This window comes from Sinohyriopsis cumingii, chromosome 18 (assembly GCF_028554795.1).
Source record: "Sinohyriopsis cumingii isolate HCF-2022 chromosome 18, ASM2855479v2, whole genome shotgun sequence".
In the NCBI taxonomy this organism is placed as follows: Eukaryota; Metazoa; Mollusca; class Bivalvia; order Unionida; family Unionidae; genus Sinohyriopsis; species Sinohyriopsis cumingii.
The window spans coordinates 27,133,735-27,194,682 of NC_142978.1; the positions used below are offsets into that span (position 1 = coordinate 27,133,735).

The 60,948-nt window shown below is 37.1% G+C and overlaps 1 protein-coding gene across 1 annotated transcript; it reads left to right on the top strand.

Annotated features, from left to right (window-relative positions):
* The first annotated feature begins 17,786 nt into the window (after positions 1–17,786).
* On the top strand, positions 17,787–54,734 carry LOC149776269 (uncharacterized). The gene is made up of 8 exons (XM_089942703.1): positions 17,787–17,868; positions 27,495–27,611; positions 30,747–30,816; positions 35,799–35,897; positions 37,572–37,655; positions 43,513–43,554; positions 47,718–47,748; positions 51,504–54,734. The coding sequence occupies exons 1-8, from the start codon at positions 17,855–17,857 to the stop codon at positions 51,521–51,523; spliced, it is 477 nt and encodes a 158-aa protein (XP_089798829.1). The 5' UTR covers positions 17,787–17,854; the 3' UTR covers positions 51,524–54,734.
* Positions 54,735–60,948: the final 6,214 nt, after the last annotated feature.

Below are 60,948 nucleotides of genomic sequence, written 5' to 3' on the forward strand. Positions count from 1 at the left end.
GTAATGGTATGAAACAGATTATTTCCAATAACTTGCTTGTTTACGGATTAGCAAGCTAAATAAACAAATGAAAATATGGTAGACAGATGGATGGACGGAGACAAATAGGCGGTAAGTTAGAGAGATTAGCATGCCTGTGATATTTCAGGAACTACATGCAGCGATTTAATGCAAGATATATATGCCATACGGAAGGAAACTCACGATAGCTAAAGGAAGAGTTAATGGCGTTTTCCTAGCAATGTATGCCTAACAGAGTATGAAGAAGAGAGTGTGCTGAAAATGAGGAATGTGTCAGGTCTATGAGATGGATAGAGATAAAAATAGATTAAATGACACATTGTCTTATATGGTTTGGCATAATTCATGTGGACAATGGTACAGGTCCATTGGATCCGTACAGGATGGAATAAAACGCTCCCGCCCCTCCGAGTCTCTAACCTATGGGTAAAATAGTATGATGAGCATGGCATCACTGGGCGGACGTCTTCCTCGATGAAGTCATCGGCCAGGGCGGAAGGGCTCCAAGATGAGCTTAACGATCATGTGCTGAGAACCAGGGCGTGCCACGTTATATCAGTGGATTTCGGATGTGGTCATCCACTCTGAAGAGTGATGGGCTCCACCAGGCTATATGTTGCGGTAGACACACTACTTGAAGACAGCTAACAATTCATCTATACCCGATCGTTCGCAATTCGGGTCAACAATGACCTAGAGTCCTTAACAACAGACAGAAAGAGAGATGGGAAGACAACATTAAGGAGTGGACAGGCATGGGATCTGGAGATTCCCAAAGGGCGGTTGACAACAAGGAAAGATGGAGAAAACTGGTTTTAAAGTCAAATGTGGTGCCCCAAAGACCTCATGGGTTAAGGGATTGATGATGGTGATGGTGATGGTGATGACGATTCATGAAAATTTTCATAAGGGAAAAAAGCTTAACTCCTAAGCTGACTTGTCCAAAAATAATAATAAGAAAAAGACAGAAAGAAAAGTGAATTAGTGGAACAGTATATAATATGGGTATTGGAAGCTCCAGCTAGCTGCTAGATACCACCCGTTGCTGTTTTAGAGGGAAATTAAATTTGGTTTTCATGAGTTTACAACAATTTTTCAGCAAAAGATAGACTATTCAAGGCGGCCAGTTGTATGGGTTGAGGAAGAACCACAGACCAACGGGAAGTTACTGTCAAGTTTCAACACATCCCAGGTTCGTCGCGTTGAGATTCGAACTCAGCGAACAGAAGTGAGTGATTTGTAAGGGTAAAGACGAGCGCCTTAGACAACTCGGCCACCTGGGCCACCACATGCAAATTAGGTTTCACGTGGTCGGCTGAGTGGCGAAATGTACCTTTAGACTTAAATCCTAGTTTTCTTTACCTATGTAGTAGGTTGAAATTAGCTGTACCAGTGTTCTGTTGGAAAACCAAGTTTTATTTTCTACCTTTCTTTTTTATATTTAAGAATCAATATTTTGCTCACATATGAATGTTGCAAACGATGATGTCAATAAAAATATGTATTTGTTTAACTTTTTCGGTAACCTTGATTTCAATTTTAAGGTATAAAATTGGTTAGAGTTAATAATTTATTAGCAACATTAGAAGTAAGGCAGGTTTCAGTGCAACGAGAGTCTGAAAGTACATTGTACTGGTGTATCTTTGTATATAAATTTTGTAAAGGACAAAAACCAATAGTACAATTTTTCTATGCAAATTCAAAATCATCTTTTAACTTTTATGTTCTAAAAATGCTGACTACAAATCCAAATAATTTACACAAAAATGCATTCACAACTTTTCCAATACAATGATAATTCTATTTCTTATATTTTAATATGAGATATATGAGTGGTCTATTTTGCTAAATGTATACGATGAATAAGCTTCTTTGACCCCTTCAGCTCATTTGTATAACACTAGAGAACTGGATGATTTGTATAACACTAGAGAACTGGATGATTTGTATAACACTAGAGAACTGGATGATTTGTATAACACTAGAGAACTGGATGATTTGTATAACACTAGAGAACTGGATGATTTGTATAACACTAGAGAACTGGATGATTTGTATAACACTAGAGAACTGGATGATTTGTATAACACTAGAGAACTGGATGATTTGTATAACACTAGAGAACTGGATGATTTGTATAACACTAGAGAACTGGATGATTTGTATAACACTAGAGAACTGGATGATTTGTATAACACTAGAGAACTGGATGATTTGTATAACACTAGAGAACTGGATGATTTGTATAACACTAGAGAACTGGATGATTTGTATAACACTAGAGAACTGGATGATTTGTATAACACTAGAGAACTGGATGACCAGGTGAATCTTCAAGACCCTCACCCCATATGTTTGTTTCAGATAATAATATTATTAATTATAACCCGCCCTCCCCACTCTAGCAATTTTTGGAGAATTAAAATGCAAATTATACACACCTTATTTGTAGCTATTATCTTCACCCTTTTTGTTGTTATGCGTATTTAGTTTGCATTGACTGTTAGTTCTTTATTCATGATATGCTATGGGTTATGTTAAACTGTATGTTATAGTCGACTTTGTCAAAAATAAGTTCATTATCTACTTCACTAGAATATTTGCTTTTTTAAAAAATTCTGTAAACAACTAATATATAGCTAATATTTCCCTGTGAGCGGTGATTTAATATTAGGATCATTATCCATAGAAGTAAGCATATTCATCTTGGTCTGAGTCAAGGGCATTGTGTTGACCATGTTATTTATTATAATTTTACTAACAGACCATGTCTAATAATAGCTTGGATTGTTCTGTAAATGATTTTTTGTCATACATCCTGCATCTTCTTTTGTGTCTTATGTTTTTATATAATCTTGTTTAACTAGAAATTATTAATTTGAGCTGTAAGATCTTGAAGCAGAATCATTGTTGTGTTCAATGTTTGATTTGGGTTGAAATTATTTAATCGAATTTATTCTTCTCTAGAAAAACAAAACACTTTGTATAATATTCTTGGAAGAGACATTAACTGGGAATTATAGTTAATTAAAACAAGGAAACATTGGATTATATTTCTGCGATTCAACAAAAGACTGTTGGCACATCATTACAATTCAGATCATTGGTATATTAGTACATTAAAGACTACAGGCCACTATCGGCACATCAACCCATTTAGCAATGGAAATTATTTGGAATACAACTAAAGTTTATTCAGAACTTTAATTATTTGGACTTGTGTTAGAAATTCTAGAATTATTTGGGATTTAACTTGTAATACCGCAAGTTAATTTTATATTTTCGCTTTGTATTTTAGGGAAATACATTACATTTTGAATTTTACAAACTTGATGGTTTTTTGCTCGTTTCTATTATTTAGTTTAAGACCATAAAGTAGCGATGTTATTCACTAGCTGGTTTCTTGCCAAAACGACAAGAACAGCCAAAACGACAAGAACAACTAGAGATAAAAGATTAAAGAAAACTAGATTTGACATTAATTAAACAAAATCTGAATCAAAATATCAAAAACTATTGATGGTCTCAGAAAGAGTAGTGGCTGTCCAACAACATTCCTTCGTGTATGTATGTATGTATGTATGTATGTATGTATGTATGTCCTGCTTCGTAAGAAACTAGTAATGATACCTAAAAGAAGAAAGTTATTACGCATACCTTTTAGTAACCATATTAGAAAAATCGTTAGCCTATTACAAATACTACTACTACTACTACTAATAATAATAATAATAATAATAATAACAATAATTATTAATAGTAGTAGTAGTAGTAGCGGCCCAGGGCGGCCTAAGGGTTTTTGGCACCCTAGGAAAACTATGACTTTAGCACCCCTCCATAGAGGAAAAATTAACTTCCGTCTAATTTGGTGCCGCTTAAACTTGGCGTCCCAGGCAATTGCATAGTTCCCCAATATTGTCGGGCTAGCCCTGACAATTAGATAAAATAAAATAAGTTGACGATCCGCTCAGATTGAGATGTCAGCTTTTTCCTCTCCTTCTTTGGTTAATATTCCCATAATAAAAGTCGATGAACCTAACCACGCGTGGTGGTGCGGGCACGTGAGCAAGTGCTTCTTGCACTTATTGTCTTGCTGCAATATTGACTATATCAACAGAGTTTTTGAAAAACCTAACCGACACGCCGCTGTCTGATGCCGCCTTTGTGAGTGAGCTTAAGCAGAATCTTTACCACAAAGTTGCCTTCCAAATTGACAGTGATATACTGAATTTCCATGTTTGACGTTTTTGGCTAGCTTGCCAGATTCATCCTAAAAAAAAAGCACAAGCTCACCTGGATCAACGCCAAAAATATTGCTGTTTAACTCAGACAAATCCGCTTTGGTGGCAAATCAGCACCGTGCCGTCGAGCAAAGTAACCACCGTAAATCTTGATAGACATGGCTGTAAAAGACCAAACATGATCTTAATGTTAAATCAGTAAGGGCTTGCGGGGTCTGTGATCGCTGCAGTGTCCGCAACGCTTCAACGAGACAAGATGACCGCAAATTGATCCACCCATCCGTGTTTGTACAGGCATAATCATATGAAAGAACGACAGACGAATCTGTCGTCCACCTGTACCCCGGGATAAATAATTAACCACTTCGATTGGCGGTGCAAGTCCATACGAGTCAAAATACAAACTATGTTGGGGTGTGACAACGTATGCGATCCAGTGAATGCCAGGACATGTTGATGAATCCAAATTAGCGATGCCCGTTTCGCGTCTGCAAGGCATGGCACCATTGCTGAAAGTCCATTTCGCCTAAAAACACCACCTAAATGTTTGATCTATTGTGCCATAGCGAGTAAATCAAGATTGTCCAATGGACACTTCTATTCCATTAATGGAGTGATCTTCTGCGACCGGGTAATCGAAGACATCTGCCTGTGGGTATTCGGTGTCTTGTACATGGCAAAAGAAGTCTTTTTACGCGATCGCATCCATATTTTTCAAAGGCATTCCTGATGCTGTACCAACAGCCCTTAACGCTGAAGCTTTTGCAACCGCTGGAGTCTCTGCTGCCAACAATGTTGTTATGGCTGCAAGGGATATAAATATCCCACCAGTCTTCTGCATTTGTGCCACTTCTGACATGGATAATTTTAATAACACATTAATATTTTTTGTGTTTGGCCGCATTAAGTTGTGCGAGCTACGTTTTGGTAAACCAAACGGGGACAATACCAGTTAGTTTTTTTTCTGGCGAAAGTTCAAATGTTTGATCGCGTGTTTGATTTTCCCCAGCTGACTTTGAGTAAACCTTACCTTCACTTCGTTATAGGACATTCTGAGTCAAATACAAAACGCGATAAATTGCGAATTTTCCACAGGCGCAACGATCACTCTTATTCGGCCACCAGCACCCTTCAACAACATCATCTGGTCGGAAAGTATCACAGCAGAGCATCGATAGCCTCCACGGGCGATACCGACACGTGCATGAAAATACACGTCAACAACGGACTGCCCGAACAACTCTAGATGCTCCAGTAAGATGTAATAAATCGGGTACAACATGCGAAAGTCTTGTTGAGAAATCAGTAGACCCATGTCGACGTTTTCAAGCCCGTTCATGTACAACCACAGATTGCCGTATGCACGTACAATATGGGGAGTGGCGTCTGCATAGCTAGGCTAAATTTCTTCAGAGGGTTCTTGATGACCGTTTAACCGCAATGAGACCTCACACACTTGTAAGTTGTCAAACATCATTTTACTCTGTGTCTGGTCATTGTTTCGCGCTGTAAGTTGAAGCGTCAAAAGCACGTGTTGTGGCGCAGTAAGGCCATGCTGGGTACTTATTTGCATGGCAAACTATCCCACAATAACAGTGGACGGGTGTGCGTCTGTGCTATGTGCGAGAAATCACAACGTTGACGTGGTTTCCGACTGCATAAACGACAAGACGCGTGACTCTGTACTCATTCAAGCAGGTATCCACAATGTTAATGTATCTAATAACCTTTGCCAGCAAGAACACCGGCAGCAAGCCAAATGGCATCGTTGGAGTTGTACGAAACAAGGTAACCGTGTGTTTAGCTCCAAATATTAGCAGCGCCGTGTAGTATTCTAATGTACAATAGTTACTTTCTTCGATTCCATTTACAAGATATCGAGTAACATATTGCACCCAAAAATGTTGAAGTTGACTCCTGGAGAGTCATTGAAGGAGGAGTGAACAATGGAACAGGGAACTTGTTAATGTAATCGGCGGTTGCATGTTAGGCACGTGCAATGGAAGCAACTCACATACTACTCACTCACCATGCGTACACACAGAACAACACGTATATGGACATTGGACAGCGCTTGTACTGAATTTGTAACACCAAAATACTGAAAAATAAAAAACAACAACAATAACAAACAGTGGCTTACATTACCATTCCCTTTTGTATTCATATTCTTTCGACCCCTTTTCCCTTAGCAATTATAACATTACCATTCCCTTTTGTATTCATATTCTTTCGACCCCTTTTCCCTTAGCCATTATAACATTACCATTCCCTTTTGTATTCATATTCTTTCGACCCCTTTTCCCTTAGCCATTATAACATTACCATTCCCGTTTGTCACTATCAGCACTTTTATTCCTGTAAACACTTTTTGTTACCATAATACCATCCCCATGTAAGCATATGGACACTTTCAACACCGGATTTCTGGTATGTCACCAAATCGCCCCAAATCGCTTGACTCATGTGCTAATACTGATTCCCGTACGTCAGTATATGGGGTCACCCTAGCGTCAAGGGGACTTACCATGCAAAAACAGTCGATGCACTCTGGCGTCAAGGGGAATTTAACATGGGAAATTTTAACATGGATGGAACTGTAGAGCGTCAAGGGGAATTGAACATGGAAATTGAACAGGACCGGTACTTTAACGTCAATGGGACTTTAACGTTAAAATATGGGGTCTGCACTTTGTCGTCAATGGAAATTGAACATGGGAATGTCACCTGGATGTCAATGGGAATTGAACTTTGGGTGATGTCATGAGGTTTATAGGGTCAAAACATTTTATAGGGATTTTAATGTATTTGTAAGGACAAAGGGTAGATAGGGACAAACATACAAATACACATTTAAACACACAGAAAAGACGACAGAAATGTTCTAAAACAAACCTCACAGAGAGAATAGAGGCTCAAAAAAGAAAAGTCTATTGTATGGGTTCAAAACATTTATTCAAGTATATACATGGGCTCTCTGGCCTGTGCTTTGGTCTAAGCACTATCCATTTAATACATAAACATTTCTACATCAAACAGACCTATTTACTAGTTATTTAGTTCTTGGCTCTAGTAAACCTGTTTACATTTAATGTTCATTTATAAGAAAAAGCTAACACAAAACAAGTAACATGCAATCAAATAGGACAAAGTTCATGTTTCTCTCTCTCTCTATTCGTCTCACACGTTGTTAAAAATCTGGTCAGCTAGCACTTGTGTCCCAGCGTAGATATTTCCCATCACTTAATCCGTTTCATTCATAAATCGGCTGTTATATCCATCGTGCTAGGTACACTTATCAGTAAGCAGATCAAGTGCAGTCATCGTCTTCTTCCCATGGAGGTACAATGTATACCATATGAATGGTTACTTTTCCTTCGTTGATGTCAAATTTTCCTCTCATCGACTGCACGTCTTCAATAGCCCTCAAAAGTTTGGACGAAGTTATTTCTGCAGGTGTGCTAAATCCGAGACATACAGGTGAGTTCAAACTGTCGTGATACATAGATAGGCTCAAACGACCTCGATCTTTGACTTGGCAATGACATTTGAGTTCCTCTAACAGTGACTCAAGTAGGTCCGTAATGAAACCTGCTACTTCCTCGGCTGAAATGTCAGATGCGAAGTCTCTAAATTTCACCGTGTAGGTGTAAGTTGTCGTTCTAAATTTTCTTGAGGTCGCTGTCTGAGTCATTTCGATGCTAAAATACTCCTGTAGGTCTACTGAATCCTTTCCCTTCTTGGACGCACTTTGCTGTGACGGCATGGTAGTGAAAGAGGTCAGTGATGTTTGTTCCTTCTCTTTTTTCATCTGCGTAGAGTGATTCATCTTTCTCGTTGCTTGTCCTCGCAATGAAGTGTCGTTCTTGGAAGTCGTCCCTTTTTATACTGGGTGATATCAGTATGTCCATAAGGTAAAGTTTTGTGGTCTGGAAGTTTCACTGGTTGCACGTAGTTTGTCATGGCGTTAGTACATAAATAACTAAGATGTGTTACTGCATTGGTGATGTGATAGTGAGGCAAAGAATCACACCCGAGTTTCTCGTTGGACTTGAGTCTTACGCTCTATACTTGCTGTTTGAAGGGATTCATTTTTTCTCAATTGGTCTTAGTAGTGACAATGAACTGTTGGTCTTGGACGTTGTCCTTTTTTATATGCTGACCAATATTGATGTGACTGTACGGCAAAGTAAAGTGGTTGGGAAGTCGTACTCGCTTCTGGTACACGATTTGATAGACTTTTTCCAAGGGTCGACTGACGATGTGGTGAGTGGGTAAACGTACAATCTTGTTCGGCTGGTAGGTGGTCACTTTAAAGTTTGCATCCTCTCCAGACTGCAAGGTTTCTTTCAATACGCCAAAGTTGACCACACGATTGGCACGATAATTCAGAGTCAATCCTTTCACTTTACACTCTGTGTGCACTTCTCCTTGTGGGTCCCGGTATTCGTAGCCGTAATTTTTAGGACCGCCACTCGCGAAACTTAGAATCTTGTCGTCAGGATGTTCGTCTGTCCAGGCTCCTAAACGGTCTCCTTCGATGTTAGGGTGTTGCTGACCTGGTCGATCGATGTAGATGCAACTGTCCGTGTCAAAGTACAGGACGCGATCCCCTAACAGTTCTAAAGCTTTGTACAATTTTAAGCGAGCATGAGCTGTCACGTAAGCCGCAATGATGACATTTCCAAATGGGTCGGCTTGTACAAAGTCCAGATCTTCTTCGTAATTGACCAAGATCAAATCCTCGCGAACGACGTCCACGTGTTTGATGAATTTGGTTTTGTCGTGAATCATCTGGAAGTAGCGGGAAGGTTCTGTCAAATATTTCGTCTTGGGTAAACACGGTCGTTGTGCCATTTTTCCCCACAAGCAATTTAACATCACTTTGGCAAACGATCGCCTGCCTTCGTTTTTCTCGATGTGGTCTAAAGTGATGCCTTCTTGTTCATAGTATTTCTCTTTGAATTGTATTTGGTCTTCGGGAGTGTGGCACCAGGAAGGATAGCCGCTGGCTTCTTGCTTCAGTTTCAAAAAGGCATCCACGTAGTCTGCGAAAATGCCTTTCTGAGTAGGGTCACCCTTGTGGTATTGTTGTGTCTAAGGGAAAGTGGTAAATTTCGTACACTTCTAACAGTTGGTATCCCATGTCCATAGCTTTGAACAATTCTACGCTGACCCAGGTTCCCGTCAAGGCCCGTTCTTCCTGGATGCGCTGACAAGGCTGATCTTGGTTGCACGTTTCGGCACAAGTACGGCACAAGGGAAACATCAGTTTGCCTTGACAATGGTGAGGTAAGACGGGATGGTATAGGTTCGTGGGAGGCAAAACTTTGCACTTGATCAAGCCTTCGTATTGTCGAATGTTGACCAGGTCGATGTGTTCCGTCAGCAATCGCGGGTGCCCTGTAGGAAAGTGACAATATTTGCACACGTAGGGATACAGCGAACACACATCCAAGTATTTGATTTCTTCTCCTTTCTCTTCGTCGGCTTGGTACAGCAAACAGATGGCATTGGTCCTTCCTCCGTACAAACTATCCCTCGGGTTCAGGGGGTCCATCAGCTTGTAACTTTCCACGACACGTTTAAACTCGGGATCGATTTTCAAACGGTGATCGTATTCGTGTTCCCACATTTCCACCACTTGGTATCCTTGCTGTTCTAACTTTAGGCGTCGCTGACAAGTGTCCTGGTACAGGTCTTCCATGGTCCGTTGTAAAAACTGATTTTTAGTGTCACGGTCAGGGTAGCAGACGGGACATCCGTGAAATAAGCAACCGTTAAACTCATACACGATCTTGGGGTTTTTTAAGTCCCAGCCATCGACCGAATACGTTCCGATGGTCCTTTCGCCTCCTCCGTTGCGGGCATGCTGAATCCATTTGCCTTCCTTGTCGCACAAGTAATGTAACCAGCGTAGGGCTTTGACCGAGTATTGACGCTTGACATAGTTGGTCGTTTGAGGACTGATGACAGCCACGGTCTTTTGAGGCATGAATCGTTGGCGGTACACTAAGGAACACGCTTTGGCAATGGTGCAAGTTTCTTTCAAAGGATCGACCCCTCCGTGTTCCATGAACAGTTCTCGAAATTTTCCACAGCAACGTCGTAAAATGTCCACGTCGGAACGACAATACTTTAACATTTCTTCCTGAAAGTCGAAGGGGTCAGAGGCATGAGCCTGGTACCAAGCGTAGAAATCTTCTCGTTGTTCGGTACGCATGTTGTCCGGGTCGTAATAGTGAGCCTCAGGCAAATGGGGTAGAACGGCATGTTGATTGGCTTCCGTATTGAAAAAGTGAGGAAAATAACCTTTAGCCATTTCTGTCATTCCAAACGTTTTAGGCATTCGACTCAAAGGCATGGCCAAGTAACTCATCGAATCTTTAAACTGCACTTGTCCCACTTGCATGAAAATGATTTTGGCTCCGTTCAAAGTGACTTTAGGACGTTCGGTGCAATGTTCCGTATAGTACCTCAAAAGAAACTGTCCATCGTATCCGGAGTAATTGTGAGCCATCACTGTGGCATGGCGATGACAATCTCGGTAACGTTCGATGTCCTCTTTGCTCCATGTCTTGTCGATGGGGTCTAAGACCCATTTGGCAAAATCGTCTAGCGTCTTTGGTCCTCGAAAGATTTTTTCACGCCCTCCAGGAATTTTGCTGCAGTGAGGGCAATAACTGAAGATAGGTTCTTGAATACACTTCTCGCACGCTCGATGAGCCACGCAGAAATTAGGAATGTGAATGCCAGTCTCTTGCATGCATTCGAAATCGAAAAAGATGAAATTGCCTTTCTTCTTCTTCTTGTGACCGTCATCTTCCTCTTGTTGGGGTTGGTATTTTTGTATGTAACATTGATGTTCCAAGTCCACGATATGGTGACAAATGTGACATTTTTTCTTTCCTGAACATACGTGTGCCTTGGCACTATTGGTACGTATGCCTTGTCCACACGCGGGGCAGAATCTCAGCAGTTGACAAGCGCATTTCTTCTGTGAACCTTGTGTTTTCAAATGTTGTTGGTAACAGGTAGGACTGACAAACGTGCGCTGACAAGCTGGACAATGCACTGATTCTTGTCCTTCGTCCAGACAGGGTTGAGAGGCCAAACATCCTGAGCATTTCGATCCACAATGTTTGTGTTGTTCTCGATTTTTATGGCCATAGTCACATTTCTCACAATAATAAACATATCCCAGGAATCCAGTGATACTGGTAATGGTATCGAAATGTTCATCGTGATGATAAAGGTGAATGTATTTTCCATCCTTAAAATCTTGGCCTCGAAACAACAGAGACCCACGCACTTCTTGAGGGTGCACTTTCAAGGTGTAGCGTGGAGCTAGGACATCTTGCAATTTTTGCATTTCAGGAATGCCACAGGGTGTGTCTTTGGACAGGCCAGCTTGTTGCAACAGGAGTTCTGCTTCGTTTCGTTGTTTGGTTCGGTTCGATTTTCGAATGTTCTCCCAGGTTCTTTTCCATTCTACCGTGTCGTTCTTGTTGGCATAGGTTAGTCCCACCACGATGGCTCGGGCTAAGCACATCTGGTCTTGAGGGTTGTTAATTTGGACGAGACTCTTTTTGGTGCTGCGAAGGTCGTTCACCAATAAGACCTTTTTGCGTCCTGTCCCTTGAGGAAGAGAGACGTGAGCCATTTTCAGTGTGGCTTTACCATCGGTGATGTCAAACTTGTCATTGGATTGTTGCACCTGTTGTATCTTGTCCATGACTTTGGAAGGGGTCAGTTCTGCGGGTCTGCTAAACTCGATCCAAACAGGGGATTTCAAACCGTCGTGATCTATGGATAGTGTCAAGCGATCGTCTTCTTTGGGTTGACATTGTCGCTTGAGTGCGGTGAGCAAAGAATCCCACATCTCGGTGATAAACACTTCTGCTTTCTCCAAGGGTACGTCGGCCTTGAAATCTTTAAACTTCACCGTGTAGGTGTAAGCCGTGGTTCTAAATTTTCTAGAGGAGCGCTTTTCCGTCTCTCGAATGGAATAGTACTTTTCAGGGTTGACTAAGGGTGGTGAACTTGGTTTAGAGGGTTCGGATTCTGGTTCACTCATGTCCTCTTCAAAATCACTGGCATGAATTTGTGCCAAGATTTCGGCCCTGGTACGAGGCGATAGATCACGTTTCTGCCTCTTACTTTCTTCTTCTTCTTTCTTCTCGAATGAATGGGATCGTTTCATCTTGAGTGCAAAACGTCAAATGACTCAAGTTCAAACACCATAGACTAATTTATAGTCATGGCAAACCAGCGTATATAAAAAGTTTGTGTCTTGTCCTTTCACTATTCATTTCACTCTCAAACCGAGGAGAACGATGGAAGAGACTACCCAGATGGAACGTTTCGTCAGAACTTTGCGAGGGGTCATTAGAAAATTCTCTTCAGACCAGCCTACGGACTACTCTCCTTCCTTTCGAGATAAGAGTCAGGATACTTGCTATATCTGTCAGAAGAAAGGGCATTGGTCTTCAGAGTGTCCAGACCGTCAAAAAAGAAAAAAAAACAGGGGCTAAAAAAGACAAAAGTCAAGATACCTGTTATTATTGTAAAGAAAAAGGACATTGGTCTCCAGATTGCCCAAAAAAGAAACAAGAGGAGTCAGAAGAAAAGAAGGATTCTTCAGAAGAAGAGAGGGATTCTTCGGAAGAAGAGAGGGATTCTTCGAAAGAAGAGAGGGATTCTTCAGAGGAAGAAGAGGAAGAAAGAAGACAATTCTATTTAAAAGAAGCAAAGAAACAGGAGAAGAAAAGAAGAAGGGAAGAAAATGAGGAAAAAACGGTGAAGAAATTCAAAAAACAGAGAGACTAAACAAGGAGAAAGAAGAAGTCAATGAACTTTTAATTAAAGTGTTCTGTGGTGAATTGTGAATTGGATTGTAAAAAATGGATAAAAGAATACATGAATGATATAAGGTAAGTGTCTTTGAGTTTTGATTTTAAAATAAGAAGCTACACTCACGCACTCATACACAGACACGTACTATAAGGGTAAAATGGGTGGGGTTTATTTTTGAGTTATTGGCAAATTGAAATTGTATTTCTTTTCGAGAAATGTGGGTGGCCCTGAAAAGGGCCTTTTTATTTTGGTGTAGGGGTGAGTTTAACCAATCAACTTTAACTGCCTTAAGCCTTTGCCACGGCCAAGGCCTACTTCTGATGATTGGGTTGAAATCACTAAGGGTGGTACGACAGGCTTAGTCACAGGGTTGGCGTGTTTAGCTCGGGAAGGTCGTATTCTCTTCGGTCGTGATAAAGAAGTCTGATACATTTGTTTCAGACTTCTTAACTCCGCTAAAATGTCCAACAGTACCGTAGCCGTTTGATTTTCACCCTCTTGTTTCTTTGCTGCTACTTCTTCTTGCTGTTGTTGCTGTTGTTTTTTTCTTACCTCTTCTTGTTGCTGTTGCTGTTGCTGTAGGAGAAAAGCTTGTTCCGCTTCCTTTTGTCGTTGCATAAATTTCTCCAATTCTTCTTTCTGTCTCTGTCTAAAATTCTCCACTTGCGGTAATGAAGAAGGTAACGAAGGTTCCGGAACAAATTCTTGCGAGGTAAGAAAATCCACAAAATCCCAATGTACCTCTTCTGAAAGTAAGTCTGGGTTCCCTTGGGCAGTCTCCCCTGCTGGTGCACCCCAATGGATCGTTTTCTGAGTTTCCGTCATGTTGAATCACTGTCTCATAGATTGACTGCACACAAGCGCTAGCGAATCTATATAGACCAACTGACGTCACAGACTACTCTCTTCGGATTATATGCGGGCTGACTGAATTTTGTAACGCGTGTTTGGATTGGTGAATGAACTCAATCCGTTTCAATCCTGCCTCTACCTATAAATAAGCGCAGTTCAGTGCATTGATTCACTTGTTCTCGTTGCTTCAAGATGTGGACCGATGTGCAATCTTCTACGCTTGTGTCTTCCATGATGTTCCGGACGGACATATCCATGTATGTCCGATCCAAGTGGACCGTTGTCCACAGGACAAACACCAGCCTGTGGATACGTAGGATCTACGTAGAAAGACAAGGATGCCTGAAAAGAGTGCTGATTTACGGACCAACAGTGAGACGTAGCCTAAGGACAAGAACAAGACCAATGCGGTGCCATTTATGTTAATGAATACATTAACATAAACCCAAAGGCCCTTTTCAGGGCCAGCCATATTTCTCGAAAAGAGATAGCCTTTCCATTGCCTACCCCTTTTTTAAAATTTAAATTTAAATTTAAATTTAAATTTAAAAAAATTTAAAAAAAAAAAATCCCAAAAGCCTAAACTCTATTCCCCATGTTAATTTCCCTTGTCCCTAGACAGACCCAAACTCTATGTTAAATTCCCATTGTCCCTAAAGTGACCCACGATTTCTCTCCATGTTAAATTTCCATTGTCCCTAATCTGACCCAGGGGTCTTTGTAATGCTAAGTCCCATTGTCCCTAATGTGCCCCACTTAACTACTTGCCACACTCCCGAAGACCAAATACAATTCAAAGAGAAATACTATGAACAAGAAGGCATCACTTTAGACCACATCGAGAAAAACGAAGGCAGGCGATCGTTTGCCAAAGTGATGTTAAATTGCTTGTGGGGAAAAATGGCACAACGACCGTGTTTACCCAAGACGAAATATTTGACAGAACCTTCCCGCTACTTCCAGATGATTCACGACAAAACCAAATTCATCAAACACGTGGACGTCGTTCGCGAGGATTTGATCTTGGTCAATTACGAAGAAGATCTGGACTTTGTACAAGCCGACCCATTTGGAAATGTCATCATTGCGGCTTACGTGACAGCTCATGCTCGCTTAAAATTGTACAAAGCTTTAGAACTGTTAGGGGATCGCGTCCTGTACTTTGACACGGACAGTTGCATCTACATCGATCGACCAGGTCAGCAACACCCTAACATCGAAGGAGACCGTTTAGGAGCCTGGACAGACGAACATCCTGACGACAAGATTCTAAGTTTCGCGAGTGGCGGTCCTAAAAATTACGGCTACGAATACCGGGACCCACAAGGAGAAGTGCACACAGAGTGTAAAGTGAAAGGATTGACTCTGAATTATCGTGCCAATCGTGTGGTCAACTTTGGCGTATTGAAAGAAACCTTGCAGTCTGGAGAGGATGCAAACTTTAAAGTGACCACCTACCAGCCGAACAAGATTGTACGTTTACCCACTCACCACATCGTCAGTCGACCCTTGGAAAAAGTCTATCAAATCGTGTACCAGAAGCGAGTACGACTTCCCAACCACTTTACTTTGCCGTACAGTCACATCAATATTGGTCAGCATATAAAAAAGGACAACGTCCAAGACCAACAGTTCATTGTCACTACTAAGACCAATTGAGAAAAAATGAATCCCTTCAAACAGCAAGTATAGAGCGTAAGACTCAAGTCCAACGAGAAACTCGGGTGTGATTCTTTGCCTCACTATCACATCACCAATGCAGTAACACATCTTAGTTATTTATGTACTAACGCCATGACAAACTACGTGCAACCAGTGAAACTTCCAGACCACAAAACTTTACCTTATGGACATACTGATATCACCCAGTATAAAAAGGGACGACTTCCAAGAACGACACTTCATTGCGAGGACAAGCAACGAGAAAGATGAATCACTCTACGCAGATGAAAAAAGAGAAGGAACAAACATCACTGACCTCTTTCACTACCATGCCGTCACAGCAAAGTGCGTCCAAGAAGGGAAAGGATTCAGTAGACCTACAGGAGTATTTTAGCATCGAAATGACTCAGACAGCGACCTCAAGAAAATTTAGAACGACAACTTACACCTACACGGTGAAATTTAGAGACTTCGCGTCTGACATTTCAGCCGAGGAAGTAGCAGGTTTCATTACGGACCTACTTGAGTCACTGTTAGAGGAACTCAAATGTCATTGCCAAGTCAAAGATCGAGGTCGTTTGAGCCTATCTATGTATCACGACAGTTTGAACTCACCTGTATGTCTCGGATTTAGCACACCTGCAGAAATAACTTCGTCCAAACTTTTGAGGGCTATTGAAGACGTGCAGTCGATGAGAGGAAAATTTGACATCAACGAAGGAAAAGTAACCATTCATATGGTATACATTGTACCTCCATGGGAAGAAGACGATGACTGCACTTGATCTGCTTACTGATAAGTGTACCTAGCACGATGGATATAACAGCCGATTTATGAATGAAACGGATTAAGTGATGGGAAATATCTACGCTGGGACACAAGTGCTAGCTGACCAGATTTTTAACAACGTGTGAGACGAATAGAGAGAGAGAGAAACATGAACTTTGTCCTATTTGATTGCATGTTACTTGTTTTGTGTTAGCTTTTTCTTATAAATGAACATTAAATGTAAACAGGTTTACTAGAGCCAAGAACTAAATAACTAGTAAATAGGTCTGTTTGATGTAGAAATGTTTATGTATTAAATGGATAGTGCTTAGACCAAAGCACAGGCCAGAGAGCCCATGTATATACTTGAATAAATGTTTTGAACCCATACAATAGACTTTTCTTTTTTGAGCCTCTATTCTCTCTGTGAGGTTTGTTTTAGAACATTTCTGTCGTCTTTTCTGTGTGTTTAAATGTGTATTTGTATGTTTGTCCCTATCTACCCTTTGTCCTTACAAATACATTAAAATCCCTATAAAATGTTTTGACCCTATAAACCTCATGACATCACCCAAAGTTCAATTCCCATTGACATCCAGGTGACATTCCCATGTTCAATTTCCATTGACGACAAAGTGCAGACCCCATATTTTAACGTTAAAGTCCCATTGACGTTAAAGTACCGGTCCTGTTCAATTTCCATGTTCAATTCCCCTTGACGCTCTACAGTTCCATCCATGTTAAAATTTCCCATGTTAAATTCCCCTTGACGCCAGAGTGCATCGACTGTTTTTGCATGGTAAGTCCCCTTGACGCTAGGGTGACCCCATATACTACTTACGTCACCCAAGAGGATAGTCACCTACAACTATTAGCATGTAGTGGTTTTCATAAATGAGCATAACAGTTTCGGGTTGGCGTGTTTGCTTTCAAATCAGAACGATCGATATTTTTAAAACAAGTTAATTTAGAGTGATCTTTTGTATTAACAGATCTTTTAATCCTTCTTTCAATTCATATTCGAATCAATTAACCGTAATTCTCATGGACACTGAATCACACACACACACACGCACACACACACACACACACACACATCCGGAAGATGAGATAGGAAAGAATGATACCTATCAGAAATGGCGACTGTTACATAAGCAGGAAATTGAAACCTAGTCACTCAAAATATGCGTAAGCCTTTAAAAACTGATTTACCAATTTTAGCATAGAGCCGATTACACTATATAATAATTAAAGATTTTTTGCTTTGATTATTTCACTTTTTTAATGCTTGCCCATATTATTTTGTCGGCTGTATTTTAGAAGTCATGTGGTAGAGTTAAAATATCAAGAATAAACGTCGTTTGATACGGGCCCTTGTCGAATAAGCTAAATACGAAACTAAGCATCGTTTGAGCATCGTAAATCGGCGACACATGTGTTGGTGATAAGAAAAATGGCTGACGCACAGTGAGTATATTTTACGAGTAAAAAACGTGTTTTAGAGACACGAGCTCGATGTCTGTTACTCGCTGAATTAATTTTAGACAATCTGAGCTTAAAGGCTGCTGAACTGGTTATGTAATTGCATAGCAATTAACTGAGCGGTTTTCCATTCGTCAAGTGCACCTCGCGCTAGGAGACGCCGTCAATCCAGAACGTTCTTTGGCTTCGTTGAATTGCCATTACTTTTATTGAATCTCGTATCATGACTAAGTGTCAGTCTCGTCAAGTCGACGCGAGCTTGATGTTGAGAAAGAAAAAAATCTGAAGGGGAAAAAACCCATAGAGACAAAAACACCTTAGATTACCCCCATGACCCGTTCTGACATAGGACTTTAGTACTATACAAGAGAGTAGGTACGCAACTTCCAAATACTTAGTTCCACCCATGACCCTCGATTTCCTTCTGCTATTTTCGTCTTTAAAGGCACACAACCATACTCTGGCTTGTTCATCCACGGAAGAATTAGACATTGTCTTCTCCACTGCACACATTGTAAACCACATGGGTTTGTTACAAAGAAAATGAGGAGTATCCGTCCGTGAATCAAGGGATAGGGTTCTAACCTGTAACAATATAACGCAAGGGAAGACACCTCTTCACACCCATCAGTAGTTCCAACCCTGTTAGTTTATCCTAATTGAGTCTTATAAATTCCAACTTAAGCCAGTAGTAATCAAGAATAGTTCAATTTTCAAAACAGCTTGACACGCTTCCATCAGTTTGTGACATGTTAGAGAAAATGCAGTAATTGTTCACTGATTCTGACATCTGGATATGTAATGTTTGGCAGTGCCGTTTACATTTGGATAGTCTTGGATTTCACCATTGACTGAAAGGTAAGATCTGAACAACCTTGAGTCTGTAGTTCAGCATTAAGTATGTTTCAGGAGTTAACAATACACTGTGCTACCATGTAACCAGCAATCAGCACCAAATTTACCAAAATCATTAGTTGTTTTTGCCACCAAAATTAAAACCTCACAATGAACATTAACAATATTTACTGTGGACTCGAGGTTGTTCGGATCTTAACTTTTCGTCAATGGTGAAATTCAAGACTATCCCCATATATGCCAGTCATTATGCTTTTGGCATAATCATTACGCTTTTTTTCACTAAATTACACTTTATGCTTAAAAGCATTTAGATGACACTTTTTGATATGTCCCCCTTCCCAAAAATTTAATAATTTGTTTTCTTATTTTTATTAACATCCCATTAATCTTTCAGACCATATTCTAGAAAAGAAGGCTTTTCTGTAGCTACGACGTAAGAGTATGCTTGTCCATTGCCTTGCATGCACTTTCCTAACAGTTATGTTTATTTATAGCAGCTGCCCTATTTCAGTGACCATAGGTCTCGCTAGGATTTTAAAACTAGGAGTCCAGGACTCCCATTTTGATAAAACTAGGAGTCCCACCATCAAAAGTTGCAGTCCCTTCTTACAGAATCAACACAGACATGAGTGCATATATTTTTAGATGGAGAGGTTTTCGTAATGTAATCACTCACTATAATATAGCTCCATTACAACAGTCCATTAACAGAATCACAAATTTATAGTTTATTTGTATACGTACTTGTAGTCATTTTAGGCAGTAGTATCTGATCTGCTGTTTTTTCCCCTATTTTCGCAAATACATGTCAAGTCAAAAAACAGTTCAGACCTTAAAGTGCATCTCGCAAATTCCACAACATAGCATTGTCCCATGTTTCTGACCTACATAATTTGCATTTTAAAGTTAAATCTTTAATAAAATAATACCAAGGCTTTGGTTTCAATGATTTGTATATTTTTTCTGAATATAGTTGCCCAATGATTTAAGAAAACAGACAGTCTAATAAACTAGTTCATCCCAGACTTGGCGAAGTCCTCCATTATTTCCTGTTAGGCCTACTGGTTCACTTACGGTTTCAAACTAATTTTATAACGAAATAGTGTATAAGAGGCAGTTAATATATATCTAGATCACTGATTCTGATCTTAAAATACAAGTTTATCTGTTTTATCATCAAAGGATAGCTTGCAGGAAATTGATTGTTGCTATCTTACTTGGAAAAGGGTTAATGGACAATCAGCTATCAGAACATAATGCTTGTGAATGGGCAAGAGTAATTGATATAAAAACTAGGCCTAGCTACTGATACCTTGATGAATACATTCTGCTACAACACTAGAAATAACTGGGCTGAGGTGAGGGGGATTTAAAAAAACATGGTATGGTCAGTCAATGTACCTACTAAATAATCACAGGGTGAAGTCGTTTTTGCTTTCCTAACAGATGAAGGCAAAGTTTACATTCGGAAGTGAACACAATAACGAAAGCTAAAGTTGTTTATTTGATGTACAGTGGAACCCCGCTATAACGCGCCCCGCCATAACGCGAATTCGGATATAACGCGGTCGTAGCATGGCTCCCGAAATTTCGTATATTCATTCACACATGGAGAAAAAAATTTTGGAGAAAAGTAAAAAAAAAAACAAAACAAGAAATTAACTTCATTTTGGGCATGAGATTAGTTGTGACTTTTAAAATAATATGATCGTGGCTTGGTTCCTGAAATTTGAAATTCATTTACGTGTATTTTTATCGGACCGTGAAAATATTTGTTTAACGTACGAGAAATAGTGTGTAAAACGTTTATTATAATTTGGTGGAAGAATTCGCGTATGACTTTTAATAATAAACGATCGGAACTTAACAATTTATCCAGGTTCTTTAAGTGATTTTGGAGAAGTGATCCTGTATGAATTCTAAAATAATACGATATATATAACGTACGAGAAATAGTGTGTACAACGCTTGGCTTCTGAAATTTATCAATTTGAACAGGTTGTGGTGAAGCTCCGTATTCTACTCTAGATGAGAAAACTGGTTTAATTAGGTTTTTGAATTGTTAAGCCGAAGTAAACATTATCGAAGTGTTACTTATTACGGATCCATGAGTAAAGCCAGTAAATCGTCTTTGTGATTGTCTTCCATGAAATCTGTATACAGTCGTTGCTCAAACAATAGCCGACATGGGCTTCTTATTTAACTGCAATCACAGCCAAGCAGCAGACAAAGCTGTGGTTGATACAAGAGTCGCACAATTTAATAAACATCAAAGGACGAAAGCCGCCAACATGTATGCTGTGCTTGGCGGTGTGATCAAACAACAAACAGTTGAAAGTAAATAATATCCACTTTATTATCTGTGAATTAAAAGGGTATGAAATTGTACATCCGTTCAGCTTAATTTTGTTTTATATAAAAAGTGATTCGTAACCATTGCAGGCCTTCATTACTTAGTTATCGAGCTTTATCTGTGTACGTTGTTTGCTTATATAAAAAAATATTTTACTGTTATGGAAAAGCAAGTTCAAAAACGCAAGTCATTTTCTGCTAAAGAGAAACTGTATGCCCTAGATCAACTAAAGAAGGGCAAACAACAAACTCAGCTTGCCAGAGATCTAGGAATCAGCGAGTCCACTTTGCGAGGGTGGAAAACAGATGAAGGAAAGCTCCGTAGTCTACCCAACATTCTTGAAGAGGAAACTGGTTTACAGCGTAAAAGGGTTAAGTTAGCTAATGACAATGTCCTAGATTCAGCTTTGTACCAATGGTTTGTACAAGCTCGCTCAGAAGGTGTTCCAATTTCTGGCCCAATTCTGAAAGCCCAAGCAGAGAAATTTGATCGCCGTATCAATGGAGATGATTCCAAATTTAAGGCGAGTAAGTTCGCGGCAAAGAAGCAAACGTCATTGGATATATTTTTCAAGAAATGATGAAATTTAAATTTGGAACCACACTGACTTTGCACTTTGCGCAACGATTAATTGAGCAGTTTTCACATGTTTCTTTTGATGTTCACAAAATCTGAAATAAAAGTTATTTGCACGCTGAAATCATGCGTTGATTGTTAATTATTCTTGCAGTTGTCGCATATGATAAAATTTTAGCGGTATGAAATTTGTACAGACACCGTATGGAGACCCGGGAATAGCTGCATGCAATGACCGTACGATATCAGACGGCAAGTAAATGGTTTCAATATTTTGTTCATCCTATATTTTACACGACGAATTCAGACTATTACAAAATTATTGAATATTTTAAATCTGTACGATTTTCAATTAAATTACATCCATTATGGATGAACTGCATGCCACGACGGCACGGTAGCATACGGTGTTGATACACTTTTCATGATATAGCGATAGTCTGGTATTATCGGTCAATCTGTCAATCTGTATTATCGTTCAAACAAATAAAAATTAGTAAATGTTTTTAATGCACAGTAATAACCTATAAATATATTAGCCATATATTAGCCATCGATTATTTTGAATATATCTTAATTAATGCATTCCAGTTAATATTCATCTGATGATAAGCCGACTTTTGATCATTGTACATGTATACACGTATATGTTCTCGGAAAAAAGTTAAATATTGTGAAACCCCGCATTAACGCGACCCCGCTTTTAACGCGATCCGATTTTATGGACCCCGATCATCGCGTTATAGCGGGGTTCCACTGTACTTTTATAAATGACCACATGTACCTCTCTGGGTCTTTCTGCCGATGAATTCAATCACATTAAGTATCAGTACATTTCCCCACCCCGCCGCCAGTCATGCTTTTGAACTTGCCGCCCAGCTATTGCATCATGTTCTTCTTGATGTTCTCTTATAAAATTGCGACATGTATGTACATCAAGGGGCCCTTCAGTCACTGAATTCTGTCATTATAAATATCAGCACAGCTAATTGATCAACACATTTTACCGCAAAGCAGGTGGCTGAAGCAGGACTGACAAGTCTTTGAATTTTGTCGCACACCTATTATATGCATACTAACTCCAATTCTAAGGTAATTTCTTTTTTACAGCAGAACTAAATTGTGGATACGAATTTTATAAATGCAGAAGCGTTATCTACCGAGTTCTTAATAGAACACGGACTACCCTACAAAGATTTCAGTTTCTGTTAATTATCTACAATATTTCTTATGTTATCACTGATATCTTTGTTTCCCTATTATCTTTGTATCTTTTTCCTCTAATATGTTTGATAATTCTTTGACCACTTAACTCTGAGCACTTCTTTTGGAGTTTTGGAGAAATAATGCTAGGTTTATTTGTTGAAATGAGTTCAGACATTTCGTCCATTACAAATGTAGGAGTCCGTAAGTATTCTTCACAACTGCATCTAGAGTTTCCATGGATAGCTAGACCTGGAGATGTACCGATATGTTCATGTAAAGACAGATTGCCATCAGATGTGTAACTCACTTCAGAAATGTAGTATCTTTGCAAGTATTACTATATATTGTCAGGAGACAGTTGTTTGGGAAGAGGGGCTTGTCCATTTTCAATAATCGATCCATACACTCCACTTCTGAGAAATGTTTTATTCAGGCCACCATTTGGCAACACCCACTCACCTTATACAAATTAGCAAACACAAGGTGACTCTTGTGTTTTAAAATCTGTCCATGCCCCCAATTCCATGCTGATTATTTTATCCTGTCAACATGCTCAGCCACAGGAAAAGGATATAATAAAAGATCTGTTCCCAGTGTATGATTTAAGTACTTTAATGATCATTTAATAACCACTTTTAACTATTACATTACCGCTCCAGTGGCCTAGTGGTTAGAGTGTCCACATCAGATGCAGGAGGTCATGGGTTTGATCCTTGGCTGAGGCATACCATGTACTAAGTGCTGCTTTGCTTGGCGCTCAGCATTAAGAGGTTAGTGTTAAGACTGGTTGGGCTGTTGTCAGGAAAATGTGACTGGGTGGGACATCATGCAATATGTCTGTATCACTAAATCATCTGAATTTGAATAATAATAAAAAAATTATTTTGCTTACATTAAAATCTGCCTTGTACCTGATGAAAAAGTTGGTAATTAAATATGAATGGGTCACCTAGAATTATAGGACACAGTATAATTTTATATAGCCTAAAATTATCCATTCGTTATTGTAATACAGTAGTCCCCGCTTATAAGGCCACCCCTAATGCATCAGGGAAGTGGCCTTATAATGAGGGTGGCCTTTCTAGAGGAGGATGACAAATGCGAATAGTAAATACATATGAAGAAAGTCACAAGTACATTTGATTCTAAAACAGTTAATATTTTCATTAAAAAAATCACATGCATGTTGTGAAATAAATGTAAAACAAACTGTGTTGTCATTTTCAAAAGAATGCTATGAATAACCATTGATACAGTTTTAAAACTGTCTTTATAATTATGTTACAGATCACATCATCTGTCACTTTGTTGGTAACAGTCTAAAAAACAAACCAGTCTCATCACAATTAAAAATATCCTTGCTGTCATATCCCCTGCATATATTGTTTAGTCTTTTGTTCCAATCTTCGACAACTTCATTATTAACATCAGCTGATTCTCCACTAAGGACAGAACACTTAATATTGTGTTGCACTTGAAATCTGTGCAGCCATCCGTTATGTGCGGTAAAGTCATCATATCCCAATTCAACTGACAAAATTGTTGCTTTTTCTTGTCATTCAAATCAGGATACAAACATCTCCTGGCTCAAACAATCTTCCTTTCTCCATCCATTTCACCTTCCCACCCCTCTTCTTCAGAATTGTGTCCTTATCTTTCATGATATTGTTTATCTGAGTCTTCCCGACATTAGTTTTCTGCAAGGATCCTCGACACCACCCCCACCCCACCCCCGTCAGTTGAATTACTTTCACTTTCTCTTCTAAACTGAGAATTTTTCTTTTCCTCGATGATGTTGATCTTTTTGCAGTTGCCAACTACAATACTGATAAAACAATTTTGTATGCATCTAAACAAATTGCCGTGTGTTTGTAAAGGAAGTGATCTTGTCACGTGATTCGTTAGTCGCAGTCTGGTTCCCTATTGTTTTTTAACATTTCTTTACACTAAGTGAGAGAAGCCAAAACGACTTCGATATGTACCATTAACATCACGCAGATTTGACCTCGCGGCCTTTAGGATTCGTAATTTTGACAATTATTGTCAGTAGTAATAGCCACTAATTATCAAAGTGAACAAGCTCAACATCTTACTAAGGGAAGCCATAAAGGCTGTCAAACCATTTTCCTGCTAACTTGGGTATTGTACATCGATACTGCCACTTCTCAGTTGTTACTACTGTTCAATAATTGTAATCTTAACAATTATCAGTGACTAAACCGGACATCTTATGATAACACAGCAGTAAGGCTAACTGTATAACATGTACTTACCCTTTTGTATGGATTAAAATTTGAGTCTTTCTTGGTATTTATGGAATAAATTTGGCTTCTCGTGAGGCGTAAATGATATAATATTAACCTTAGTGGTACATGTACTTTACTCAACACTTCTTTCAGTAACGAAAACTTGACATTGGGAAACAGAAATCGGATTACTTAACACACGTTATGAATAAAATACTGGTTCTGGATACATTTTCAAATAAAATGCGTCCGCTTGTGAGGGATAAATTTTATATTATTGCACTAATATGCCGGTCGCGTTAGCCAGGTGGCCTTTCGCGAGGGGTACTTTTGAACACGAACTCATCGGTGCCAACAGACTCTGGCCGTAAGGAGCCAGTGGCCGCTGGTCGGGGGGGGGGGGGTGCGTTTAAGAGGGGGACTGCTGTAGTTGATATATATGGTCTTTTGTTTATCCCTTTACCTCATACAACCGTCTTTGGACGCCTCTACAAAAGTCGCATCGAAGCAAATTTTGACGCTTCTACAAAAGTCCCATAGAAGCGCCTTTTGACGTCTGCTGTAAACATCAGCCATTTTAAGCCGGTTTTTGTAGCGCCACCTTCGGGGAAAACCCCTTATTAGATGCTACATTCATTTCTGTGAATGACAATTACGTCAGATCACGTGGTCACTGTTTATGTTCTGGTCGATATCTGCTATTTAAAGTAACTGGGTCGTAATCTCCACTCTCCAAAATGGCGGTCGCGGATTTCATTCAGTACGTACGAAGTTTTCATGATTAGAATCACAACTATGAAAGATTCAATAACCTAGGTAAAGGCTCTGATATTGATATAGGCGCAATTAGTTTTTATAAATTATCAAATTTAGATGACTTAGTGATGTAGACACAGATGAAAAACTTGTAAATTTCGAGTATGAGAAATGGCAGTTCTACGGTTGGTCACACGGCCTCACTGACATGACGGTGAATGAATTCTCTCCAGATTTTAAAGCACATAACAAATTCTTCCATGATAAATAATTACACAGCTATAACAATCGGACTTTACTCTTAAATTGTTCCACATGTAATAGATGTGTACCAAAAATGTAAAATGGTTAAAATTGCTGTTAAACGTAACATACACTACATTGCTCAATAGTTCACAGGCAAGCTATGCGTATGCGGTCGACTAGGTAACCTGTGTTCTGTGTATAGTGAGCTGCACTTTGTCACTATGCTCTATGAGGTAAAGGGTTATAGACACTTTTATTATTCTGACATTAGTTACATAATTGACAGTTATTATATAATTAGTGATTGTTTGGTTGTAATCATTTATAATCATGATTACACTATGCACTTAAACTGCCAATGAAGGAAGATAATGATTACAATTGTAGAGCTTCAGAAATCAATGGTTATGCTTACAATTACAGTTCACACTGTAATTATTATTACAATTGTAATTGGCCCAATGCTTGGCTAGTCAGATGTGAGATGTCACTGATTTGTTAAGGTGAGTGCCTTATAACACTTGGCCACCCAGAGCCCTGAAAACTTTGAGGGGATGCAGTTCGATAAGTACTACACCCTCATAGGTAGGTCACAGTCTGTTTATTGTCTCACTGACTTTGGTTCAGTTTGTTTATCAAGTTTATTTCTCATGTTTGAAATATCAAACTAGATAATTGTATGAATCTCATTTAGTAAGTACTTGACCTTCTAATTAAATGTAAATGTGAGCTGTATTTCATATTTTACTGTTGTACCACAATTCTTCTTATTCTTTTTGTATCTTTGATTTATTTTTTAACACATTTGATTTGTAAAAGTCATATTCATTTTGTTTGTTAAATTTTTTTTGTCCTGGAAGGTAAGTTTCATGATTTTAAGTATTTTATTTTTAACACAACTTGAGTCTTAAGATTAAAAGATTTCTGTGGCTGTCCTGCGTCATTGCTCATGCTGCCATTGGTATTTATTGACATTTCTTGTTTGTGAGTTATTGACAAATATATATAGTTAAACATTTTATGGCAACTTGGAAACTAAGGTGCAGACTCGAAATGAAGTTAATAGTGGCTGCAAGTCCTACATTTTGGTATCTAATGGACATGGATGCTAGTTCTCAGGTTTTCTTTTGGCACCCATAATTCCTTTTTTGTGCTAGAATAAAAGAAAAATGACTTAGAAAAATATATTTTCCAACATAAAAATATTCGACCCATTGTTGCAATTTTTGTAGATTAAATTCAGGAGGAGCTTCTTTGAAATTTACACCATTAGGAACAGAAGTTATACCCATTGAACTAGTTTCCTTTTTAAGGTAATTATTTCTTTATTCCTGATTATATATCTTATTTTATATTCTTGAAATTTTCAGCACATTTATCCCAACAGTGCTGTGGGCACAAAGGAACAATATTCTGTACATCACTATCAACGTGGAAGACTGCAAAAATCCATCCATCACCCTAGATGAAAATTCTCTCCATTTTAAGTAAGTGCTGTTTGAAGTGCTTGTTCAGCAATTTCCGTCATGGTAAACATTATGCTAAAAATTCTGTGTTTCAGGTACAAAATGATTACAGGTGAGGAAGCAGAGTTTTCTCCAGTATATGTGCCTTGTGCCTTTCAGTACCAAAAAATTCAAAAGGGCCCATGTAGACATCAGCAATACATTGTAACAGGTGCACAGAGAGCAACTCTATTGTTTTTTGCAAGTTCTATAATCAGTGTGCCAACTATTAGGGAAGGTATCCAGGTCATCAAGAGTCATATTATAATATTCAGACCATACAGCAAGGTCTCATTGATCAAGATTACCCCATGTTTGTACAGACCTCTGGACTAAGAAGTTAAAGAAAGATAGATTTTGTCATACTGAATACTGAGATCAGGGAAGGTGATTATGAATGGTAGTCTGGTATAAGACCACTCTGGTGGCCTAGTGGTTAGAGCATCCGCCTCAGATGCGGGAGGTCGTGGGTTTGATCCTTGCTGAGTCATAACAGAGACTTACAAAAATGGTACTAACAGCTGCCTTGCATGGCGCTCAGCATTAAGAGGTTAGTGTTATGACTGGTTAGCCTGGTGTCAGGATAATGGGACTGGGTTGGACATCCTGCTACATGATGCCTCAGTGTTAGGCATCACTATAAACTGCCAGACTGCAGACGGCATAGCAATATGACTGAAAAATTGTTAAAGCTACGTTAAAAATCCAAATCGCATACACACGCACAGTCTGGTATAAATATAGTTACTATATACCATATTCTACACAATACATGCACATACTTGAATTTGTGTGCACACATCTTTGTCAAGATTCACTAAAAAAAACTGTCCATTTTAAGTGGATGTCTCAATTCCAGTATGCCTTGTGGAAAAGATGCAGCTGCTTTTTCAGGTTAAATACCAGCAGTCGTACTTGGTGTCTTATTGCTATTCAAAAAGCTCTTCAGTCTTTCACAGGGAGAGAACTTTCATGAAAATAAATGCTCATGAGGTCAGGGCTACAGCCTGTTTGAATATTTTCCTTTGGATAATATCTTGAAGTCACATTCTGGTGGTCTTATTCCACTTCCTTGTCATTTTACATTTGGTCATTGTTGAACAAGAGTGAGTTAATTTATGCATGGTTACAACTGTATCTGCAGTATAGCACATTACTGATAGAAATGGTGAGTTTACTTTGACTGCGTATCATAGACCATTGGGCTGAAAAATTCACCCATGCAGTAATAGCAGGCAGTCTAGATTCTTTGAGGGTAGGGTGGGGTTAAAATTAATTTAATTATGTTATTCTTAACTGTTACTGTTGCTAATTTCTCTCCTCCCTCACTGTTCCAGGATGCTCCCAGGATGCGCGATCGCATGATTCACCCAAAATGTGTCAAATTCGTACACTTGGAAAATGGTAATGCATGACAACTCCTGCAAATTAATTTGAAGTCAGGCATATGAAAATGTACTCTGAACAGTATACAACTTATTTATTATTAAAGTACTTGTAGAAGTGGTAAAAATATTGTAGTGCTTGTCGTGATGTGTATTTTTCTGTAACTGTTTACACATTTGGTTTCTTTGGCTTGACATGCATGGTTGTTAAACAAATTTTGATTTGGCATATTGGGCCCCATAACAATCATTGAGTCCAAGTTTGACAAATGAGCATTTATAATATGGGCTATCTAGAGGACCCAAAATGGCAGATTCGCAGTGTTCATCTATAGATGACGATTTAGTTTGACAAATACTGGCTGATCATATTAATGAAGGCAATTTAATTTAAAAGTTGGGAAGTATATCAGATTATAGGAGTTCGGAAAGTGTTAAGGAGATACCAGTGAGTGATTTGGAACCAAAAAATGGCGTTAATTTTGAATCTGATCTACATGATGGTTGGACCAAAACAGATGGCATGCCAATCAAACCCTCATTTTCTGCTGTATTTCAAAATTAAATGTAGAAAAGGCAGACAAACAAGCCAAATTAATATAGACATTTTAAAAGTAGTGTGCATTTTTTTTTTAAATGAACAGATTAAAGCAAATAACTAGAGACAACATCTTTTAAATATTTTGATTTCAGTAAGGGTCTTGGAAGAAAGAGAGATGGATATTTAAGTGTTTTGTAAATATTGAACTATGGCCATTTCCTCTTCCGCCTCATTTTTGTTCTCCCCCCGCCCCTTATTTCTGTGACAAGGTGGGGGGGTGTATTCCCCATTGTGATAAAATCCTAGGATCATCTTTGCTCTTCTGATGACCTTTAAATCTTTTTTAAAATCTAGACCTCTAGTTACTGATTGGAAGATACTAATCTCCTTCGAGAGGGTACTGGTGCCAGGACATGATACAGCAATGAAGTGATAGCAGTTAAGTGTTGCTGAACAAAAATTATTTTTACCTGCCCCCCCCCCGTACAGTTTTGTATTTAAGTTGCAGTTTGTTAAATTGCTATCTGATTTTGAAATTGTTTGGACCTTGAGGATACCAGCTATGTGTATAGTAATGTTAAATGCTTGCCATAAGGTGGTGTATATTGGGATATGATTTCCATTTGTTACCAGCTTGGTTTTTGCATATCTGCAGTTACCATACTTTGCAGATGGCTTGCATTTGATTTGAAGCAAGGATGAACCCTATCTTTTGGTGATCGAAAACTCGGGATCACAGTGATAAAGAAGAAAATGGTTTCCACACAATTACTAGACTTCTTCATAACCAAAGTTGGTGAATGGTTTGTACTTTGAATAAGAAAGAACCCTCTGAATTTTTGTGGTCAGAAGACCAATGTCGAGGTCAATGTGATTGAAAATCTACAGCCACCAAACCTGGTGTATGGCTTGCACTTTTCATGTGGAAGAAGCCTGTTGATTTTACTATCAAAAGATTAAGGTCATGGTCATTGTGACTAAAAGGAGGGAGAAACAAAATTCTGTATACCCGGTAAACATGTAAGTTATTTACATTGGGCACTATTAACAATTGGGCAGGTATATAATATGCATTTTACTGTACTTTTGGTTATGCATTTTCAGCTACTTTTTGTTTTTGGTTGATACATTTTAGTCTTGCCAAACTGTACTTCGGGGAATTCTCATAGACTAATTTTATTTGTTTTTCAGAGGTAAAGGAGGAACAGAAAAGCACGAGTACGAGGTTATGATAGATTTTTTCAAAGCAGTAGTTCCTACAGTAAGTAACAGTACAATAATTTATTCATGTTGGTTTTAGCTTTCCTTTTTGGTTGTCATGTTGTCCAGATTCTGTTGTCAGTTCATCTCTTAGAACATGTATTGCTACTTCTCCTAAACTGCTTGGATGTTTACCATGAAATTTTACATTCACATTCATCATAATGTCTAGTTTGTCCTAAATGAAAATGGCACTCCTCAAACATCAACTATGGCCACCACAGCAGTCAGCTTGAAAATCTTTTTATTGCTTCTGCTGCTGAATATCAACATGGCAATTTCACTGAAAGGCATCAAATGATATCTAGTTGGTCCCATATGACATTGGTGATGAGCTGATGTTTCAAATGGCCACCATGGAAGCCATATACAAATATTACTAATCTTCCACCTTTGGTTGGTTCTAAATGAAAACAATTCTGCTTGAATGTCTAAGATGGTCCCAACATCAGTTAACTTGAAAATGTAATTGCTACTACTTCTGAATGTTTTTGTGGGGTTTAACACCATTTTTCATCACACGATAGGCTATACATGGCAGCCAGTATTAATGGTGGAGGAAGAACCTAGGAAAACCCTGGAAAGAACCATCGACCCACGAGAAGCTACTGGCAAGCTTTCTCACATACCCACATTGGCTGAATCCGAGACTCGAACCAGCGCAGACATACGTGAGATGGCAGTGATCCGTAATGGTGAGCGCTTTAGACCACTCTGCCACTTGGAGCCACCACTTCTGAATGAATGATTATATCAGCATGGGATTTTTACAGAATGACTTCATATGGTGTTTAGTTTTGTCCTGAATGAAAATTTTGCCAGTTCAGCAGCTATATAGAAATTCCTATTACTCCCAAATGGAACATTCACGTAAAGACTAATTATGATATCAAGTTGGACCTGAATGAAAATGGGAAGTCATATTAACATGAGGTTTTCACCTGAAAAACCTTTTATGATGTACAGTTGGTCCAGAATAAAAGTTAAGCCAATCTTGCTCCACTATTGCCACCGAAGTGGCCATCTTGAAAATCTTGCAACAACTAAAGAATTGATGATCACAAATAAAACATGATATCTAGTTGGTTGTGAATAAAAAAAACAGTACAGTGCAGAAGTCTAATATGGCTGCCACAATGAATATATTGAAAATCCTTGTCACAAATTCTACTGAATGGTTGGTCATATTGCCATGGGGTTTACACCAGAAGTCTGCTAATGGTGTCTTGGTTTGTCTTAAATGAAATTGTGCTTAATATCTTGTTTAGTTGTGTCAGTAATCACTGATTTGAAAAATCTTGACATGAATATCAGAGGTGGTTTGACACTTGGTTGTTGTTGTTGACATAGAGATTAATGCCATTTTTTAGCACAAGATAGGCCATACATAACGGCCATTATAAATGGTGGAGGAAGAACTCGGGGGGTGGGTGTGACCCACAAAGAACCATTGACCCTTGAGAAGCTATCAGCAAGCTTTTTCACATGCCCACATTGGCCGAGCCCAAGACTTGAACCCACGTAGACAGGTGAGAAGGCAGTGATCCGTAACACTTTATAACACTCGGCCACTCGTGGGCCCCTTAAAACTTGGTACTTAATAGGGGTGAGTATTGCTAGGAAAAAATGTATTGCAATATGGTATGTCTGTATTGCGATACATATCAATACGTATTGGTCACCGATATCATTTATGACTGGAATAGTGATTTTACATATTTTGTACTGAAATAATGAGCAATTTCCTTGCATTTATTAAAATGTAAAGAAGAAAATGAAACCGTCTTGATTTTAATTCCACCAAAACACAGAGTAACTGTATTAATCACATCACTTGTTTAGAAAACAATAAATATATCAACATATGAAAACTTGTACAAGCAAGAAACAAAAATACTGGAAAATGGTTATAGAATTATTTTGCCTGATTAGAAAGTTTTCAGACCAAAATGATCAGAAGATGAAATTGCAGTTCAGTCATGACAAGCAAAACTGCATATGATCACAAATTATCACATTTTTGTAACTATCAAAATTAAACTAATAATATAAATTGATCATTGATGTAAACCATTGTTTTCATCTATAACTTGGCAACACTATCAGACTATAAATTTCTCTGATAAAAGAAAGAGCACAAAATATTTAATGCAACCAGATAAAACGAAGTCTTTTACAACTGGACAAAATTGGAAAATGTCAGCTTATTTAGCTGTGTTTGAAACAGAGGATTAGGAAATTAACATTTTTCTAGAGAAACTTGTTTGTGTCCTAGCCCTGTTAAGTGAATCCATCAAAGTCCAGAGTTCATTGTGTTTACAAAGGAGACATTAAGGTATAGTCATGTTCTTCTTCAGAAATAGTAGCATATCAACATTCTCTGTACTGATTGCTGCCCTTTGGCTTGAAACAATATCTCCTGCACTACTGAAGACTTTCAGAAGGGGCATATGTTGCAGGTATGCAGAGCAACACTCTTGCATAACTGGATAACACAGGAAACTGATGTTGATGATCTTGCCACCATTGTACTGGGTTCTGGGCAAGAGGAATGGATTCCATGATCCTTGTAGCTCTCAATTTCTTCAGTTTTTCAAGAACAGTCTTAGTAATTTTCTTCACTTTCACAATATATATATCTCCAAAAATGGAAGCAAGACCAGCATTAGTTATCTTTGGAGAAAAAGAACTTGCATCTGTTAGAGCAATGCAAGCATCAGCAGATGTAGATAAGACAGAAACAGAGTCAACTTTAGCTAATGTGGATGAGTCAGAAGCACCTTCATCTGTCTTTATTTTTTCATTGGTGAGGTGTAGTTGAGCTGATATCCTCAGCTGACAAGGATGGTAATGCAGGAAGAGGTGAAATATCAGTAGCTGAATCCTGTTGGCATACCTGTTCAACATTCTTTGTCTGATTCTGTTTGTAAGAAGTGGATGCAGCCAGAGCCAAGTGGTTGAAGACTTCAAATTGATTGTTGTTAGTCAGAAAAGGGAGGTTTTTGAACCTGGGGTCCAGAGCAGTTGCTATCAAAATGAAATCCTTGTTTCCTTCATATCTAGTTGAAAGATCATTCACAGTAGTTGCTTTCATGTATTTCACCAATGTTGAATCATGACTGGATGGTGCCATAATGAGTGTAGTCAACAGTTGATTCTGCAGTGGAAGAATGATGGATATGGTGGGTGTTTCTTCTGTGCACAACACTGTTTTGAGTGTCCATAGTGGTTTCAAACACACCAATACTTCAGCATTGCTAATGTCAGTTTCCAACAAGGTACTGACACCTTTGTTCACACTGTGTACCTCTTTAATGGTTAGGGCAGCGTATACAGCTGGTTATATTTCCAGAAACCTTTTAATTATGTCAGCTGCAGAGTTCCATCGGGTACAAACATCTTGATTTATTTGTATTTTGGTAAGTTTAGGAGCTCAGTTTTGTCTCTGAGTATTCCTGCAGCATCTGCATTGCAGTGAAAGAAGCTGAAAATTTTTCTGGGCAGCTAAATTTAAAGTGTGTGCATAGCAACCAATATGTGGGTTACATCCTGCTTCCGATGCTGCGACAGCCATTGTCAGTTACCAGCACCTGAGACGCTTTAATCTGCACCTATTTGTTCATGTGAAGCGTCTGCATGATATAAATGTTGATTATATAACTTTTTTTAAAAAATGACATCCAGAAAGAGGTGTATGTTAAAGACAAAAAAGGAAAATAAGCTTCTAGAAAAGTGTTAATAATCAACACAGAAGAATAAAAAGGAATCTTCAGATTCTTGTGAATGAAAGCTGGAAAGGACACAATTGCGTTTATTGGACATTCATGCTAATTTGAATATGTTTCATTGTGGGAGATACGATTGCTGTTGTCATGTGAAATGGAAAAAGAATTTCCAAGAATTACATCAAGTTGAGAGATAGCAACAAGCCATTGAGTTGCATAGGGTTAGGAGATAAAGTTTGTGCAAACTGTACAAGTAGTAAATAAAGTCTACAGGTACTTTACAGTGTTTTCCATCTTTACAATAGCAGTTTTTGATATTTTGTTAAACCTTTCAGAAAACTGGTCAGTCTTAAGGAAAAAATCAACTGCCTTACTGAGACGGACTCGTCAGGGTTGGCAGGTCTGCATGTTTGATTTCAGTTTTGCACATATTACACATAGCGACAGTCTTGTCGATTGTAATGTTGCTAAACTCTCTTTTTTAAAAAGTGATACATTATTCCAAACAGAACTCTTTGCTCTTGGGTTCTTCACTAGCTCCATCAATAGACGCTGCCATTTTGGTAACTACGTTATGTCTATGATATTTTCAAAGCTAGTTTCGGACAGGTTAATGTTGGTGCAGGAAAAAAAAAACGGCATTAATATACTCATTTTGCGATAAGTCGTTTTGGGCATTTTGCGTTGCAATTTACCGGTAAATCAGTATAATGTTATACCCTTAGTACTTAATGGAAGAAATGGATGTTTCTTGAGTTCCTGCATATTCTTTTTGGACAGTAGAGCATCAGTACATTCAAGGAAATCATGTTTTTAAAGAAGAAATTATGTTAAGTTCAGTTTAGGATCACTTGAAATATCATATCTGTTTTATGGAGACAGGTGTTCACTTCATGCAGATTGTGAATCATGTTTGTTACCTTGTTTCAAATTAGTGTTCCAATAGATGCTTAAAAATTTTTTTGAACAATTAGAGCAAATTTATAATTACATCTTAGAAACTTGTGTTAAATAGATTACAAATCTTGAAGAAAGCAACAGTTTCAGATATCAACATAATTTTTTTCGAAATTTGCCCACACATTTCAGATTTCAAACAAGTTACCAATGAATTAATTTCCTATATCTATTACTGTTGTTTTAATTTTCAGAAAATTGCATCTAAAATTTCTCCAGTTGGCCTTGTAAAAATAAATAATATTAAACAGAAGTTTGGTTTACAGAATGTTTATATGTATGTGACTATTCTATTTTTCAGGAATCAAAGAAGACAATACAAGACAGATTTATATTTTTTGTTATAAAAAAGAAAGAGGAGGGACCTTTTTGGCCACAGTTGTTAAAAGAAGCAAAAAAGGTAAATACATACTTCAGTTTTCAAGACAGCATAAAGTTTTGCTGAAGTTTATTAATTGAAAAGAAACTAATTTAATGGTTGTGTATTTTTGTGTCTATTTATGACTTGTTTATATGATGATCAGTATTCAAAATTTGAGATGAAATTTCGTAAATAGTGCAGGTAATAAAGTGGGCTGCAGTGTGTGTGTGTGTGTATATATATATATATATACACTCCATTTTACCCAAAGTCTGATCAAAACTGCGAGAGTTGCAAATATAACTGATCACATAACTTGAATATTTTGATTACAGTAGCAGAACATACCTGTGACCTTCAAATATAAATGTAAATATTTTATGACTGCTGTATCTAAATCGCTATTTTAAATTATTTTCAGTTGAGTGCATGCATACTTTTTCCTGAACTCTGAATAAAGACTACAATACATATATAATGATTGAGGGTATTTTTCATTCTTCAGCAGGCTTGAATTTTGACAATGGAAACTGGTTCTTTGTAGAAACCTGTTATGAAAGACCACCTGTCTTGAGAGGCTGCTTTTTGTTGGCAAATAGAGTGGTCTCTAATGACAGGTTTTATTGTATCAGCAAACATGTAGTGGGGTCAAGAAGGTATACAGGCACTATCAGCTAAGGTGTACTAGGGTCCGAAATATGCATGGGTAATTTCAGCCAAAGTGAAGTTGGGTTATGGTGTGAGGGCAGTATTGGCTAAGGAGTGGTGGGATCAAGAGGGTATGCAGTTAAGATCAGCCATTATGTAGTCTGGTCAGTTGAGTGGGGTAAAGAATTTGTACAGTCTTAATCAGCTGTGGTGTAGTATGGTCAAGAAGATGTAAAAGCAAGATGAGCTATGGTGTACAGGCCAGATCAGCTTTGGTGACCAGCTGTGGTGTAGTGGGATCAAGGCATTATGGCAGCATCAGCTATGATGCGGTGGGGTCAAGAAGGTATATGAACAACATCAGCTAAAGTGCCTTGTGATGCAGAAGGTTCAAGGGCAGTATCATCCGTGGCAATAGTTCCCAACCTATTTTTGTTACGACTCTAAAATGGCCACCAACAATACCTACTAACCTGAAATGATTTATAAAAGCAAAAGAAAACTTTGTTCTAATGACCCTTCATGACCTTACTCTGAGAATCCCCCTGCAACCCTGGTTTGTGTCATGATCTGAGGCTGGGAACTACCTATCTAAGGTGTAGTTGGGTCAAAAAGGTGCAAGGACATATCACTTGTGGTGTAGTTAAGTCAAGAAGGTATGTTGGCAATATCAGCTAAGGTGTGGTGGGGTCAAGAAGGTGTAGGTGCAATTGGATCAAGAAGGTGGAAGAAGTGTTGACAGGAAGCAGACCAGGGAAGAACGTGGATGTTATGCTTGACTTTGAGTTCAGATCAGGTGGTAACCATGCTTTGTGATCCATCTGATTACAAGTCTGCAAACTAGCACTATGGCTTAGTTCACAAGATTTAGAATCTTTGTAATCGATCTTGTAATGGTCAAATCATAGAGTTGACAATGAGATTTATAATCCTTGTGATCTATCTTGTGATGGTCAAGTCACAGAGTTGACAAGAAGATTTAGAATCCTGTAAATATGTGGCAAAAGTCAAGTCAGAGTGGTACAGCATATTTTATTTAACTTTTCTCTTTTTGTATACTTGCAGGCACATTGGTTAAAAACAGACTTCAACAAATGGAAAGATGAAGATGACTCAGATGATGATGACAAAGACATGAACTTTGAAGATGTAAGTTACTTTTACTTACAGTAAATGTATGTATGTATGTATGGAAAATTCCATATAGCAACTTTAAGTATTGTATAAATATCATGGCCAGTAAAATTAACAAAATATATGGAATGAAAAGTACACAAACAAGCTTAGAAACATCAAACCTGTTTTTTAGAGTGGACTCATAAAAAATAAATCTGAGATGAAATGGTATCATGTACATGATATATACCTAACCTAACCAAAGAGTTTCTCCAGAAGGGCAAACCTCCGCCTGAGTGCATCCACTGAGAGTGTAACACGTTCTTGTTGAGTGAGCATCTTCCACCCTGTGAGATGAGGTATTTTATATATGAATGCTTCTGAAAAGCTAATTGATTTACCTCCTGAAAAATGTTTGATACTTTGTAAAAGAATGTGGTTTGTGTAACAATGTTGAAATTATATTTTAAAGATTTTTATCTATCTACCCTTTGCTTTTGTAATCCTTTTAAATAATTTTAGCATCTTTTCTTTCAAAGTAAATATTTATATAATTTGGAAGGCTTAACTGCTAGATTTTAACATGTGTTTCAGGGATCGTCCTAGGCCTCGCCAATGTCGCAAATTGCGATTTTTTTTCCTTATTGGTGACAAAATATCCCATCTGGCGATTTTTTGGGCAATAGACTTTTTGCTTATTTAATTTGTACATACAATCATAGATTTGGACTGGATAAATTAAAAGGGAGAACGAAAGGAAGCCACAAACTTGACTAAGCAATGCATTGGAATCAATCTGTCACACAAACAATCCTTTGTTCGTATTGACAGCCCCATCTTTACAGTGCATTGTTACATCATAATCTGCTTATGCTGACATCTGGGCTGAGTACTGTATGCTGTGATACAGTCAATCATGCTACCGAACTATACCTACAACTGACCGACTTCTGAAGATGCGAATAGAACAGATACAATTAATTGAATGGCTAAATCTTCTGTTGGTTTTTTTTTTTTTTTTTTACAAATACCAGTACAGTAGTTTTGCTGAACCTTCATAGAAAACTGATAACCTTTGAAGTACCGACTACTGTGTATAAATACAAAGCAAATGGAAAAAATCTCAATCACAATTATGTCTGTCGCTAGTGCAGCATTTTACTCATTGATCTTTTCCTTTTGCCATCAATCCGTGTTACGGCTGCCAAGACTTAAACTACAAAACAAGAAATAGCACAAAAAAAACAGCAACCAGTTTTGCATAATTAATAATAATTATTTATTTCTCAAAAATACAAGAGTGAAAGAATCTCTAAATTGGGTGTGAATTTATGCTTATATATACGGTCCAATATTGCCAGGTGTTGACTCATGTAAGTTTCATTCGTGGGAATGGAGATCCTATTTTGTTTGTTGAGAAAATTTATACAGTGTTCAGTGATCATTCTTGGGATTTAGGAAGCAATTCACTACAAGCTTTGTGAAACTAGCCATGGGGGGGGGGGGCTGCTGATAGACTACTGGTGTCACCTGTCAGCACTGTGGACTGTGAACGTGGATTCAGTAAGATGAACCTCATAAAAAGTGACATCAGAAATAAACTCTGCATCTCATCTCTCGAGAATTTTATGAGAATCAGCATGTACAGATGTGAAAAATTAGACTTTGAAACTGCATTCAACAAGTTGGCAGCCCTAAAATCGCGACGGATGTTCATGTAATACTTTGTAACATTTTGTTAATGCTTGTTGTAATTAAAGAATTAACTAACCCATCTTTTGTAATTTTCATTGCCTGTTACATTAATAGACTAAATTAACACTTGGAAAAATGTACACTACTTGTTCTGGCGACACTTTTTGAAAATTGGCAACAAAATATTGAGGTTGGCGATTTTTTGGGCGACAGCTTTTTAAAAGCCAGGACCATCCCTGGTGTTTCTCTTCGTATATTTGGAACATACCATACTTAGCTGAATAAACTGTGCATTGAAGTACAATATGCACACCAGTTTACCCAGATTGAGGTTAACAAAAGAAACAACCTTAGTTCTACCATACAGTATGCATGTGATGTAATGTATTTTGACAATTTTTCTCCATTTTCATAGTGTGACACTGGTTGGCTATTTTGGATAGTACCCTGGCCATTATTTGTTTCATGATGTTTGAATTGTTTACAATAAATCAATGCTTGACCGTTTCTCCAACTTTTCTGTCACTATGTGACATCCAATCAGGTCTATTATTTTTTTAAAGATATCGCAAAAGAAAGAATGAAGAAAAAGACAATATTGAAAGTATATCTTTACAGTGTTATAGTTAGTCCATAAAATAGCCATTTTAATCTCCTCAGATACATCAGATTCCTCTTAATCATTGTTGTGCTCTGTATGAATTCATCTGTCATTCTCATCTCACAAAATTCAGACACTTCTTTGATGTTGAATCCCTCCTGGATCCTCTGTTCCCATGTGCTTCCTGCATATTAGTGATGGTTAACTCATTTTTGGCAGTGTGTATAACCTTTTTACATGGCCATGTTGATATTTTGACCACAGTTGTTCAGATTCAAGGTCCAACACAAGGTACTGTGTAAAAGTTCAGGTCCAATACTTACACTTATTTGTAGCATCATGATCATTCTGAAATATATGACAGTGTCCAGGCTAGAATTTTCCAAGACATACATCATAATTGTACTTGACACCTCAAAGTGTTATGCAGCACTGTTTACCATTAGAAACACCATGCCAGGTCAGTTCAGCACATTAATCAATGTATTTTATGAAAGAAGTATCAAATACAGTTATTTAAAAATAAATTAACCCAAAAAACTGTAAATTTTCAAAAGAAAATTCAATTAATTGCAAAGTTTTTGTTTTGTGTGAATTTGCTTCTTCCAGAGCTTATTGTGTTGTAACTGACAGGCAAGTGTGTGCACAGGAAGGCCCCCATGGACACCACTACCCTCATCTGTTTATTATACGATGGGTGTGCACACATGTATGTGCAGTTTGTTGTCTTTGAACTGACCACTGTACATGTGGTCATTATAAGAGTACATCAAATGAACAACTTTAGCTTTCATTATTGTGTTTGTTTCCGAGTGTAGCCAAATAAGTAGTGCATATGACCTCAAAATCAAGACCCATCAAAACTTTGACAAAATGCCATTCACAAATTTGGCCAAGTATTTTCAGGTTAAACAGCAAGGTGATGAAGATTGTAATGAGATTCAGAAGAGGGCTAAAGTTGCTAGTTTTGATGGAACAGTAGCCAAGTGTAAGAAAATGCGTTATGCCTAGCTTAGTGTTTGGAAAAAGAGCTTTCCTTGGATTGACAAAATTCAGTCTCACTCTGATCGATGGACAACCAGAGCTATATAGTGAGGTAAAGAATTTGGAAAATTAAACTTATTGGCAACCACTGGTTCATCTAATCTGGGAGGAGACTGCAGGTTTTGCTGGTGGGACTCTTGTTTTTCCCAAAAAAAGGAGTCCTGAACTCCTAGTTTTAAAATCCTAGCAATACTCTGATGACCATTGTTCACAGATCGCCTAAAGGCTATGGATCCCTGATGTTCATCACAGTGCAGTCATTGTCAGCGAGGAATCAATCCTTGCCCACTTCCATTTTAGGGAAAATACCTGAGAGCATCTTATATATTTGTTTAGGAATGAGCAGCATTTACTCAAGGTCATTGTCCATGTTAAGAAAATAAAGCAATTCACACCTTTCTGAGAGGGAAGAGGAGTGATCTTAATTCAGTAAACCTGATGTGGGCTTGTCCATCAGATTTTTGTTGGACTGGTCTTTGAACAGGCGCAAGACACTGAACACCTATCACTCTGGGGACGGGGCTCAGGTCAATACCCCTACAGTCCTATGTTACCATTTAATCCTTATGGTGTTAGGCTGTGTGTGTGTGTGTGGGTTAGATTGATATTCCTACTTATTCCCTTTGATTTCATTTAATCCCTGCGGGATGTGGGGAAAATACTTTCTGGGAAGTGGATCTTCATTTCCCATCATTGTGCTGTGTACTTCCTTGATTTTATAGTCGGATGGACATAAGAGATCAATTTCCTGCGTCATTGTCTCCAGCATGGTCCAGGAAAATGAGGGGGGCTGAAACTCATCTGGAATGTCTAGAATGGATAAGTGATCAACTGTTTTTTTGAAAGTTGGCAAATAGGGTTAGGGTTATTTGCCAGTCACGTACTTGATCATATTTAAATTTTTGAACGTCGATTGAAATGCTTATTATACTTTATGCAGTAACCAATTGAGGCTTTTCAACAACAAATTCCAGACACCACCAGTAAGATGCTGCAGTTAATTTCTTATGAGCTGCTTCCAGTATAAATGTTTCCTCATCTCAGCTATTTAACACAATAGACACTCTGGAAAACTTATCTGTTGAATGACAGCCAGGGGATATGTAATGTATATACTCAATTTTGCAGCGCTGAACACCGATAATCTGTACATGCCAGTGACTTCCGCTGTATGTCTGATAGTATTATTTTGTTGTGACAATGTCGAAAATACCGATGACACTGTTTATGCTATATTGACAAACTGTTTGTGGTTTGCTGAAATTTCAAAGGAAACAGATTACCTTTGAAGCACTGATTGTTATGAAAACATACTCAGCAAATGGAGAAGAAAAAAAATCAGTCTCAGTCATGCAGTACAGTTATTTGATGTTACCACCACAATAAGAAATGAGCATTTGCTTTGTTGTCCAAAGCTGTCTTTTAGCGGTGACTTTAATAACGCATGCATCCTTTATCAAAGAAAGCCAAGCACAATCTTTCAGTAAAAACAAAGAAGTTTTCATCAAAGGAAGTCTGTACCAAACTTAAATGAAAGTGATGGAATCTGATGGATTTTTTCATTTTCCAACATGACTGGAACACATTAACTGTGTCGTGAAAGTTTTCTTTTTGTAGGGAAAGAGTTTATGCTTCTGAACGCTACCAGCGCAAACTAACTTTTACCGACTTGGGACGTACTGAAAAGTAAATGTGCTTCGTCATTCGTTACATGATTGTGCTATAATTTTCCACTGAATTCAGACCTGTGACAAAATGATTGAATATTTTCAAGCTCTGTGTGTGCATATTTTCAAAGGAATCACTTGTATTGTGGTATCAGTGTACATGATGAGGTTTGCAGGTGAGTACACTGTGTTGATACTATTCATGCTATACATTAGACATGTATATATAAACAGTATTCACGTATATGTACCAATTCGTGGTTCTCTAAATAAAGTAAACTTTTATATATGTCTTCTGTTTTCACTACAGGTGTATTTCTCATTTAATATGCATTGATTTAAGATGGTAACTGTGCCATTGAAGCACGTATTTTACCACCCACATTTATTACCTACACCCCCTCCCAGCAATTTTGTTTTGGTACATGCATAATTTTCTTCAGCCAACTGACCTAGTTGCTAATAACACGGTTCGGTCTATAATGCAGTCAGGATCTATAGTTCCCAACTACCGTGTTATAGCAGGGTCACACTGTATTAAGTTGTAAGCTCAGTTGATGCAGCTGGGTTTCAGATACAATTGTCATGCAGCCGAGATTTGGCTAAAAAGGTGGTAAAAACAAAAACCTCAAGTTAAAGTTATTTGTTTACATAGGGGTATAAATGAAGTAATGACTTGTGAATATAACTCGGTGCCCTTTTTTTTCTTGGAAAGCTGGACAGAACACTTGAGACATTAGCTCAGATTTGGATATGAGTTTGGATTAGGGCTCATTTACATCAGGTTGGTACATATTTTTGTCCCTTTAGGCTCGTAACAATACCTTGTATTCTTCTTGCAGATAATTCATTGTCTAAAGAATTGTTGTTTTCTATTTTGCAGATGATGAATAGCATGGGAGGAATGGATGGTGCAGATAATGCAGTGAGTATTAAAATACATAGCAAGGGACTCTGACATAAAGAAATGAAACAGTATATTCCTTGGGACGTGCATGTAAAACCTTGATCACTCCGAGTAACAGTCCCACAAGTTTGCATATTCTATGGACTTCAAAATGCATAAGTTTATTTTTTAATGGATTGGAATTACACAAAGCAATTTAACTGCCAACATTTAGTCAAAAGTTCTTAGTGTATTGATCCTGTCCTAAGGCCCAGACCATGTTGTACGATAGCGTTCTCAATCAGTATAAACTATGCTTTTGTTTTGATTATGTTTTGTTTTTATTTAACACATTGGCTATATGATGCCAACGAAATGGAAACCAAGTACTTTTTCCCAAGGACACATGGAGGCTGACAACCCATGGATTATGATTCGGATGCTCTACCAACTGACACTGCTCCTTTGGCATAGTGGTTGGAGCATCCGCCTTGGATGTGGAGGTCATGGGTTCAATCCCCAGCCAATTCATACCATAGACTTATAAACATGGTCCTAACAGCTGCTCAGCATTAAGAGGTTAGTGTTAGGACTGCTTAGCCCTGTGTCAAGATAATGTTACTGGGTGGAATATAATGCTAAATGTCTGCAGCATGATGCCCCTGTGCTAGACATCACTGTAAACTACCACACTGCAGACGTCATAGTGATATGACCGAAAAATTGTTAAAACTGTGTTAAAAATCCAAATCACACACATACACTACCAACTGAGCTACATTGTCTCATGTTTTCACTTCAAGCACCAAATGTTCAGTGTACATTTCAAAATGATAGTATTTTATCACTGAGATCATTCACACAAACAGAGTCATATAATCAAATACTCCCTGAACCAGTATTTGTCACTAATCTGCTTGACATATTACAAGAAATGTGATTAACACTTTGATGATTAAGATTCTGTCTGGTATAATAAGTGTGTTTCTTACAGTTTTAAAAGAAATACTCCATCAAATTTAGACACAATTCTAATGTTCATAATAAAGGACCTGTTACATTTTAATCTAGAGCTCAGGGCTTCATATTTAAGGAAATTATTATTAAATTTGCACCTTTAAATTTACTGCATCACAACCCAATTTGACAATTACATGACAGATGATGGACAGTGTAAGACGAAAATCTTATTTGTTGTTCATGAGCAGTACCAAACAGTGAAAGCTTTTGTTCAGTTATATCATGTGATGGAATCAATTAATAAAATTTGTTCAGTTGTAAACAAAGCACTAACTTGTACACATAAAAGTCTATATTATAACATTATAACATTATATTTGTAGATGAAAGACCTTTTATGTTATTCTTCTAATAATACTTAGAAATTTCCTTTTGAAAGTACATCTCAGAAAGCTTAAAAAGTTCCTTAAAACATGTTTCAGGTATAAACAACATGTCATGTGATGTTCTGATTTGATGGGATTATTGTACCATTACCCAAATTAGAAATGGATGTCCCTGAACATTTCAGAAAATATATCTTTGTCTGGTTCTAATAAATAATTGATGGTTGTTGTAGGGTTTAACACCATTTTTCAGCACACAATAGGCTATACATGGCGCCAGTATTAATGGTGGAGGAAGAAACCGGGAAAACTCTGGAAAGAACCACAGACCAATGAGAAGCTACTGGCAAGCTTTCTCACATACCCACATTGGCTGAAACTGAGACTCGAACCCACACAGACAGAGGTGAGATGGCAGTGATCAATAACGGAGAGTGCATTAGACCACTCAGCCACTCGGGGCCCCTCAAATAATTGATGGTTATTATGAATCAATAATCAATTCATTCTCCAAATACTTGATATCACCCAAATGACATGCACTGTTCTAGTTTAAAGACCTCTTCATCCTGGGACCTGGACAATTTTCTACAGCCAGCATGGAATTGGAGTGGTGAGATACATACACAGAGCAAGCAAGGTTCTGTATTTGTATTCATCATAAAAATGAATAAAACTGAAATATCACTATAACTCGATGGTCATAGTCCACAAAGCCATTGTGATATGTAGTATATCTTGCAACAGTGCGACAAGTCAGTTAAATGACAAAAATGATCCATACATATCTCTTGGGCCTTACAAATTGGAGGCCCTGGATGGCAGAGTGGTCTAAGGCACTTGCCTTTGCTGATCACCTATGAGTGCATGGGTTCAAGTTTTGGCTCAGCAAAACGTACGTATGCAGAGGTGCAAGGATGCACAAATGTCGGAATGGCATGAAATTTATGCAAATTGGCACACTTACAGAACAATGATGCATGTGCATATTAGTTTCAAAGCCATCAATATAAAAGTGTACTCTGAGGTAAACAATTTTTATTTCACTGTTAACGATTAAAATGCTTGTTGCGACCAAAGTCATGCTGCCATTAGAGGCATCATAGCACTTGTTGTGAAATCTGTCTCTTAAGTAGGCAACTGTTTACACATCTGGATTCTTTGGCATGAGTGATTGTTAAAATAAATTTGATTGGCACATTGGGCCCTGGAACAAGCATCTTGTCATAGTGTGAATTTTGCAACAAGGAAATTTTACCAATGCATGTTCAAAATGATGTTGAACATGAGTCCCATGTACATGCTGGTTTGACACAGACAGGAGGGGAGCTGTCCACTTAAAACTTGTCAGCATAACTGTATATGCGACAAAACTTGCCACTAGCTTCCAGTGGGTTTGTGGGTTTTTTCCAGGTTTTCCTGGGGGGATTTGTCCACCAAAATGTACTAGCTGCCAAAAAAAATGGCATTAAACCTAGAGATTAAACCTACAGTATGAATAGTTGAACTTTCAAAACGTGTAATCACAGTATGACCTCTCTGTGTCCATAACATTGGATCCTTTCCATAATTCCACCAAAAAGGTTTGCAAAGTTGCATACAATTCAGATTTCAGCACATATCCAGAACTGTCATGAATTCAGTGTAAAAAATAATAAGGAATTTAAAGAACAATTATGGTACAGTATGTATGCACATTTAGGTGTTGTAGTCATAGGGTGATGTCTATAAATTGTAAATAGTGAGATTCCTCATGAATATGAATATTGTAATACCTTTGACTACAGCATAAATCCATTTTTAATGAACAGTCTTTTTCTTTAGAAAAGGACAATAATAACTTGGTGACTGATTGCATGACGATTGAAACATGGCTGAGCCACATGCACATGATAGCAGCTTTCATTATTTTAATGTTTTTATTAAGCGCTGGTTGATAATTTCAGCAACCTTAAGTTGTGAGGCTGACATTGAAGATGGCAATCACTTGATAAGGCAGATAAATTAATTGATTTATAAATTCTGGTGTGAAAGGTTTTCAACCAACACCTTGTTTGGTGCTTGGTTGTGTATTCGGATTGACTGAGCAAACACCTATTGTTTTTACCTGGCAGTGATTATATTATAAGCAGGATGCATTGTTGACAAAAACAAAGATTTAATGGCTTCATTGTTGATGGTTCAGTAATAGATTAACAATCATCAACCTTTTAAAGATTGGGCAGTCACAAATTGAAACTTGTAACATGATCTTTATTTATATAAATAACAAAGCAGTAATAAGACATTTTGTTTCTTCTACAATACAAAATATTGCCAAATTATTAGACTAAACTGTTTATTTTGGCATTGAAACTGTAATTCTTTATTAAAAAAAATGTGTGAAGTTCTGAGATGATGATAGCCACAGCATGATTGTGTTAATCAAAATGAATGTTATAAGAATGCATGTTATAGCAGGATTGCACTGTAAATGTAATACATTTGCAGATAAACCTGAGCTCAGAAGCTGAAAAGTATTCTCCATCGGCATGCTCATATGTTGACATATAAATAGTTTTCCATACAGCGTGACATTTGCCTATGACTGATTCTGAGATGCTGAATATGACTTGTGCATTCTCCTACGTGTACCTCTTAAGAAGAAACTAACTGAGGCAACCATGTTATCCTAGGATGCATCCTGTGCTGATGTTCCAACTAAGAAGTTCTTTTATGTTTTAAAAGAGTGTAAATTTATATTTTAAAGAAATTGTCTTTACATTTTAAGGATTTTACCTTCCATTTGGTAACCTACACATACTTGGCATTATACCCCATAAATACATACATGATCACTTATTTTGTCTTTTACAGACTGAGAATTTGGATGATAGTGATGATGAAGGTAGGTTGTGCTTTTATGTATACAGACTCTCTTTTGTCAATCTGTCAAGATCTATTCACCTTTGCATTCTTCCACCTATCCTTCATAAATACATATGAAATTTACATTTATCAATGATTTAAAATTATGTTTTTTTAAAGGTATTTTAAAGAACAAACATAAAAGCATTTAACATTATCATTAGCATTATCCCATATCTGAACACGTCTCAGAAACTTGTTGAACCTAACAAAATTTATTACGTGTAGAAGTGGGTGGTGTTTAACATAATTTATTACGTGTAGAAGTGAGTGGTGTTTAACATAATTTATTACGTGTAGAAGTGGGTGGTGTTTAACATAATTTATTACATGTAGAAGTGGGTGGTGTTTAACATAATTTATTACGTGTAGAAGTGGGTGATGTTCACTTGTCATAGCATGTAATAAAATTATGGAAATAAAAGAGATTACATTTTAATTCAGTTATATCAGTGTATCCTGTTTTGCAGAACTTCATCGAGATTTGCCATGAAGGATTGTAATATACCTTATAATAGCAGTATACATTACCTGCAGTTATTGCATTATCGGTTTTACTTGGTTCCAGATAGTAATTGGAGGTCTAGAATAAACAAAACTACATATTCCCAGTCTGATACATTTGTCCACTTTTGACATTTGGAATACCATATTCCTTTTCCTTTGACAATGTGCCATTATATACAGTGGTCCCCCTCATGAATGGTACCCATGACGAGCAGCCACCCACTTTTTGTGGCCAGAATCCCTTGGCACCAACGAGTTTGTGTTCAAAAGTACCCTTCAAGAAAGGCCAGCATATTAGTACAGAATTGCAAAATTTAACTCTCACAAATGGCCACCTTTTATTTTAATACGTGTCCAGAACCAGTATTGAATGCAAATGGTATGGAAAGGAATCTGATTATCTTTACCGCTGTCTCTTTCCCAATGTCACATCTTTGTTACTGAAATAAGTGTTGGCTAAATTACATATACCACTTAGATTAATATTGTATCATTAAAGCCGACGTTTACAGGAAGTGGGGTCAAGAATGTTGTGATCAAATTTTGGGCTTCACACAGCGGTTGCCAATTAACTTGAGATTGTAAAACTGGTAATTGATGTGGATTGTTGTTACAGAACAAAAGGGGTACCTGCATTGCCTGTTACCCAAAGTTGATATAAGGGTTTAAACATTTAACTGGCTTGTATTGTTGCTGGAAACCAGAGACCATTCCACCAATTATAATCAAGGAGAAATATTTAAACTACAGCTTGTTAAGATTGTATACAGGTAATGTGTTGACATTAAATTTAGCTTTAAGCTGAAAGTCAGAATTAAAAATGGATCATTGTATGACTAGTAATGTTTGTTTTGAATTATGACCTGTATTATCAGCATTCTTTAATGAAAGATATGCAAGTATTGTGAATATATGATAAATTTTGCTTAATCTCAGTTTTGAGACAGTTATTAAGCACAATATTTCATTGCTGTCAGTCAAATATATCCTTTCAGCGTTAATATATTTTTTATTAACTTGCTCAAAAATAATAGTGATATGTAAGTGTCACAATATAGTCAAAAATGTTAGTCTTATAAAAGTAGATGGCTATAATGTTAAAGGGTTAATGATATTCTGCACTGGAATATCTTATGATAAGTGGCTAACACATTAATTTTCAGAAAAAATGTCCTGCAAAAGCCATTAGTTATTTGGCCAAGCATATATATATATATATATATATATATATATATATATATATATATAATGCCATATCATTAATATACCATGACATGAATACAATTTTCGTTAAAAGGAAATGAGGATTGCCGAGTTTCCTGTTAATGAAAATTTTTATGATTGGTATATGAAAGATACAGCATACATACTATACATATAGTTTATTTACATTGCATACAGATGTACATATTTCTAACAGATAAGATTGACTGCAGGTGACTTTGTATTGATGGATTTAATCACATCCCTGACCAGTCAATCTGCTACAAAATGTATTTTTTTAATATATTTTGCAGCTAATCTAAATCCTCTCTGCAAATTGACAAGTTGCTTCTTTTTGTTTTAATCTTCTGTTTTCATTCATATTGATAATAAATATAAGACATACATAAGAATTAAACATGAAAGATGGTTTAAGTGAAGAAAGAGTACTACAAACAAAGCATGGTTAGGTTCTTGAACACTGAACATGTAGCCATTCACTTGCTGGAAGGATATTCAAATGAATAGTAAATATAAACTAAGCAAAATGATGAACCAATGAGAGGTAATTGAAACATTTAAATATATTTACATTTAATCTGAATCATTATTACAATTTAACATTGCTTGGACAAACCATGCAGCTATTTCTAACCTCCATTTCTATTTTCCCCCCTTTTCATTGGTCCTTTTGTAAATGTTGCCATCATTAATATGCACAGTACAGAGACATTTTCTCATGACATGGGTGAAAGTCTGCTGTGCTTTTTTTTTGATGCATTCTTCCTATGATGGTCCAGAGTGAGAGATGTGGTGGTGGAGGGGAGACTTAACTGGAAAGGCATTTTTTAAAAATTGTCCATCCCTGTTTCTTTGTCGGTCAGTTAGTCTCTTGCCTCACCAGTTAACACTGAGAGGGGGGAGTGGCCTTTGGACATTTAATATTAAATAATCAATTTTTAGAACCTTAATAATAGGTTTATATAATAGGGTGGAAAAACGAATAGCATTAAATAGGTTACAATATATGTTGCCTCTAAAGAAATGTACTATACAGTCTTGACAGGCTATTACAACTTTGTATCGTTGGTATTGTGAACACTATTTAAATCCCATGGAACATGTACACCTAACCGTTAAGATGACCCAGGTTATTGTAGATTACATACTGTAATGTTAATTTCAAGGTTATCATCAGGCCCAAATTATTTTTCCCTCTCACTTCACAGATTTCCCCATGTTTTGTCCCTTATGCATGTGAGGGAGAGAGAGATTGAGAAATGAAAGGAATACAGATAAGATTTAAATTACAAAACAGAAATGAATCTTTTTATCTAACTTTTCTTATGCTGGAAATTCATCACATATTTAGAGAGTACTGAAGCCATTGCGTGCTGATGTGCAAAGTTTATATATGCATATTAATGCACCAACAGTATTAGGGCATCAAAAATGCTTTATGCCAGCACTTTAAAAGCCATGTTACTTATAATGTGGTACACACGCACGCACACACACACATCCTCATGCTGACTGCATTAGGTACTGAACCATGGTATAGTGAGAACCACTGTATAGTAAGGACAACACAAATACCAGATCATATTGTAATACATATAAAATACATTTTGGTCATGGGATCCATAGTGGTACCGAGTTATACCTGGAATCATGTTATAACAAAGCACATTATACATATACATATATATATATATATATATATATATATATATATATATATATATATATATATATATATATATATATATATATATATATATATATATAAAATTGAGGCCAATGAATTATATTTAAAAAATGTGTAATCACAAAGTAATTGTGTTAATTAAAGCAGATATTTTATGGTGCCAGCATGCTAAATTGACTGATTCTGAAATAATTTAATGTATCACACGCAAACAAATTTTTTACAGCATTTTCTTGATTCGTATATTTCTATCCTGAAAAGCTAGTATATTTCATGTTTTATATAAACTCGGCACACATTGTTTTTTATCTTTCCAGATCTGCCTGATTTAGAATGAAAAGTTGATCATTCGAATGTCTGTTCCTTTTGAGTTTTAAGTACGAAGTCTGGAGCTAGATCACTCACATAAGATGGAGATTGTGTCCATATTGGACAGCTTACTTAGGCCATCAAGTTCTACACATACATAGATACACACATAACTAATGTTTCTTTTTACCCAAACTACAGTACTGGGTCAAAAGTAAGTAGCCACTTGTCTTGATGTCATAGGAGGAAAAATAATGCCATTGCTGTTTCATAGCAATCTGCTGACCAAAATAATGAAGAAACTGGTGTTTATATATCAAATACTTGATAACTAAACCCAGGACGCCTTTCACAGCTTGCAGTTGCTTTGATACGGAGTTAAAATGCTTAGAAGGAATGAATTAGATCATCCCTTGATTTTAGTTCATATGGTATCTTTTCATTTATTTTTTTGGTCTGGCATATTCTCAAAAATATTGATTCATGGTGTCTATGATGGCCAGGTTAAGGATTCATTGATTTATCAGTTTTTCACTGTTTTGTCTTCCTTGAAGCCTGGGCAGGACAGTTCTTGTCCTCAAGGTCCTCTCTCCATTTGGATTTCTTTGTGCAAAGTATTGGCCACAAATTTTCATCAGTGATGTTGATGTATTATTTGTTGATACTGCCATCATTCGAGGTCAGATTTTCAAAACTGTTGCAGGTGATAGCCTTCTTTCACAAGATTGCTGGAATATGTGCACTGTGCAGACCTAATCACTCTCATTATATTCTTTATCATGGTTTCCTCTAAAAAATTAATTTTCTCCAAAATGACTGTTCATCACTAAAAGTTAAATTTGACCACTGGTTTTGGACTGTCCAGGTGTGCTACTTTACTCCTCGAGACAGGCACATGATGCATGATTCTGCAGAGAAATCACCGTTTGCTTAGTTTCCATACTTTCTGTGTATCTTCTGAATCATAAACTAAGTCATGTGACGGTACTTATAGAAAAATTTACTTGCAAAGCAACACTCCAGTCCTTAATAAATTTTGTCAATGATTGTCCATGACTGTGATGAACAAGATTAGAAAGTGCATGATCACGACTTTTGCTAATGAGCTGGGAACTTGTTTTCATTTTCTGTTTACCCCATTTTGTAATCTCTTTTTAAAAAATTACGAATTGTAGAACATATTTAATTTCTGACATTTTTTGCCAATAAATTTGTTCTAACTGGTCATTTGTTTCTGTCACTTTCATGCTGTGAGGTGCTGTTTTATTTACATCATCAGAGAGGACTGATAATAAAGCATGCTTCAAATGTACAGATTCATACTACTGTACAGTTCATTAGTGCACTCAGATAAAGTCAAGCAGACAGAATAATTCATATCCACACAGTGGCCTTTGAAATCTTATTTTGCTAAATGACATCAGCTTTTCTTTCTCTGGTGGCTACTTTTTTTTAACCTGAGGGCTGTGCCATTAAAATATACATGGCACCCAGGGAAGGCAGTTTTTAAAAAAAAAGATTATATGCCAGGATACATTGATTTCACAGAGTTCATATTAAAATGATAAGAAAATTGTAAATTGCATCTATGGGTGAGTACATCACTTTAAAAGTGCCTTCCCTGGGTTCCAATGTATTGTTTAATGGAACTGCCCTGATACTGTAGGTGACCATTTCAGATTCATTTTGAGGTCTTGTTCCTGTATAATGATTGTCCTGCTGCTATGCAGAAAAACAAGCCTTGCACCCTATTTGTCTTTTTTTCTCACTTTCATTCCATAGTTTCTTTATGATTTGCACACTAATGGAACAGGAAATGTGAGTTATTTCCCTTGAAATTGAATGGTAATTCTATTTATTTGTCAGAAAAGCATCATGTAACAAGAACAAAATTTGATTGAAGTTCAAAGTATACTTATTAGTTTCATTCCCTGCCCCCAGCAGCACCACCAAAATGCAGATCAGAAATTTGGAAAAAAATTGCCTTGCAAATAAGAAGCTTCAGTTTGATAGTTTTTGTTAAATGATGTAATGTAGTCTATCTGACAATCTCTAACCAAGTCTGTTTTTTTTGCACAATAACTTGAGCTGTCTACAATTTATTTTCCAAACTTTGTAGGTCGCTTTATCCTTATCAATTTTAGGTCTGATATGTCAATAGTTAATGTCACAGAATCAAGGATAAAAGGGTTTCCTCACAATAATGCGAGTTCTTCACCACCTACAGTTACTTTGTAGAGAGCTTGCACTTAGCATTAGGAATAACATGTTGATTTTGAAGTCCAAAGGTAAAGGATACTGAATACAAAAATCCTTTCCACACAGCACAATATCTACGTGACATACCTCAGCAAAACTTTTTGGATGGCTTGCAATTCATGTAGGGCAGAAGTCTATGGATTTCAGGGTCAAATGGAATAAAGATCAAGGTCTCTGCAATGAAATTTCAGTTGTCTACATAGATGACTGTTACACAGGGGGCAGATGCATAATGTGCCTTTCACACTACTCCTGTTTTAAGGTTAAAGATTTAAAATCATTTTAAACAAAATTCAGAAAGAAAATCAAACTGCAAATATATTTCCAATCATACTTTCCACTGCAAAGAACTTATGCTTATCAAGATTGCATTTCATATGTTCACCACAGATAGTATGAATTTTTTAAAATTATATTTATAAAAGAGACTAAATGGGCAAGTTATTGAGAGGTCTAAAATACTTATGTTTTAGAAGTAAAATTCAGATCAGTATTTCCATCCATTTCTAACCTAGCTTGCTCAGTAACCTGGCCCATCTGAAAACGGCTTTGTACCCTGACCTCTGCAGACTGACAAAAGGTTTGTGGTCTCAATAATGCCATGATTTAGTACTATCAAACCCTGATACACTGACTGCCTGTAAAAAAACGGCCAACAATTTTAGTCCTGCCAGTGGTTGGTTTCTGGAAGTTACACTGCATCTAACTTTCTGTGGGGAAAAGAAATACAAAATAAAGTACTTTAAAAAAGCTTGATGACACTACATCTTGGAAAAATCATGATCTTTCAAGTCCTGTAATTTTAGCCCAAAACCTTGAATGAAGACAGTTTTCTCCGATTTTAGCCTAAACATATTGAAGTTCAGAGTGTAGTGATCTGTGTTCTGATATGTATTAAAAAAGGCTGTATTTGATACTTTTCATGTTTTGTCACTGTCATTTGTTTATAATCTTGAGAACAAATAAATAATTTCAACATTTTTGTGTCTAATTTCCCTTTTTGTTATGTTTCAAACGAGATTTAATTCTATACTCCTTGAATCTTAACATTTCAGTAATATACAGCAATAGTTTGGTCATTCATAAATCTTTTATCAAAATTGTGTATAAAGGATTACTTATCCAGAGAAATTCCATGTATTGCCTCAAAATTGCATGTTTTAACAAAATGTCATTGAATGATATCTTTTTGATGCACTTTTAAAAGTTTCTTGTTTAAAAAAACAGACTAATATATTTTTTTTAAAAAGCAGTGCATATTACAGGACTGACATTTTTTGGAGTATTTTGGGTGTTTGCCATCTTATTCAGAGAACTTCCAATTTTTTTAGTGATCACTTTGCTTTGTTAAAAGGGATTGTAGAAGTATGATACCTTAAGATTGTACAACATGAAGCTTTTTTATTGTTTATAGAAGAGATCATTCTGTTCCTCTTCAAGTAAATGGTGTGATGACAACACATTGTACTATTGTGTATTTTAAAATTGTAATCCTCAAGCAAGGGTTTTTTCGATTGGAGGTCTCACTTTTGACCTGTATAAGTGATGTGGATATATTTCACACCCTGAATTTTAGCATAGGGGACCAATAGAAACTAGCTCAGCATGCAGTTGCATGTGAGATAAAATTAGGCCTTAATGAGACAGATGCTGTGTTATTTATCTTGGTATATATCAGTACAGTGTTGACACTAACAGACCTTCATCAACAACTGCCTAAGAAGAATTCTCTCGATCCGCTGGCCAGACACCATCAGTAACACCAACATGTGGCAGAGAACATCCCAGTGTCCGACAGAGGACGAGATCAAGAAGAGAAGGTGGGATTGGATAGGACAAAACCTACATAAGCTGCCAACCGACATTTCCAGACAGGCATTGAGGTGGAACCCTCAAGGCAAGTGGAGAAGGGGCCAACCAAGAAACATCTGGTGACATGACCTCAAGGCGGACATAACAGATGGGTCACACCTGGCGTCTGCTCGCGGGATGGCACAGGACATAAGCCTTTGACGATCTTTTGTGGGTGGCCTATACCCCAGCAGGGTGATGGCAAAACTGTTGACACTAAGTCTTCCATTTAAGTGTAGTAGATGTTGGAACAGTTCATCATAAGCTTGTAGTTTTCTAATGTTGGCTGTTAATCCTTTGGAAATTTGTTATTAAACTATTTTCATCCATTTTCATTTAATCTGAGCACTTAAAAGGTTTCCACAGATCCAGGAATCCTGGAGAAGTTTTGGAATTAAAACAATTTAAGGGCCGTAAAAAAAATGATGGAATTTCCTCAAACCTTTCAAAGTTTTGGAAAAGTCATGGAATTTTTGACATTGTAGATAAAAAATTAATTCCTAATTTCATAGAGTGCCGTGCACAGCAGCAGGGAGGGTGAACAGGCCATTTTTAGGAGTGTGTGTTTTTTAAATGAAAATAAAGCTTCCTACAAAAAAATATATATGGTCAATAACTTCAAACCGAAGCCTCTAATGGGTTAGCTCATTTTGTTACTTTGCTGCTTGAGTTTTCAAATTAGTGTCTTTGTTGACCCACACGGACACGTTGTTGGTCGTCACCCTCCCTGCTGCTGTTTCTTAACCAAATTTTTTATCAAGACCTACATAATATCATGACCGAGGATCAGGTAAATTTAGCTTGCGCTTTTGAAGTTTTTGAACTTCTCTATATCCATATCCCTTGAACACCATATCCATATCACTTTAGGTATTTGTATATATCCCTAAGTATCATCTGTCACATTTTGTGTCTGCCTTGAGAAAATATCCAATCTGGATTTGATTGTCCAAAATCAGATCATCATATACATCGAGGTCATCTACAGATGGGGCTTCAATATCAATGATAAAATGAAGAATATCATTGCTGTCCTCTTCCAACAATGTTCCATTTTCATTACAATCATTAAGCACATTGTAGCATCAGTGATCATTTGCTGATTGTGCCACTTAATATAGCTTATTCCACTTGAGCCATCTCATTATCAGAATAAGTAATAATTGCATTAAACCAGGCCCAGATGGACCTATGATAATTGCTATGATAGAATTTGGTAGCACTGGATGATGTTTTACCGGCTCTTGCTTTTGTGTCACAGAGAAATAGTGATATCCTTGTTGTACAAATATAATAAATAAAATGGATTTATATTGTGTTTGATGCAAAGCATCTACCCCCACTAGTGGATTAACAACAATAATAACAAAAAATAAAAAGCACGCACTTGCAGGCAAGTGTGTGAAACAGTACAATAAATACAAATTTATCTCCCTTGACAATGGGTGGTGATATCGATGCTTCACTCCATGGTCTAAATACCCAGGAGAAAAATATCTTCCTGGATATAATTATTGTGGTCCTGGAACCCGACTTAATATCAAGCTTGACAAGAAAGATCAACTGAGAATTGGAGAGCATCCAATAAATGCAATTGATCAAGCATGCGACATTCATGATGTAGCATGTGACAATAAGGATTTACAACAATGACATTGCAGATGTCAAGTTGATTCACTCCTTAAATTTGATAAAAATTTAATCTCTCGGAGAAAAACTTGATAGCTTCCTAGTAAAATCTGCAATGAATGGTAAATGGGTATTAGGGGCCAGTAATTAATCAACTGATTATTATATTATTATAATGGAATCTATTTATTATAGCCCAAGACGATATCAGAGGGGTAGAGCAGCAATTAGTAAATTCACTGATGCAGCAATTGTCATGCGTTCTGTTGCTGCAAATTGGTTAGCACAACAGGCAATATGGCAAAAATTAACTACCATCACCTAAACAAATTCAGTATGCGCATTTCAATGTCAGCACTCCCAATGAGGTTCATCAAGCAGATATTTATTACCACATGATACTATTAAAACACACAGATGTCAATCATGCACATACAAATATGCATTGACATTGCGACAAGGTATAAAGAAGAACCACTATCAACTGAAACAGTAACTTAAGTTGCTTCTGCGTTCAAACGAATCTATCAACGAGGACCCTTGCGATGGCCATAGCTGATTTACAGGTTGATCCTGGCAAGGAATTTCTTGGTGCAGTATCATCTCTGATGAAAAGCATAATGTCAAAATCAGACAAGGGCATACTGCAATTCATCGTGATCAGGCAATTGTTGAACGATTTAATTGAACACTTGCAAAGCGATTGTTTGGATATCAGTATGCGAAAGAAATAATTCAAAAAGATGAGATCTCGCAAATGGGTTGCAAGACTACCAAGTGTAATGGCTGCATTAAATAATGAAATTACTAGTGCAGTTTCTATGAAACCCATCAATGCAATCACAAAAAACTTAAAATACAACGACATGGCTCAAAACAACCAGACTGGGTATTCTAAGATATTTATATGAACCTGGTGAGCTTGAAGGTAGTAAAAAAAAAAAGAGCAGCTGATCCTGTTTTTAGTGACACAACACACAACATTTCCAATGTGGTAAGATCCATGGGTAGACCTACAATCTACAGACTAGATTCAACAGCTCTTCAGCGTTGATTTGTATGTGAACAATTACAGTAGTTCTGGAGGATACACAGATTACCACTGCATTCACTTTTGTGAACTTTAGCCTCGACATCAATTGCACTCGAGACCGGTCAGCATCACATTTTCACATGTGTGACCAAGACTACTATTAATTCTATATACGGTAAACTGTCTTGGATTATTATTTGAACATTGTCACAAAATTACTGTGTTACAGCTTGCACAGTGATTATTCTGTTGTTTGACATAATAAATTCAGCGTCGAGATCAAAGTCTTATTTTTGTCACATTGTTTATAACAAAAAAATTCTTACTACATCATTGTTAATTTCCAGAGTTTGGTTATTATTTTCTGTGAAGTCTACGATAACCCTCCACAGCAGCTGAGATGTTCTTCTGACTTGAGACACTGCTAAATATACTAAATTTGACAAGTGGATACAATCATTAATAATCCAGATATTAGTATCCAAAATAGTTAATCCTTATGACGAATGAATTGTTATAGGATATCCTAGCATCCATGGAGTTTTGTCCATCGCTAACGCGTTCTCGACAACACTGACAGGAACTGAAACAATATCATTTAACACCAGAGTTTGTTTACTAATGCAACCTGGAATTTCAACATCAATATTTTGCCACTGAGTATCTGCTAGGCGATAACACATAAGGTAGATTTGAAAACTTAACTTTATGTAAGAGAAATAATTGTTGTTGAAGTGTATCACGAACTATCTACTTGTAACTATCAAATCGTCTGATCTGCACATATTTCTAAAATTATTCATAGGGGTTTCTGAAATTATCTCATTTCACACAACTTTATTTGGTTGTGGTCTGATTAATTTCTTAAACTGTCTTAATTCTGGATCAAGCACTCTATGATCATCAGTTATTTCCTCATAATAATCAACAAACTTTTTTAGCCATTCATGTGGAGAAAATCCAGCAAAAGGTGGTGGCTGACCATGATCACCACACATTATCACAGCAGTATTTTTTGTCAACAACCAATCAAGAAATGTTTTTTAATGTCTCCGACGACGCTACATATTTCATCCCAGATAATAATCTTTGGAATATACTTTTTACCCATTTGTTCACAAGTCTATTTATCTCTCTTCCATCTGAAGAAGCTGTGATAAGTATGAGATTTAACTCTTCGTTCATTCATATCTCTGGTGAGTTGATGTGTAGGGGTTAACACAGTTATATCAAGTCCCGTTCCATTAAGGTAAACATGATGTCTGGTCAAATGGATAGTGTACCAATGGTGCAGATGACAGTTCAGATATTTGATTATTTTTGCAATAAATATACTTGATTTAAATGTCGGCAGATTCAGAATAACTAAGCATCTTTTCTTGTTTTATTCCCCATTTGCCCCATAATGCATGAGCGCCAATAGGTAGTTGTTCGAGCAATCCTGTGTTTTTTTTTATTGATATAAAATGAATCTATGGTGACTAACAGCTGCATCAGGAAATCTATTTATGATCGATAATAAATTTATTGAACGTATGCAAGCATCGAAGATTTTAAATCGGTAAACTGCTGTGACTCGCCATCAGTGTAACTCACAATTGTACCTCATTTAGTTCCATCTGACTAGTTAACATTACTTCAACTTATAACTGTTTCTCTGTTGTATCAGTAATTATAAAATCGAGTTCAGCATTGTCTATAATTAATCTTGTACAATGTCGTTTATGATCATTTGATCCTCCTTGTGTGAATTTACCAATTATTTTTCTGCAAGATCTTTTGCTATTTTATTCACAAAATCAGTTATATCAGGATTTTCATCAGAATATTTAATTTGTTGTGGTAACCAAACTTATTTTTGCATTTACATGTTATAATTGCTTCTGTTAACAATCAATGATATCAATATTTTACATCATTATATCGTAATAAAACTGTTGGAGCCCAACTGCGTTCGCCATAATGTTTTCTAAACAAAACGGCGACAATCGGATGAAGGTTTTTTGGTGCAAATTTGAATGACTCGATAAAAAGCGAATCCAGTCTGGTAAGGGTCCGTTTATCGCAACTCGGGTCATCTTGTGTGTTGGATATCCAAATCTCTTGAAAGTATTTGAACATTCTCCCATTCCAAGAAAACTTCCAGGATAACATGCAACCATATCAACCGAGATAACATCCTTATAATCGTATTTGGTATTCAACAATCTGCCATGTCCGTATTCTACACAGCTGCGCTGTATTTCTTCAAGAAATTCCAACCGTGTTGTTTCCATGAATTTTCCTTCTGAGCGAAATGAGCAGCAATTGACGAAGTGGTAAAAAAATTGCTCAGTAATTGTACGGTATCATCATTGGTATAATTCAACGCAAGATTTTTCTTCTTGGAGAGATTTTGTACAGTAAGTATCTCCGTTAGGCTGTACAAATTTATCAGTTTACAACATTGGAACCTTGAAACAGCCACATGGATACAGAACCAATGTTACTGATATTTATGATAAATTCAAACATCATTGTTACAGAACTTAACAGATTTAGTGGACATTTGTTATAGCCAAAGTCCACGCATGTGCATTATGGTCAATAATCTCAATTGGAGCTCCTTTCGATTTATATTTCAATTCATGCAAAATCTCTCCAGTCTTTGTTTTTATCATTATTGGAAATTTTAGTTTCTT

What these genes read in the sequence shown, in the direction of transcription:
- LOC149776269 (XM_089942703.1), top strand. An exon ending in TCAAAGCAGTAGTTCCTACA is followed by an intron (nt 30,817 to 35,798) that starts GTAAGTAACAGT and finishes TCTATTTTTCAG; the next exon opens with GAATCAAAGAAGACAATACA. An exon ending in GGATGATAGTGATGATGAAG is followed by an intron (nt 47,749 to 51,503) that starts GTAGGTTGTGCT and finishes TTATCTTTCCAG; the next exon opens with ATCTGCCTGATTTAGAATGA.